Consider the following 63,052-nt stretch of genomic DNA (forward strand, 5'->3'; position numbering starts at 1 on the left):
GTTGGTTCCAGATTCTCGCTATGACAAATTGCTCTGCGATGAACATTGTTGTGCTGGTGGCTTTAGTGTGAATATGTTTGTGGTCTTTTGGATAGATACCCAAAAGTGGGGCTGCTGGGTCATAGGGGAGTTCTATGTTTAGCCTTCTGAGGAATCTCCATACTGCTTGCCAGAGTGGCTGAACCAGTTTACATTCCCACCAACAATGAAGTAGGGTTCCCTTTTGGCCACATCCCCTCCAACAGTTGTTATTGTTAGTTTTCTTGATATAGGACATTCTTACTGGGGTGAGATGGAATCTCAATGTTGTTTTGATTTGCATTTCTTTTATGGCCAGTGATGTAGAGCACTTTTTCATATGCCTCTTGGCCATTCTCATTTCTTCATCAGAGAAGTCTCTTTTTAAGTCTCTAGCCCACTTGATGAGCGGGCTATTGGTTCTTTGCAGTTTTGTTTTGGATGAAGGTAATTATTTTAGTTCTGCATATATTTTAGATATGAGGCCTTTGTCTGTTGAATGGGTGGTAAAGATCTTCTCGCAACCTGTGGGCTTTCTGTTTATCTTGCGAGCTATGTCCTTTGCCCTGCAGAAGCTCTGTAGTTTGAGGTAGTCCCATTTGTCCAACCTTTCTTTGATTTGTAGCCTTTCTGGGTCTTTGTTGAGGAAGTTCTGTCCACTGCCAAGGAGCCCAAGTGTTTCTCCTACTCCTTCCTTTAGTGTTTCAGGGTGTCTGTTTTGATTTCGATATCTTTGATCCATTTGGAGTTGATTTTGGTGCAGGGTGATATATAAGGATCTAGTTTTAGTTTGTTGCATGTGTTGAACCAGTTTTGCCAGCACCATTTGTTAAAGAGGCTATCTTTCTTCCAGACTATTTTTTTAGCCCCTTTATCAAAGATTAAGTAGGCATAGTTCTGTGGGTTCATTTCTGGGTCTTCAATTCTGATCCATTGGTCTTCAGGCCTATTTCGGTACCAATACCAAGCTGTTCTTATTACTATAGCTTTATAATACAGCTTGAAGTTGGATATTGTAATTCCTCCAGCACTGTTCTTTCTGCTAAGGATTGTTTTTGCTATTCTAGGTCTTTTATTGTTCCACATGAATTTCTGGATTGCTTCCTCCATTTCATTAAAAAGTGGTGTTGGGATATTGATGGGTATTGCATTGAATTTGTAGATAGCCTTTGGCAATATTGCCATTTTGATTATCCAGGAGCATGGGGGGTTTTTCCATTTCCTTAGTTCTGCTTTAATTTCATTTTTCATGTTTTTAAAGTTCTCATTGTAGAGGTCTTTCACTTCTTTGGTTAAGGTTATTCCTAGGTATTTTATGTTTTTTGACACTATTGCAAAAGGAGTTGCTTTCCTGATTTCAGCCTTGGTCTTCAGGTCGTTAGCAGAGAAAGGCTGTTGATTTTTGAGGGTTTATTTTATATCCTGCCACTTTGCCAAGTTTTGGATCAGCTCTAGTAGCTTGGGGGTAGAGTCTATGGGGTTCTTTAGGTATAGGATCATGTCGTCTGCAAAGAGAGAAAGTTTAACTTCATCTTTTCCTATTTGGATCCCCTTTATATTTTCTTCTTGCCTAATTGCTCTGGCAAAGAATTCTAGTACTATGTTGAAGAGCAGGGGAGAGAGTGGACATCCCTGCCTTGTTCCTGATTTTAAAGGGAATGGCTTTAGTTTTTCCCCATTTAGAGTTATGCTTGCTGTTGGTTTGTCATAAACTGCCTTGATTATATTCAGGAATGTCCCCTGGAATCCTAGTTTTTCCAGGGCTTTTAGCATAAATGGGTGCTGGATTTTATCAAACGCTTTCTCCGCATCGAGTGATATAACCATGTGGTTCTTTACCTTGCTGAGCTCAGATTTCTGTTACAACTGTCTCTTCCTAAACTACCAGAGACACCATCACCTTGAATAAAGACAGCTCTCTCACCAGTACAACATAACATACAGCAGGGACTGAGCACACAGTACTCCAATATTAGCATTTTAAATATTTTATGAAGGAAGAAATTAAGCAAGAGGCACAAGCAGAAATCCATTTTCCCTGGTTCCCACCTTTTTCTTCTAGGGCCAACCATTAAAGAGTTCTCTGACCTCATTTCCCTGAAAATAAATCCTAAGTCCCCCCAGAAGGTCCAATTTATACCTAGAGGCAACAGAAATCAGAATAAACAAGCCTTGCTAAGTCACCCTCCTCCCTCAAGTTGTCATCTATTTTTTATTACCACTTTATCCCAAAGCACTATCTTACCCTCACCATCTCAAGGTCCTGGTGTGAAAACTGTACTTTTGCTCTCCTCCATACTATCATTCCAAAGGTACTACTGATGATTTGTAAGACTTATCACTACACTGGTCTGGAGGTGGGGTGAGGAAGTAGAGGGTGCAGAATCAAGGCTGATTCAGGAAAGTCAGCTGAGTATTGTTTGGAATGAAATAGGTTTGATCTATATGCTCTCCACCTGAAGTGGGGTGCTTCCTGTCTGTGAAATGTGACTGGGCAGGTGTGCTTTTCATTCCCTGCCCACAGCCATCTTCCTGAATGTATAGTTTGTGCAGATTGAAAACCATGTTCTAGATAGCCCAAGGGGCCTCGATGGGAGTCAGGGTTCCGCTCCCCTGTGTGCATTTCAGCTTACTTTTGACTTGAGAAACATCCATACTACCAAGCAATAGGAGCACTCATTTCCAGCACCAGGTTTGTGAAATGTTTTCTGAAACACTCCTTTTTCTCTTCAATTAGCTCCAAAATGCCAACATTTTTGCACACCTTTCAGATTCTATTTAGTGAAGGCTTTGTGCCACATGAAAGCAGGCAACAGTTGTTCTAGCTGAACAGAGAAGGCCAAGCTACAGATGAAAGATGTTTAACTCCTCCCAGGAATTAAAAAAAAATAAACTTGAGGAATGCACTTTGGAAGAAAGACACTAAACCCTTGTTCTTTACAGTTTTCCCTTATTGTGACAAAATGCCCAAGACAATCAGTTTATGAAGAAGAAAGGCTTGACTCACGGTTTCTGAGGCCTCAGCCCATGGTTGCTCTGCCTGTGATTGCACAGTCAGATGTGGGGTGCAAGGGGTTGGGCAGAGAATCTGCTTACCTCACAGCAACTAGGAAGCTCCCAGCAGAAGCAGCTGGTGTTTCAGTGGCAATCAATGGGTCTGTAACTTCCAGCTGGCTCACACCACTTTTAAAAGGCTCTACCACCTCCCTATAGCTCACAGGTTGGGGACCAAGCCTGTAACACCTGGACCTTTTAGAGATGCTTATCCAAACTATAGCACTTGCAAAAAAAAAAAAATGAGAGTAGATAACCAAGAAAAATAACCAGGAGTGCCAGTGGCTCATGCCTGTGATCCTACCTACTCAGGAGGCTGAGATCTGAGGATCGTGGTTGGAAGTCAGCCCAGGAAAGAAAGTCTGTGAAACTCTTATTTCCAATTAACCACCTGGGCTGAGAATATGGCCTAGTGGCAAGAGTGCTTGCCTCCTACACTTGAAGCTCTCGGTTCGATTCCCCAGCACCACATATATAGGAAACGGCCAGAAGGGGCGCTGTGGCTCAAGTGGCAGAGTGCTAGCCTTGAGCGGGAAGAAGCCAGGGATGGTGCTCAGGCCCTGAGTCCAAGGCCCAGGACTGGCCAAAAAAAAAAAAAAAAAAAAAAAGAATGTAGTCTCCAATTAACCACCTAACAACTGAAAGTGGGCTGTGGCTCCAAGGGGTAGAGTGCTAGCCTTGAGAAAAAGAACTCATGGACTGAGCCTAGGCCTGGATGGAGTTCAAGTTCCATAACCACTACCACCACCAACAAAAACACGAACTAGGGGAACAAAGTAGCCTGCCAGTATTTATAGCCCCCTGAGAAAACACCCAACACCACACCCAAGGCCGATGTTGCATACATTTCAGCAGAGCTACGTCCTATTCTTCATATTCCCAGACATGCCAAATTTATTTGAAAAGCATTCTTGAGCATTTGCAATGTTTTCAATAGTTGTTGCAGATTGTTCCTTGTAGGTACATGTATTATCAATTTTTTTTTTTTTTTGGCCAGTTCTGGAGCTTGGACCCAGGGCCTGAGCACTGTCCCTGGCTTCTTTTTGCTCAAGGCTAGCACTCTACCACTTGAGCCACAGCGCCACTTCTGGCCGTTTTCTATATATGTGGTGCTGAGGATTCGAACCCAGGGCTTCAATGTATATGAGGCAAGCACTCTTGACACTAGGCCATATTCCCAGCCTCTATTATCACATTTTTAATGATCACATAGTTCCTACTCAGTAGTGTTTGCTTGATCCAGTTTCACCAAAGTTAAAAACATTGTCAGTGTGTGTGGGGTGAAGAGGGGTTTATTGAAAACACATTGGATCTTCATTAATCAAATTAAAAGGCTGTATTATGGCCTGGAGCCATGCTCAGAGCTATGATGCCAGCCAAGCAAGCAGGAAGTCCTGAGTTCAGGCCCTCAGAGCCAGGAAGGAAGAGAGGGAGAGAGGGAGAGAGAGGGAGGGAGGGAGGGAGGGAGGGAGGGAGGAGGGAGGAAGGAAGGAAGGAAGGAAGGAAGGAAGGAAGGAAGGAAGGAAGGAAGGAAGGAAGGAAGGAAGGAAGGAAGGAAGGAAGGAAGGAAGGAAGGAAGGAAGGAAGGAAGGAAGGAAGGAAGGAAGGAAGGAAGGAAGGAAGGAAGGAATGAAAGGAAAAGAAAAGAAAAAGTTCCACTACCGCACAGTGTGCAGGCGCTGGCCTGCGGGGAGGCTGGGGAGAAGGTGGAAGTGCGAGGTGCGCGTGCGCGCGCGCTTGGGTGGCGGGGCAGGCACGGGGCTTCGTTCGGAAGTCCGCGGGAATTTTCCCAGCCTGGGCGACCCCTCCAGGCGGGCACACCAGGGTGCTGAGCTGCGTATCCCCAGCTGGCCCGGCGGAGCTCGAGGGGCGCTTGAGAGGGGCCCGCACGTGTGCGCACGCGGGCCGCGGGGGTCTCCCAGGCGGGCGGTCGCTGCCTCGCAGGAAGAGGCGGGGCGCGGGCCCCAGCGCGCGCGGAAGGGTCCCCGCCGCCCTCCGCCCTCGGCGCCGCTCGCCGCTCTGCCATTCCGGCCATGCCCGCCGCCGGCTCCGAGCTGCCGCCCGCCGCGCCCGAGCGGGGCGCCGAGCCCCGGACGCACGGGGAGCATCAGTACCTGGGGCAGGTGGAGCACATCCTGCGCTGCGGCTTCAGGAAAGAGGACCGCACGGGCACCGGCACGCTGTCGGTGTTCGGCCTGCAGGCGCGCTACAACCTGAGAGGTGACCCCGGCCGGGCCCCCGGGGGCGCGGGGAGGGGGCGCGCGGGCCACTCTTGGTCCCGACCCCAGCGCTAAGGTGGGAGCTGAGGCTCCGCGTACCCCCATTTCCCAGATGCCAAACAGAGGCTCAGCGCGAGGGAGGCGCACTCGATCACAGCAGGGAGCGTCACCGGGTCCTCGTGGATCCCCAGCCTTGGGTCTTGGTCACCCCTGTGCTGCTTGCCCCATGGCTGGGGAGTGGTCAGGCCTGCCTGGGTCTGACCAGGAGGTGACCGGGAGCACTGGCTTTGCCCCCCTCCCTTATTCCCCCTCCACGTGTTGGCCAGTGTGCTGTGCACATTTTTTTTTTTTTTTAAATTGGAGCGAAAATGCTATGGGCGGGACGGCAGTGGCGGGAACCGTGGGTCTGGGCGGGAACTTGTTCCCGGCTTCCTCCTTTTCTTCCTGCTACAGAGGGCGGGTTGTTGACTTGGGTCAGGATGGAGGAGAGCACAGGGGCTGGGTAGTAGGTGGCCTGTCTTTAACATCAGACGGTGGTCTGGCAATCCGGGATTGAACCCCAGTTGCTAGGGAGAGGGGACCCCTCCTAGGTACTTCTGCTAGAGGCTACGCTGACTCCCACGGGAGATGAAGACCCCCCACCCTTGACCTATGATTTTAAAAGAGAAACAGGTGAGCAAATTCACTCAGGAGACCCCAAGCTCCATCAGCTACTGCAGCTGATCTGCTAGGACATCCTAGAAGTCTCTGAGCAGTGATTCCCTCCAAATGCTCTCTCAGGCCAGGGAGCTCTAGAAACCTGATTTTAACACACACACACACACACACACACACACACACACACACACACACACACTCCTTAGTCAAGTTACTCTGCCTCAAAGTGGTTAAGATGTGGGGAGAATGGCTACACAGTCTTTTTGGCTTGTCTCTTGGTACCTGGAGTGCTGAAAGTTTCCTCAGAAATTGTTCTGAGGGTTAAATAGGATTCTGCATTTACTGTTAGGTAGTTGCTCTTTGTGCTATACTAGATTACAGGTCCGTTTGCTTTTCCTATATCAAAGCCAGTGTGAAACCAACTTCTCATGGGTCCTGAGTAAGTTTGCTCTGGCTAGATCACAGTGGAATCAGGTGTGGGAGCCTTCATCCTTTATCCTGGGAGCATTGTGGAGGTTCTGGTCTCAGCGCTGTGACTGGATCACACTGATGGTAATTGTGGAAGCTCTTTCTGTTTCCACATTACACCCCCCCCCTCAGGTCATGTGCAGGACTCAGGGTGTCCTGAGTTGAGGGCTGCCCCTGTCCTACAAGTCACTGACTTGCCTTGCTGCCCCAAACCCCCACCCTCACCCCAGGGGACCACTGGGCAACAGCTGGCATTTTCTGGCTTTACATCCTGGGCAGTTTCCCTCCACAGAGAAAGAAAGTTAGGTGGTGGCAAGTTCTGTCTCATGTGCAAACGGTGTGGCAAACTTTTTTTCAGATGAATTTCCTCTGCTCACAACCAAACGTGTATTCTGGAAGGGTGTTTTGGAGGAGCTGCTGTGGTTTATCAAGGTAAAAAAGCTGCTACAATTGGAAAACTCCTAACTCCCAGCCAGGAGCTTTTAAAAGTCAGATCACATCGGCACTCAGCCTTCAGATCCAGGCCTATCCCCTTTCCCCAGTGCAAGCCAAGGTTCCTCTCCTGTCTCCTTTTCCAGCGAGCTGCTTTTTTCTGTCCCACCCATCCTGTCCTCTTCAGGAATATTCCTGCCCAGGCCTCTCCCACTCTCCCCTGGAACATTCTTCCATTCAGTTCAGTCCACTGCCTTCCCAGAGCTCCTGGTTTAAGGTGGAGTGAGATATCTCCTCCCACCTTTAAGCTTCTCCAGGAGGCAGCATCCTTAGGTATGTGATTAGGGCCTTAATTCTCCCTGTTGGAGGGAAGAGGAGTATAACAACAATACAATAAATAAGTAAAAGGTCCTGGAAGCTGTTTATCCCCAGGGCTAACAACACAGCTCTACCACCTGGTAAGCACACAGCATAAATTGATCACTGTGTAGCAGGTAGGTACCTTATTGATCACTAAGAAGTAGGAGCAATCAGTAACTCCTCCCTTCTCTACATCCTGGTCCAGCACTAGTGATATTTTGTGCAGTGCTGTGTGGAGTATCTGAGGAGACAGGCAGTGATCTTGGGTCAAACCGGACCTGAGAGTTGTTAATATAGTTTAGAAAGGATCGAGATTTTGGTCTAGTCTGTCTTCTGTGTTCTTGAGGGATTTTGTTTTATCTTGGCCTTTCAACTGACAGCCTCTAGCAGGAGACATATCTTCAGATAGCTCAGAAGAGGACAGTGTGTGTGCGAGTGTATTTGGGTGGGACTTGAACTTCTGTTCTCCTTTAACTTTTTCTGCTATACTACTTGAGCCACAACTCCACTTCTAGCTTTTTTGGTGGTTAATTAGAGATAGGAATCATGAGCATTCCTGCCTGGGTTGGTCTCAAATTCTGATCCTCATAGCTCAGCCTCCTCAGTAGCTAGAATGATAGGTGTGAACCACTGGTACTCAGCTGGAAGAGGACATTGTTAAAACAGAGCTTAGCTAAATTGATGGAAAAGGGAGAATTTTAAAGCAGACTGTGAAAAGTACAAATTACTTGTGATCAAAAACCAAATACAAACTCCACAACAGAAAGTGAAGCAGGGAGAGAGATGAATCCCTAAAATGCATTCATGTGTTTTAACATCAAGCTTGAAATTCGGTATTCTAAGAAGTCCTTACCAGACATGTGAGATGCCCCCCTGATAAGTTGATCCACGGGGACCTCAAATCCAGACATTAGAATGCACAGTGAATTCTAGCATACCGGCACTACAGCTTAGGATCCGTGAACCAGACAGGGCCATGTGAGGGCTAGTCCATGCTAGTCCAAGCATTTTGCTAGTGTAAACTGTTCCTTACAGTAGATATCTGTCAATATTACTACTGTTCTCTTATAGGTGAGGTTAGAGGGGTGACCTAAGGGGCAGGTAGCATAGTTAGGCACAGAGCCCACACCATACCCAGAGGCTCTAGAAAGGAAGAGGGCTCTGCCCTGATCCTGCATGATCAGGATACAGATGAAGATGTCATAGGCAAAACCTAAAGGGGTGAAGTCACATAAACATAAGGATTTGCAAAAGAACTGCCTTTTTTTTTTTTTTTTTGGCCAGTCCTGGGCCTTGGACTCAGGGCCTGAGCACTGTCCCTGGCTTCTTCCCGCTCAAGGCTAGCACTCTGCCACTTGAGCCACAGCGCCGCTTCTGGCCGTTTTCTGTATATGTGGTGCTGGGGAATCGAACCTAGGGCCTCGTGTATCCGAGGCAGGCACTCTTGCCACTAGGCTATATCCCCAGCCCCAAGAACTGCCTTTTAAGTGTAGATTGTATAGAAAGTATAGATTGGGATAAGCACAGATAGAGATGAATGCAACTATGTCCAAATTTGGTCATGTATGACTGATATGAAATGGCTTAAGAGGTGGTCTGATCTTTCTATAAACTCTCAGAAGTCTGATTCAAGATAAAATGGGCTCCACACATGGCTGTGGTTAAGTGGCCATCCTCCAGTGGACTGTGGACGAGAGCCTCTTGGCCTCCACCCAGGTGGCTTGAAATCCACTTAGATGCCTGCTCTATCCTCATCTCTTGCAGGGTTCCACAAATGCTAAAGAGCTATCTTCCAAAGGAGTGAAAATATGGGATGCCAATGGATCCAGAGACTTTTTGGACAGCCTGGGATTTTCTGCCCGAAAAGAAGGGGACCTGGGCCCAGTTTATGGCTTCCAGTGGAGGCATTTTGGAGCAGACTACAAAGATATGGACTCAGGTGAGGAAGCCGTGCAAAGCCTTAGGCTTCTAGCTGAGTCCAATCCATTGTTTCAGGTAAAGTCTGGGGGTGGTAAGCCAGCATCACAGCTCATGCCTAACTTTGCTTTTTTGGATTTGTGTGTGTGTGTGTGTGCGCGCACACACGCATGCACGTGCTAGTCCTAGGGCTTAAATTCAGGTTCTGGGGCTTGAATTCAGGAGCTTGAATACTGTCCTTGAACTTTTGCACTCAATACTTGTGCTTTGCCCTCTGAGCCATACAGCTCTCTACTTCTGGGTTTCTTTTGTTGTTGTCTGTTTTATTTTGGTTTTGGTAATTTGAGATGAGAGTCTCAAGGCTTTCTTGCTTGGATGGGCTTTGAACCACAGTTCTAGTATCTTGGCCTCCTGAGTAGCTAGGATTACAGGCATGAGATACTGGAACCCAGCTTCGTGTGTAACTTTGACACTGTGAGAATCTATGCCTAATTGAGAAGCCACAGCTTTGTCTTGTAAAGAGCGGATCATGTTCTCAGTCACTAACATTTATTGGGTGTTTGGAACTTTACATCCCTGTGCCATTGGCAAATAAGCACAGGATCAGTGTCTGTTAGAAAACAGAATAGAATAGAAAGCTGGCTGTGATTTTCCTTTTTGTGCTATAGGTGGCGCTGTGGTAATAGCACAGTTGTCTGGGTCACCTCTCTAGGAACAGACCAAGCATGCAACATCACACTCCAGGTCTTGGACCTTTCTCTGTCCTGCTGGTGACACCACGGAAGTGTCACAGAGCCCAGGCCTTTGGACAAAGCAAATGCCGCCTGGGAAGGGGTGTGCTTCTTGGCAGGAAGTAACACTTTACTGGCTGGGTAGGACCAGCAACGGACAAAAGGCAAGCCATCTAAAGGGGATGGTCAGAGCTTACTTCAGCTAACTGGAGGGACTTAGCCTAGATTTGCATTTCTGTGTGATCCTGAACTTGATGTTGGCAACTTTCAGAAGTTTTGAATTCAGTGTGGACCAGAGGTGGACAAACTCATAGGGGCAGAAAGTAAAGTGGGCATTGCCTGCATGAGGAGAGAGGAACAGGGAAATAGTGTGTGGTAAGAGTGCTGGGAGCGGGGAGTGTGGCTCTACCACAGTATGGATGCTCTTAGTGCGACTGCGTTGCATACCTAGACATGGAGCTAGTGGCAAATACAATGTTAATATGTAATATGCCGGGTGCTGGGAGCTCACATCTATAACCCTAGCTCCTCAGGAGCCTGGGATCTGAGGATCCAGATTCAAGGGCAGTTCAAATGGAAAAGTTTGAGCAACACTTTATCTCCAGTTAACCAACTTAGAAGCTGACCTGGATGTGTGACTCAAATGATAGAGGTCCAGCCATGATAGAAAAAGAACAAGCATTCAGTACCATGAATGAGGCCTGGTGCCAGCACCAAAAAGAAAGTAAAGTAATGTGGACTAGACTGTTCGTTCTTCATGTGAGTGGTCTGTAGCATGCTGGGCCTCTTCCTCTGGGTGTGAGCCCCCCACCCCCACCCCCCAAGCTAACGCTACCTTTCATCCTGCCTGGGAGTCTGTTATTTCTTGTGGCCTGATAAGTTTAAAGTTATATGTGTGCCAGCTGTTGTATGCCAGTATGGGAATTTGTCTTCTTTGTTTAAAATTTTTCATTTTGATATTAATACTCATACACAGAAAATTGGGAGAGAAATGGTAGAGTTTCCTGTACTCTTTCCTCCATTTTCCCCCATGGTAATACCTTGTACACCATCTGGCATGAATTAGCAGTAGTGCAACCTGCAGGATTCATCAGTTTTATACACACTTACTTGTGGGTGGGTGTGCAACATTAGCACACATGTAGACTTCATGAAACCACCACCACAGTCAAGATACAGAATATTTCATGGCTTTTGTTTTCTTTCCTTTGTGCTGGTACTGAGGCTTGATCTCAGGGTCTGAAGCCTTCACTTGGCTCTTTCACTCACAGCTGGTGCTCTTTGAGGTACATCCTCAGTGTGGCATTTTATTAGTTAATAAAAGATGGAATACCCAGAACTTTTCTGCCCAGGCTGTCTGAACTACTGTTCTTCAAGTCTTAAGTTTTATGAGTAGCTAGAACTACAGGAATGAGACACTGGTACCTGGTTTAAAAATCATTTGAGGGCTGGGGATATGGCCTAGTGGCAAGAGTGCTTGCCTCGTATACATGAGGACCTGGGTTCGATTCCCCAGCTCCACATATACAGAAAAATGGCCAGAAGTGGCGCTGTGGCTCAAGTGGCAGAGTGCTAGCCTTGAGCAAAAAGAAGCCAGGGACAGTGCTCAGGCCCTGAGTCCAAGCCCCAGGACTGGCCAAAAAAAAAAAAAAAATCATTTGAATACAGTTGTTTTGGAAATGCGATTAGAAGGACTTCCCACCCACACCTCCTCTCAAATGTGAGAACCCTTGGCCTAGAACATTGTCTGACATGGTAGGGCATGGGGGAAATTTAGCCAGAAGAGAGTAGGAAGCTCTGTTTTTCATTAACAAACCACTTCTCAGCTTCTAGGCACAGCTGAAAAGGGTGAAGGGAATTTAAAGAGAGCCAAGCTGGGAGAAAAGCACATGGTCATGAAAATCTTTAAAATTTCCTAATATTTACAAGTCCTGGTGTGTTTAGTCACTAAATAGTCACTAAATTGTAACATGAGCGTAGATGGAAGTGTAGATAGAATGGTGCTTAGGACACAGAAAGGTAGCATGGTCTGTGCAATGCTGTCTTCTAGTGAAGATCCATGCTTGTGCAAGACAAGGGTGAGCTAGATTGTGTCAGTGACAGGTGACAAGAATGGTTGCTGGGTACAGAGACTTAAGTTCTACAGAATTTTTAGAAAAATCTCAAGTAGCTAAGATTAGAGGTAGCATGTCCAGTTTTTGTTTGATTTTTTTTTCCAGTGCTGTGAAATTGAATTGAGCCTCTGCATGCCAGGCACACACTGGACCACTGAGCCATATCTCTAGCCCATTTTTGCTTTTTTATGACTATACCAAACTACTTGAAACTAGATAGTTTTAAAGAAAAGATACTCATTTAGATCACAGTTCTAGGGGTTCAAGTGCTCACATCTGGTAACAGCCTTCTTAATGGCAGACCCCTGAGGTGACATGGGAGTCACGTGACAAGGCAGAAGCGCATTTGTGTCTCTTCTGGTCACTATCCCTCCTACAAAACCCTGAATATTTAATCACGGGGCCTCTGTGCTGATGATCTTATCTACTCTTAGTCTCCTCCCAAGGGCTTAGTTGCTAAACCCAATAATTGGATTAAATTTCTACCCTCTGAATACCTCACAATGAAGATTAAATTTCAATGCACTGAACCCTTATGGTTCACACCACTTCCAAACCTCTACTTAGAAATAGGGGAAGGTTAGGGGAGAAATGAAAAATACAAAACATGAAAATATAAAAGACTGGTATGCAGGAAAGCAAATAGACTGTCACAGCTCGAGAAAACTGACTCAGGAAGTCTGCTGGGGCCTTGAACTCAACGCAGTAAGATATGACAGAGGCACAGAATGTGCTGACTGTCATATAACCATGGGTCAGGGAGGAACATGGACTGAGGCCTGTGAGAGATGCCCTCAGGGCCAGCTGTGAGAGGCCAGGAGGAAAGACATGTCTTTCTCGACAATTTACAGATTACACAGGCCAAGGAGTAGACCAGCTGCAAAAAGTGATCGACACCATCAAAACCAACCCCCACGACCGGCGGATCATCATGTGTGCCTGGAACCCTAAAGGTAGAGAACATCCCAGCTGTTTTCTTCTGTGGTAGCTTAGTTAGCTTGGAGGGCAGTGTGTGCGAGGCACCACCACAGCCAAGAACCCCGAGGACTGCCCCAGTCGCAAAGCTGTCCCACAACCTGTGTGGTCATGCTTCACCCCGATGCATTAGTACTTGTTCTTACTCCAAAAAGAGCCTTAAATTGCCTATGAAATACACCTGCCTTTTTAAAAAAAAATTGTGCTAGTTTTTTGGCAGTACTGGGGCTTGGACTCAGGGCTTCAGGCTTGCTAGGCAGGCCCTGTATCACGTGAGCCACACTCTGACTCTTTTTGCTTTGGTTTGTCTTTCATATAGTATCTTGTACTTTTTCCTGGGCTGGCTGCGGACTAAGATCATCATATTTTTGCTTGGATTACAGGCAGGAACAAGCATGCACATCCTGGTTCTTTTTTTTATTTTTGGAGATAGAATCTCACTTTTTACCCAGGCGAGCCGTGAACCTTGATCTTCCTATCTCTACTTCCCAAATAGCTGGGATAACAGGCACAACATACCTAGGATTTTTTAAAGTACAGTTCTTTTCTTTTGTTATTACGTTTTTGGTTTTGCATGTAACAAATCATTGCTGGCCCTAAGATTTTTTTTTTTTTTTGCCAGTCCTGGGCCTTGGACTCAGGGCCTGAGCACTGTCCCTGGCTTCTTCCCGCTCAAGGCTAGCACTCTGCCGCTTGAGCCACAGCACCGCTTCTGGCCATTTTCTGTATATGTGGTGCTGGGGAATCGAACCTAGGGCCTCGTGTATCCAAGGCAGGCACTCTTGCCATTAGGCCATATCCCCAGCCCGGCCCTAAGATTTTTGACATTTTAGTTTGGAGCAGGTGAGGTTTCAGGCCATGTCTGTCTCATCGTCTTAGCAATTATATTGTGATTTTAGACTCTGCCAGGGTTTACTAAGTACCTAGGCTGGGTTGTTTGCATCTACAGAAGAGACTTAAGAAAAGGATGTGCAATGGAAGTGTTTCCTATGACCCCTGCTAATGAAATAACTCCTCCTGTATTTGGTGCTGCTATGGAAGGTGAAATCCTTCATGTCAGCCCCAGTGGAAGAATACTGGCTCCACATAAATATACATCTGCAGAGATTTCACACTGACCAAGTTTCCATCCACCCGGGGTTTTATGGAGGGGTGGGGAGTAGTCTGCTTCCACTTGATGGGAAGTGGTTGGTGGGCATGGCTGTGCCTGGGGATGGCTTTCACGATGTCTACTGTATGAGCTGGCTTCCACTTCTGTTTTCCCTTACTGATAGCACCTTTGCCTGTGTGCTTGCTCTTCAGATCTCCCCCAGATGGCGCTGCCTCCCTGCCATGCCCTCTGCCAGTTCTATGTAATGAACGGGGAGCTGTCCTGCCAGCTGTACCAGAGGTCCGGAGACATGGGCCTGGGCGTGCCCTTCAACATTGCCAGTTATGCTTTGCTCACCTACATGATCGCACACATCACGGGCTTGCAGGTGGGCTGCTCTCAGAAAGAAGGGTAGTAGAAGAGCGCTCTGAGCTCTTCCATTCTTCCACGGGTAGCAACACATTGCAGATGATGTGTTCTGATCAGGATGAAAATTGGAGAGAGGCAGTAAGACGTGACCTGGCTCACTGGGGCTTTCCTGTCTCACGAGGTCTATGTGATCTAACAGGTTCATGTAGTACCACTTTCGTGAAATAACTTCACTAAAGTTACACTGCTAATTTTTTTTTTTAACCTTGGGTAGTTTGTGTACTCTAGATAGTGTGTAATTGATTGGCATTTTAAAAGAATTGAAACTAACTAAAACTGTTCTACTTTCTCCCATTGGATTTATTTAGCCAGGTGACTTTGTACACACTTTGGGAGATGCACATATTTACCTGAATCACATTGAGCCACTGAAAATCCAGGTAAGAATAATATATGTTATGCTCTTTTATTTGTTTATTTGTTTGTCTGTTTGGTGGTACTAGGACTTAAAACTCAGGGACTCCCAACTTTCTAGGCAAGTGCTCTACCAATAAGCCACACCTCAGCAATTTTTTGCCCTGTTTCTTGAACTAGGATTTTGCTTTTTGCCTCAGCACACACCTGAACTTCAGTCCTCCTATTTTACACTTTCCACAATAGCTAGGATGCCTATAACTGGGTATGTACCGCCAGGCCCAGATTCTTCTGTGGAGATATAGAATCTTGTGAACTTTTAAAAAAGCCCATGGTTGGCCTAGAATTATGAGCTTCCTGATCTTCGCCTCCCAAGTAGCTAACATTGACAAATGTGGGATATAAATATACTTGACTACGCTTAGCTATTAATATAGAAAGAGGTTTTACATGTATGCCTGAGCTGGCCGAAAACTGGGATCTTTTGATCTTAGCCTCCTAAATAGCTGGGATTGCAGGCATGAGCCACTGCTCCTGGCATGTGGTATGTTCCTTTGAGTTTGCCATCTTTTCTTGGTTTTTGTGAAGCAACCCTTACATCAAAAGCACTTTGCTTGATACTGGGTCTGAGGTAATATGTCACACCCAACCACAGGGCTTTGGGTTAGGGAAGGGCGGTGGGCAGCAACAAGGCTGACACACACTTCAGCAACCGTAGTCATTGAATGTGACATGCTAAAAGGTACTGAGCAACACAAAGGAAGAGCCACATTTGGGACCTTCCCTGACTTGGTATTTTGACTGATATTTTTATTTGAGGGAGTATTGAGATGCCAACGTTCTTAATTTTATGCCAAATAAAATGTTTAAGTCTTAACTTTGAAGGGCTTGTCTGGCCTAGGCCAGATAAGGCCAGAGAACTCACATGGTATATGATGGGACAGACACATGTGCTCCTCCTGTGCTTCTTATTGGCTGCCCACACAGCACTCTTTCTGTATTGATAATTTTGTTTGGCCCTAGAATCCAATGGGGCTTGGCAGAAGAAAGATTCCACCCCTGTAGCAGCCAACAAACGATGACTTGAAATGACCAATAAAAACATGAGCATCTCTTGCCAGGTGCTGGAGGCTCACTGCTGTAATCTTAGCTATTCAGGAGGCTGAGATGCGATGATTACACTTCAAAGCCAGCCTGGGCAGGAAAGTCTCAGAGACTGTTATCTCCATTATGCACCCAAAAGAGCTGAAAGGAGCTGTGGCGCAAAATGGTAAGGGTGCTAGCCTTGAGTAAAAAGCTCAGGAGCAGCACCTATGCCTTGAATTTAAGCCCCTCCACCCACCAAAAGCATCTGCACTGTGAGCCCAAAGGGGGGAAGAAATTAGTCCCTTCCAGATTACACACTTAAATTCCTCCTATTTGGGTTGGCTCTCTTGAGTAGAGGTGACTGCGGGCTGGACCAGCCTTCTCTACCCATCTGCTATGCCCAATGGACATAGTAATGTGAGGTCTTCCCTTAATGCCCGAGTCCCAACTGCACCCCAGGAATCTTAGCTGGCATCCTTTTCTGTGAATTGTCGACAGACACCTTCTCTTGTTCCTTATGCCAGCTGGGATGGGGATTATGGAACCCATGAAACCATATTGAATGCTCCTGTGAGTTACAGATGGAAAAGTAAAAAAGGCTGGGTCCACCTATTTAATAAATTTACCAGCAGTTACAGTAAGTACTTCTGTCTGGTGAGCCATCTGAGGCTGTGTAACATCACAAAATACCAGGACCAGGTGGTTAGGCTCAGTTGTGGGTTAGTAGGTATCTACAGTGTTACACCCCTGTAACACAGTTCTATGTTGATAAAATACTGTGTGTTTCTCTCATAAAGGACATGGGAGCAGAATTAAAGCACACTGCACCAGTATTGTGAAATAATGGCCTAATTTTGTTTTAGCTTCAGCGAGAACCAAGACCTTTCCCAAAGCTCACAATCCTCCGAAAAGTTGAGACAATTGATGACTTCAAAGCTGAAGACTTTCAGATTGAAGGGTACAATCCTCATCCGACTATTAAAATGGAAATGGCTGTTTAGAGTGCTTTCAAAAGCACTGTTACAAGGGTGTTACCCAGGTGAGCAAGTACAGTAGGTCAGAAATGTCTCAGTAACTTACCAGTTAGGACTCATTAGTGTTATAGGATGTTGTTCTTTCTTTTAGTAATAGAAGGCATTGTTGAGTTGGGTGAGCTCCCTGGGGTGCATGCAATGTAGAGATGAGTTAAATGTAGACATGCAGGAGTGTTTCAGTCCCAGGCATTCCTGAAGGCTGGTGACATTCTTTAACTCCATACGCTATTTTCCTGAACTTGAAATCAGCACCATCATTCTAATGTACAGGATGTTTATGAGTGTTTATAAAGTTATACTATGTTTTATAGACTGCTGTAATAAAGACCTGTTCTCCTTTTTTATTTCCCCTTTTTTCTCCACTATGTTGTTTTCCATCTGCTCAGTTCCTGCTTAAAATTGAACCTTCAAATACATGCTTTTCAGTGGGGTACAATATACTTTGTAAATGCTGACTATTTTGCTCTATTTTTTCCATGATTTATCTCATTCTAGCTGCGTGTGTGTGTGTGTGTGTGTGTGTGTGTGTGTGTGTGTGTGTGTGTGTGTGTGTGTGTGTTTAATTGTAGGTAAGAGTCTCCTGGACTTTCAAACCCAGGGTAGCATCAAAGTGAAATTTTTGGATCTCAGACTCCTGAGTAGCTGTGATCACCAGCGTGAGCCACCAGCCCCCTATATACTATGTGGAAAATGAACTGTGTAACTTGTGGGCATGGATAGGAGGGGAACACTCTGGGAAAGTGAGGGAAGGGATAATCTATGAACCATTTGCTTCAGTTTGCTCTTTTTTTTTTTTTTTTTTGCCAGTCCTGGGGCTTGGACTCAGGGCCTGAGCACTGTCTCTGGCTTCTTTTGCTCAAGGCTAGCATTCTACCATTTGAGCCACAGCACAACTTCTGGCTTTCTCTTAAGTGTGATCAAGAAAAGGGATGCTGGCCAGGTACCAGAGGCTCACATCTGTAATCCAAGCTACTCAGGAGGACGAGACCTGGAAAAATGGAGGTTTGAAGCCAGCTGGGGCAGAAAAATGTAAGCCTCCATCCCTAATTAACTAGCAAAATATAGGGATGGAGGTATGGGTCAAGTGGTAGTGTACCAGTCATGAATAAATCATCTGAGAGAAGGGCTGCTATGAAACCATCTTCCCTTTGATGTGCCCAGATCTAATTTTAGACACGTGTTAGAGTTAAGAATCTATTCCAACAAATTGTGACATACTGCTTATTTTCATAGTATGTTTTAATAACTATACACTAGTATTTGAGAGAAATTTTCTAAGAATCTTTCTGGACTTAGGTAAGTTATTTGTTAGAGGATAAAATAGAAGATGTATTGACTTTTCTTTTTGTCAGTTGTGGGGCTTGAACTCATGGTCCGAGTGCTGTCCCTGAGCTCTGTTTTGCTCAAGGCTCAAAGCATTCTACCATTTTGAGCCACAGCTCCACTTCCAGTTTTTGAGTGGTTGAAGATAATAGTCTCATGGGAACTTTTCTACCTGGGCTGGCTTTGAACCATGAGCCTCAGATCTCAGCCTCTTATGTAGCTACAATTACAGGTATAAGCCACCAGCACCTGGCCTGAATTGATTTTTTGAAAGAAGCAAATAGTAACAATAACTGAGCTGATCCATGATGTTTAGCTGAATTGGGAAGGATGAAGTTTGAAGCCTTCTTCATTTAAGAGTTAAAAAGAAAGGCACTCAGGCTGAACACTTAATTTTCTTGAGCAGGGAGGAGTTTCTTCCAGACTTCACCACATGGGTATTGGTGTTTCTGCACGGATTCCTCCTTCATTTCTGTGGAATAGCCAGCAGCCTAGCAAAGATATCAAGTGAGTGACAGTAATGACTACAGGGGATAAAAATGCCTGCTTGTTCCCTGCTATTAGAAATGTTTTAAAATCAGCCAGAGGCAGCTCTATATATGATAAACTTTCAGATTGAAAGAGAGCAGAGGGGCACACTAAACTGGCTACTCAAGACTAGTTACCAAAAGTAATCAAACTTCTTTTGATAGCTGAATATCTGCTGGTGAACATGAGCTGTAATCTGAAGAAAATAGGGATAAATAGCCCACATTACATAGTTGTTGTCAAACCTTTTGGGGTCACTAACTTGTAAATGGAATAAAGAATGGTGCCAGATGTATTTTGTTTTATTTTGTTGTTTTTTCCCCCATAGGGAGTTATTTATTTGGTTTTGGTTTTGGTTTTGGTTCAGGGCCTAGGCATTGTCCCTGAGCTTTTTTGCTTAAGGCTAGCTAGTACTTTGAAACTTGAGCCACAGCATTGCTTTTTGAAGGGGGGGAGGGGGGCATTAATTGGAGAAAAGTCTCACTTTCCTGCCCAGCCTGGCTTCCAACTGTGATCCTCAGATCTCAGCCTCCAGAGTAGCTAGGATTATGGGTATAAGCCACCAGCCCCTAGCAGGAGGGATCTTATAAGGCCTCAGCTCTGACCCTTAAGCCTTCATTTCTGTTTCTAGATAACTGAAAACACTCCAGTCAAAGCTCCATGTTCCATGTGGTGGCTGGCAGCATGTCTGTCTCCAAGGTGTCCTAAGCCCCAGCTTACCTTAGGAGGCAGGTAGGCAGCCTGCCTGATTATCACTGGATACTTGAAATGTTCATGTAGGTGGTCCACGTATTCACACATCCTAGGGGGAAGGAACCACAGTAGGGCAACATTGCCTAAAGGTTAGGTAGCATCTGAGCTGGTGTTAAAGCTGGAGAGTGAGCTGGGCACCGCTGGCTCACACCCGTATCCTTGTTACTTAGGAGGTGAACATCTGAGGATGGCAGTTCAAATCTGGTCTGGACAGACTCTTACCTCCTATTTACCCCAAAAGCCAGAAGTAGAGCTGTTGCTCAAGTGGTAGAGTGCTAGCCTTGAGCAAAGTAACTCAGGAACAGTGCCAAAGCCCTGAGTTGGAGCCCCAGCACAAACACACACACAAAACCAGTTGAGTGTTCAGAAGGAATGGGGGAGTAGAGTGCCAGAAGTGGTGCAGTGTTGGCCTAGCATGCATAAGGTCCTGATTTCAGGCCCCAGCACTACAAAGAAAGGGGGGAAAAACTGACATCAAGGCTGAGCTTTGGTTGTGCTTACTTCTATGCAAAGTCCTTAACTTTCTCTGTACCTGAGATGCTTTCATCTCTACATAGTAATGAAGGAAGTAACCAGAAAGTCACTTGTCCACATGGTTTTATAATGTGCCAACTCAGTACATAAATACCAGGTTATTTGGGTGCCTTTGGAGTAAGTTAGATGGACAGGTTAAACTGCTAAATGAGGTCTCTTATAGCTACACACACATGATTTGGATGAAATGAGGGTTTAATCAGGTCTGTATGTTCAAGTTCTGTTAGCAGCCTTCTAGTTTTGTTGTCAGTTACCTTATGGGGGGCAGGAAACAACTTGATTTTTTCTTTTTCTTTTTTTTTGGTGCTGGTCCTAGGGCTTGATCTCAGGATCTGGTGACTGTCTCAGTTCTTTTTGCTTGGGGCTAGCACTCTACCACTTGAGCTCCACTTTCAGCTTTTTTGGTGATTAATTGGAGATGAGAATCTCAAGGACTTTCTTGCCTGGGTTGGCTTCGAACTGCAATCCTCAGATTTTAGCCTCCTGAGATTATAGGATTATAGAGGTGAGCCACTAACACCTAGCCATACTTGATTCTTTACGTGTGTGTGTGTGTGTGTGTGTGTGTGTGTGTGTGTGTGTGTGTGTGTTGGTGGGCACTGAACTCAGGATCTTGAAAAGGTTCTACTGCACCCTGTCCTCATTTTTATTGTTTCTGCCATAGGATTTGCTATCTTTTTACCTAAACTGGCCTCAAACTACCATCCTTATTCTGCTTCCAAGTAGCTGAGATTACAGGTGTGTGCCATTATCCCCAGCCTTGTGTCCTTTAGTCCCTCATATTAATAGCTGTGACAGGCAGTGTGCATGTTTGGTGCTAGGGATAAACAAGGCTGCAAAGAGCCTCGTGGTTTGAATGATCACAGGCCACTGACTTCATGTGCTATATGTCTCTGGAAAGAATGGCACAGCCATTGAGATTGCATGGGTGGGCTTGAAAGGAGAGCTGGGAGTTAGTATTCTGTGCAGAGGGAATGGACAAGCTAGGTTGAGGTCTGACAGCACCTGAGGTCGGTGTGATGATTTTACATGTACAGGAGCACTGCCCCACGGCATCACAGAACCCCGATGCCAGGAGCTGCAGGTGACACTCCTCATTCCTGCAGAACTGCAGGACTCCTTAAGGTTGAGGGGACCTCTGCTAGCATTAAAGGCAGAAACTGAAAGGAGGGGCAAAAGCAAAAAAACCTAGAAACGTTCATTTTCTTCCCTCCAAGGTCAGGATTCATTGGAAGTGAAAAAGTTTTCTAGCCCCAACTTTTATCGTCCAGTGATTCAACAGGTTTAGACTCATGTGGAATCAAGTGACTTAATGGTAGCTCCAGGATGGAGGAAGCTAAGTTTCCTTTCCAATCGAATGTTCTTCAATTTACAGTATAAAAATAGGTTAGCCATCATAAAAAGAATCACCTGTCTACTCACTACCAACTGAAGAAATCATTACAATTATAACCAAAGCCCTCTGTGTGCCTTCACATCCCATTTCTCTTCTTGAAGTTGGTGTTTACTTTTCTTCGTGTATGTTTTCATGTTCAGTATGTTGTTTAGTGAGCTTTTTGTGACATTTAATTCCAGGAGACAAATCAAGCCACATGTGCAGTCTCCCCCACAAAACTACCAGTTTAATATCTAGGGTATTTCTCAGTGGCAGACAGCTTGCCTAGCCTGTGAAAGAGCCTTTGGTTTGATATCTAAGGGGGAGAGGGAAAAAGATAAGCTGGCTCATCTGGGCATGTTAAAGTGAGATTAAAGATGTGGAGGCGCATAATGGAAGCCTCCAGTATCACGAAGAGACCTGACAGAAGTGAAGAACAGGCATGATGAAAGCCAAACTGTAGAAAATGGGAGAAAGGAGCTGGTTGAGGGAGGATTTCTGGGTGTAAAACCACAGCCCTAGCATACAGGGCTTGAGTCAGCTACCAAGAACCCAGCCTTCTCTCAGGAAAAATGACTACTGCTCTGGTGGGTCCCATTATTGCCTCATGGAAAAGATGGAGAAAAACCAACTTACCCATGAGTTACAGCCTGTATTTAGTTGAACAACCATTGAGTTTACTTAACTTGGAAGCTAGTGTGTATTTTGTTGTATTGGGGCTTGAACTTAGAGCCTGGTGCTATCTCTTAGCTTTTTTTTTTTTTTTATCAGAACTGGCACTCTACTTCTGGCTTTTTGTTGGTTAATTGGAGATCAGAATCTTCTGGTGCTCTTTTTCTTCCCCAGCTGGGCTTCAAACCATGATCCTCCACTCTCAACCTCATGAGTAACTAGGATTATAGGTGTGAGCCCTTGGTGTCCTACTTTTTTTGGGGGTGGGGGGTGGGACAGGGAATGTTGGTATGGGGCTTGAAACCAATGCCTTATATTCTTGCTTGCTTGGCTTTTTGCTTACATTTGGCTTCTGTCACTTAAGCCACACCTCCACTTCCAGCTTTTTGCTGGTTAGTGGGAGGTAAGAGTCTTGGATTTGACTGTGTAGGCAGGCTTCAAACAGAGATCCTGGGATCTTAGCCTCCTGAGTAGCTGGAATTACTGGCCACTGGTGCCCACGTGGAAGCTGCATTCTTCTGGCCCTTTCAGCAGTGCATTGGGTTGTATCTTTGCTCATGAAAGCAGGATTTTCCAAAGATATGGCCTGGCTTACAGGATGCTAGGGCAGTAAAGTGAGCTAGTGCCATGTGACTGACCTGTTTTCCAGGCTTCCAGAGACTGATATGAAGTCAAATATAATCAAGTGCTGCACCAGTTCACAGAGGCCGACACCACCAGCATGGGGGCAAACAGGAACTAGAAGGAAGACATTTTTAGTTTGATTCCAAAAGCAGTAGCCCTGTAGTTTCTCTTCATGCTCACAGATAATTAGATCATAAATATTTAGGAAAGAATTTCCAGGATGCAACTCATCACAGATTTCTTGATTAGGACTAAAAGAGCGAAGGGGAAAACCAACATGGAAGAAAGAGCATGAAAGGAATCCCAGGCAGTGAGGTAGGGGAGGGAGGCCTGGCCAGCAGCCTCCATTCAACCTTACTTCCAAACTTTTGGGCCATCAGTAACACTGAGAGGTTCTCATTGACACTCCCCAGTCTGCAGCTGTCAATCTGGAGAAACTGCAGGGCATCTGCCTGTAGGAGTTGCTTAAATATCACTCTATTGTGGCACTGGAAATAAAATGGAAAATAATACCAACAGAGTCAGCCTTTGGCCTTCAGGACCCCTGAACCCAGCAGTGGCACAGTTCCTGGCCAGGTGTTTCTCACTGCAGCCTTAGGGAAGCTGGGACTGTTTCCTCTCTGTTCTCACTAAGCATGAGGTGGCCCCTGACAGTGCAGGCAGGCACTTTGCACTCACTTCTTTACTCATCTGCGCATGTGACCGCGTGAGTCATGTGGGAATCACACTGGCTCAGTATTTCTTAGGGAGTAGATGTCGTATCCATGAGTGGGAGAGGAAGTAGAGCCTCTGGATGAAATTGGTGACAGTAATGAGCAGATAGCACAGTGACAAATGAACCTGTGACTGAGCAGTATTGCTCCTTTTCCTGGGAAAGTTGTCTGTTCCTCCACTGCTGTGCTTGTGGGCTGTTTGTACCAGTCACTTAGGCTTAGTTTATAAACATAAAAAGTGAGCCATCATGTCAGTTCCAATGAGACGCTGGCCTTCTTAAAGCCATGTATGTTCAGGCAATGGGAACTTTAAATCACTGCTTTGTTTTTTATTATACACTGAAAACAAAATCACTTGCGTCATGTGTTGTAGAAAAAAGCCTCAAATTTTAACTAGATCTGACTCAACCTTTTTTTTTTCAGTGCTGGGGCTTGAGCTTAGGGCCTTCTGCATTCTAGGCCTAGGCAAGCATTCTACCACTAATCCACATCCCCAGCTTGCCAATTGCTAAGATGATAAAACCATCAAATTATAACAGGCTATGAAGCCTAACACACAGCCTCCATTAAGTGGCGGGTGTGTGGCAAGCAGGACAATCACTCACCTGTTCTCCCGTGGCCACACCAATGCCTAACGGGGCCAGTGCCTGCAAAGGAAGCCAAGCTCGTGTTACTTTTCCAAGTTTTGAACGGCAGCTCCTAATGTTCAAACAATATGTTTCTAGCTGGAGAAGGAAACGTCCCTGCTGTTGAACATGTAAAACCTGGCAGTAGGATGTCCAGGAGGCTGTGGGTGTGGGCAGGCTGCCTGTGGCAACAGAGGGAGTGGCAGGTGCTGCTCACCTGCTACCATTGCTCCCTTCCTGGACACAGCTCCACAGACCCCCTCCTACCACCCTGTCTCCCCTCTCCGGGGCCTGCACCATGGTGTACGACTGGGAGAACACATGGCCACTGCAGAAGTGGTCACCGTGGAGGCACAGAGTCCAGCCCCCACTGACTGTTTCCTGGAGGGTCGGCACTCACTTTCTCCTTTCCTTTTTGTCTCCCTGCAATGGTTCTTCTAGAACTTTGATGCCTCTATTAACTCCAAAATCCTTCCCCTTCCAGCTCTTTCGGTACTGAGGACCTACCTTAAGTAAGACAGACCATTGCTCACCTAGTGCAGTGCTAGAATCTTCACTGCTGGTGTCTGTGACCTCTCTACTGACCCTGAAAAGCTAGCTCACTCACCTGCCACCTGGGGCCAGGCCGCTCCCAGCTTCCATTGGACTGCGATTCCATCGTTCACTCTTCCCAGATTTCTTTAGCTTCTGCCTGGTCTTCCTTCTCGTCAGCAATGCTAAGAGCTGCCGCTCTCTGAATCTCACTCTGAGTCAGGCACAGTAGAATGATTACTGTGCCATTCCTTCTTTGAAAATCCATAGTGGTTACCTCTGCTTGGCTGTGTCCTTGGTAACAGATCCCACCAACTGGCCCCAGGTGCTGCCTCTTCACTGCTTTCCCATTGCGCTCTGCATCTCCTTGGGTCTCCTCTGGGGTCTGGCCTGACCTGCTGTCCCTGCAGCTGCTCTGCCTTGGCTCACCTGCTGCTTGTTTCTTGAGCCACCACCATGTACGTAAAACCTCTGTGGGTAAAAGCCCAAAAGAGCTTCCAGGAAGCTTCCCATGGGCAAAAGTCACATGGTGCCAGGCCCAAAGCATTCAATATGGTGCAACAACTCTTCTAGGACTCCTAGGGAACCGGGGGTGGTGGTGCACACTCATAATCCAAGCACCCAGGAGGCAGGAAGAGTGAGAGCTCCAAGCTAGCCTGAGCCATAGTGAGACCTTAGCTCAAAAAACCCAGGGTGCAACTCTAGATAATATTTACAAATCCAGGGTGACATGTAGTTTGATGGCAAGATGCGTGGAAGTGCAAGACCCAGGATTCAATCCCCAGTACCACTAAAACAAAACAAAAATTCCAAGGAGCAAAGGCAAGGGGAACTAAGTAGGTTCTGGTTCTGTCTAAGCCTGTCATATGGCATTCCTCAGTGTCAGCTCTAGTCTCTCCACCAGGCTACTTCCTGCTGGCCCAGTCCATAGCCATCCTCCCCTTTTTGTGCTTCTGATCAGGGGCACTTAGCACTCAGTACCCTGGCCTTCTCACTTGTTTGTCTTTGCTTCAAATATCTGTGTTTCCTCTCCAGCAAGTCTGTTAGTGGGGAGTAGAGGGCAATGTTTAGACTAGGCTCTGAAAAGATTTGAAAGATTGTACGCTGACAGACTGGGAGCATGGCTCCTAACCTCTGTCCTCACAGAACTTGGAGCTAAGACTTAAGAGTTTGAAGATCAATTCCTAATGGGGGTGAGTGTGGCTATGCAAAGTCAGCTCAGGGAGAAAAATGTTCCTAAGGGGCTGGGAATATGGTCTAGTGGTAAAGTGCTCGCCTTGTATACCTGAAGCCCTGGGTTCGATTCCTCAGCACCACATATTAAAAAAAAAAAAAAGCTAGAAGTGGCGCTGTGGCTCAAGTAAGTGGCAGAGTGCTAGCCTTGAGCAAAAAGAAGCCAGGGACAGTGCTCAGGCCCTGAGTCCACGTCCCAGGACTGGCAACAAAAACAGAAAATGTTCCTAAGGAGGCAGGACTTTGACTGGTAGCCAAAATGTACTAAGCCAAGGACATAACATGTCTTTGGTTATCAGATGGAAACACAAAAAGGGCATCAGAGGCAAAGTTGGCTACATATGTACCCAAGGCAAAGGGATGAGGTTGTGGAACCAGAAGTGGGCCAGTCAGATCTTAGAGATGTCTGTTCTGGACCACTGTGGTCTGATGCCATTACATACTCAAATTCCGTAACCAGGCTCTGCCTTGATTCCTTGTAGCCTTTTGCCTCATCCTGTTACTTCTGGCTCACTATGGATTTCTTCTTGATATCACTGTGGTTTGAGGCTGAAGACCTAGAAGTTCTTACTAATGAGCCCATTCAGTGCTGTAAACCTGAGCAATGGGAACCACCCTGCCTGCACAGAAAAAAAGGGTCTCACATATTCTGATGTGTCAGGTGCTTTCTGAACTCTAAAAGCAGAAACTGGCATGGTCCCCTGGAAACAGGCAACTTTTTCTTTGAGAGGCCTGACTCTGACATCTGCTAAGGAACCTTTTCTTTGGGCTCAAGCAGAGGAAATGTATGCTTTTTTGTTTTTTTGTGGACAAATAAAGTACAGTATGTTCCTTAATTTACATGGGGCTATGTCTTGATAAACCCACTTTAAGTTCAAAAAGTCCTGTGTAGAAAATGCATTTAATATACCCAACCCACAAAACTTTCCAGCTTAATGGCATACTGTAAAGTCCAGCTGGTTTCCATTTGCGGGGCTGGGAGTGTGGTACATGCTTGCTGCCACTGGGCATTGCAACAAATACTGCACTGCACTGCTTACCACTAACCCAGAAATCCCATTCACCTTGGCGCCATCATAAAGTATAAAGATCATGTCAAAGCATCCCAAGTCAGAGACTGTTTTTAATAAAATATGCTGTATTTCTATGTAAAGTAGGTAACCATGTCTACTCATCTCAGAATTGGTCATAGCCTTCCAACTTTTAGCTACTTACTTTCTGTATGACAAATGGGAGTAAGTGGGTAAAAGGATGGGCACCCTACAGTTCTTGTTGGAGGCTCAACTCCCAACTATTTCAGCTACTTGACCAGAAAATGCAAAAGGTGAGGGGACTTGGTGTTTTGTCATGCCCATGCTGGAAAGTCAAATAACTGCATGGTCGAGACAGCAGAAGCTGTAATGTTCCTACCTTGGAAATGGTGGCATGTCCCAGGATGTCATCAGGGGATGTAGGCTCTTCAATCCACAATGGCTTGAACTCTGCCAGCTTTGACATCCATTCCACAGCCTCAGGCACGTCCCAGCGCTGGTTAGCATCCATCATCTGCAAGTTCAGACCCTTCACTTCACTGTAGAGCTGTTGCTCCCATGTAGGAAGTACTGTTACTCTGCCAATGACTGCTAAGGCCTGCCTACAGTCTGAATGAAAGGAGCCAAAGTGCAGCCATTGAGACTGGAACTCTGCCTTCAAGTTGTCTTCTAGAGGAGATGACATGGTTCTGTGAATCACTGAGAAGTCTGGAAGTGCCCTGGTTTGAGCCATATGTGCTTGCTCCTCCTGGAGCTGAGGCCCTGCCTGCACTTAAGATGGCCCCTTCCCATAATGTGTGGTGCAGTGCAAGATTCTCTTGGAGCCATTTTGTTGCATTCTGAATTATATGGTCAGGCAATTCTGAATTGAATGGTCATCTATTGACAACTGTCAACCATATATCTGATATATTAATAAATTCTACTGAGTGAAGCACCTACTCTACCAGGCACTTAAGAGATTTTTGTGGCATTTAATACTTAATCTTAACCCTATGAGGAGGCTCACACGAATCCACTTTACAAATTAACAAAGCCCTGATGTGGAGAAGTAAGAATGAGTCCAGGCAATGGTGAACTCAAGTCCAGGCTGTGCCCTTCAGGCACTGGCTCTGCTTTGTCATCCTACCTGGAAGCCAAGAGCTGGGTGTCCAGAGCTGGAGATCAGGCCCCATCCCAGTGTCATTAGCCTTACCACACTTGGACAAGACAGACAGGAAAACAAGTATCTGTGGCCCACTAAGTGGTAAGAACTTCCTCACAGGACACTGAGAACCAGAGATGGTAGATTCAGAAATCAATTGTTATCATAAATTATTTGGGCAAGGATGACCTCATGAAGCAAAAGTAGCATTAATGTATATATAAATAATGGAACTTCTGAGTAAGCTTCATTTAAAAAAACCTTCATAAAAACATCTAATGTGACTTTTATATGAAAATATTGTGTGAAATAACTTTCACAAATATTCACCCCTAGACTAGGTACCATTGATTCACACTTTATAATCCTAGTTGCTAAAGCGGTTGATTGAGAATCAATATTCGACGAGAGTCCAAGAGCTAATTAACCAGCAAAGAGCTAGAACTGGAGATGTGGTTCAAGTAGAAGAACACCAGCCACAAGTGGGAAAAGCCAACTCAACACACACACACACACACACACACACACACACACACACACACACACACACCTAGTCAAAAATGACAAATCCTTAACATATCAGCAAAAGCTTCAGTACTTCAACAAAGGCTTTCTGAAACCCAGCACCTGATGAACTACTTAGGAAGGTTAGTGATTGATACAGCAGAGCACCAATGGTAGATCTGTTTGTTCAGGTTCATCCATATTAGAACAACAAACTGCCAGTGTACAAAGTTGTTTGAGTTCACCTACTATATGACAATACATTTTTAAAACTTCTAATATTCTTTCATTCTTGCTGAAATGAATTGTATTTTGGCTCTAGATAAAGACCTCAGGCTGGGGAATATAAAGCACTCGTCTAACATGCACAAGGCATGAGTATGTTACCCCATCCATCTCCCCAAAAAAGGCTTCATGCAAGGTTGAAGTGGAAGTAGTGTGAGAGAATATGAGACTATTTACCAAAATCTTCTCTGGTCCAATCATGTCTCTGATGAGGTGGCATCTACGAATGTCATCTTGGAGATCAGCTCCAACCTTTACTTTAAACCTATAAGTACATTTGGCTTGTTAGTTTAGATCTATTTTTTTCTTTCTCCCCACCCCCCTTTCTATGGTGCCAGGCCTGAGGCTTGAACTCAGGCCTAGGCACAATCCTTGAGCTTTATCGTACAAGGCTAGTGCTCTACCATTTGAACCATAGCTCCACTTCCAGCTTTTTGGTGGATTATTGGAAATAAGAGTTTCATGGAGTTTCCTGCCTGGGCTGGCTTGCAGATCTCAGCCTCCTGAGTATCTAGGATTACAGGTGTGTGCCACCACTGTCCAGATTGGATCTGTTCTTTGACTTGGTAAAAACACCTGGCTTTTCTGAAGAAGTTGCCATGTCTGTTAATGATTCCCAGACTGCCCCAGTCACCTCTTGCTCTTTCCTGTTTGATCTTTAGATAAGTCACTTGACAGGAAACCTGCAGACTGCTGGTCTTTAGTTAGTATCAGGGCAATGGTCTTTCTTACCTGCTGGGGGAATGAGGTTAATACAGGAATTTTTAACTGAGTTTAGTACAGTTACCTAAGTTTTTGCTGTGTTTTAAAAAGCAACAACAACACAAGACCTCAGGCAAAAAAGAGCAGGCTTAGGGGACAGCAAGCTGACAAGGTGTATGCAATATCACACACTTATATCCTGAATCCAGTGACAGGCCTTCCCACAGAGAGCTCTGTCTTCAGTGAGGCTCACAGAGGAAAACCACAAGGCGCGCTGCTCCCAGGGTAAAGGGCCTCTCTCCTCAGGGAGAGAAGGACCTTGGCCACAAGAGCAGCAGACTGCTACTGGATGCTCCCTACAGAAAATTCCTGCACACATCATGAAGCTCTCTAGGTTATGTACATATCCTGCTATGCTCCTGAGATATTGGCTTCTGCATGTGTTCCCTGTGACTGCCTTCATGAGAGTGAGCACTGTTACCTGGAGGAGGAACAAGTATCTGCCCCCTCCTTTACCAGCCACTCCCCAGAACAATCCTTGTCAAGGCTGCACTTGGGTTAGCGGTGGCTATTAGCTGCCACTCTAGGACTGCCTGGTGGGGGTGGGGGGGTCCCCCTTCTTCATTCCTAAAAATTCAGCCCCTCTTCCTCAAAAGCATTGGCTGTATGACTGATAACCCCGATTACAAGTCAGGAAGCCTGGTGATACATTACAGGCAAAAGCTGGACTCAGGAGTGGCTGGGAAGAGGATCCCTCAGAGACCTGTACTATACCTGGATTTGGGATCATGACCACCACAGTTCATCTAGAGGCCCTAAACCCATGTGCAGGAAACAAGGGTGGGGGGTACAGCCAATCATTCTAGACAGCAGGTGACCAGTGAGAGGGAAGGGAAGACCTGGCTACTAGAAACTCCACGAAGAACAGTAGCTAAAAGTTATATGGAAGCAAAAGCTTCACAATACTGAACTTAAGAGCCCTTGTGCAATGGAAACACACTCCTCAAAGTCAGGCTTGCTGCCTCTGGGTCCTCACACACACACTGAATAATGCTTGTTACTGATCTTAAGGGGTTTCTAATTCTAGACAATAGAGGCATAACTTACACATAACATACCTGCTCCAGCCATCCTTCAGTGCAGCTGCACAGAGCTGTGGGGAAAGGGAACATGTATCAGTACACATATGGTACTATACATGAAGTTCCCCTGGCCTGAAGGTACTTCAATCATTTCTGATTTGGGTTTCACTAACATTACTGTCAGTATAAATCAGAAGAAACAGCCATGTGTTGTTGAGAAAGAAACAGCTTGGCCAACAGAGCATTTCTCTTCTTGGAGGATGGCTTTCTTTCCTCATCTCTATGGCAACCATTTCTCATTGTCACAACATTAATATCCCTCTTTTTTAAAAGATTTTTTTTTTAGCTAAGATTTTCTGAGGTGCCCATATAACTAATGGATGCAAAAGTAACAGCAGAATTCAGTCTGTCTCAATGGTAGAGTGCTCGCCTGGCCTGGGTAATACCCTCAGTCTAAAAATGCTCAATGTAATGATAAGTAATAAATGAGCCACACACTGTGTGTCATGTGCCAGTTGTGGAATAATAAGAATCCTCAGAACCATCTCATGAGATGTGGGGTATTATTTCCCTACTTCCCAAGGGAGGAAACTGAGGTACAACATGAATAAGTGACTTGAACAATGTTGCATGGCTGCCTCTGCCCTGAGACTCAAGCTGTCTAAGCTGTCACCTTCCAGGGAGCAATGTGGGACTCATTACTAAGTCAGAACCGCAGTAGCCAGGGTGTCAATGGCTTCACTTTCACTCGTGTGTAAGTACTATTGGAAGGAGGCCTTAGACCCCAAACGATATAGAAAAGCTGATGAAAAAATAGTGAATCCCAGCCTGTGTGAGCCATAGGGACAGGTATTTGATACAGCTCCTCCCCCCCCCCCCCGCCCCCAACTCTATCTCCTCACCATATTTCCTAGAGCACAGCTCCTACAGCTCTTAGAATCTCCTGAGTCACAAGTGTCTTTTGTATTCCCAAAGGATGACCCTAGGGGCTGGGAATATGGCCTAGTGGCAAGAATGCTTGCCTCGTATACGTGAAGCCTTAGGTTTGATTCCTCAGCACCACCTATATAGAAACAAAAAATGCCAGAAGTGGCGCTGTGGCTCAAGTTGGCAGAGTGCTAGCTTTGAGCAAAAAGAAGCCAGGGACAGTGCTCAGGCCCTGAGTTCAAGCCCCAGGACAAAAAAAAAAAAAAAAAAAAAGACCCTAAAGAGGGCCCTTTGATAAAGGGGTTGGAACTCTCACCCTCAGACTCTAGAGAGGGAAGAAGGGTTGAAGGTTGGGCTGATGGCCAATAGCCAATGGCAGTGAATCCTCTGTGAACAGCCCAAAGGACAGAGCCCAGAGAGCTCCAAGACTGGTGAACACGTGATTATAGCTGGGCATGCTCACACATTCCTCCATCCACCTCTACCTGGTTGTTCTGAGTTGTACTTAAACTGTAGCTGGGCACCAGTGGCTCATACTTATAATCCTAGCTACTCAGGAGGCTGAGATTTTAGGATTATGGTTCGAAGCCAGGCCAGGCAGAAAAGTGAGAGTCTTATCCCCAATTAACCACTCAAAAACTGGAAGTAGAGGTATGGCTCAAAGTGGTAGAACACTAGTCTTGAGCAAAAAGTACTCAGGAACAATGCCCCAGGCCTTGAGGTCAAGTCCCACAACTAAAAGAAAAATAAACTGTAAAGGTTAAAAAAAAAATGTTTTCCTGGCTTCTGCAAGTTTTTTTCTAGCAAATGAAGGGAATGTGTCATGGGAACTTCCGTTTTCTAGCTGGTTGGTCAGAGCTCAGGTCACAGCTGGAATGTGGGAGACTAGATCTGATGGAGGGCAGAGTGGTGATGCAGAGCCCTTACTCTGTGTGGCCTATTCTAATGCCAGGGAGACAGAGTGTTAGTTGAGCTAACTCTCAGGGCACGTGGTGGGAGAGGTGGTTGTATGGGAAATCCCTACACTTTTGAAGCAATGCACGGTGACAGTGGAGTGAGCCCTGAGTACAGAAGGAAATCTTTTTTGCTTTTCTCCCTTTCGCCTGCCTGCAAAACCAGTGAGAAAGCACACCTGCTTCAGTGTGGCATCTGAGTACCCCAGCCAGGCGCACGACGTGGTATAGGCAGGGTAGCCATGTGTCAGCATTTGCTTTTCTGAAAGACAACATTTGTCAACATTGGGCACTTCCCAGGAAACTGCAGATTTTGAACTGCCTACAACTACGTGTGTCACAGAGAATCCATCTCTTCATTGGATGGCTGACATACATACTCTGTCACATGCCCAACCCTCTGGGGTTGTCAAGGACAGGTGACCAGAATATTCTTTGAATGTTCCACTCCCCAGGGCCCTGCCTTACCACAAACCCTAAAGCCAAACCTCCTGTAAGTAGTGACTGAAGTGCCCCCCAGGATGAGGTCACCCAAGTGGTATCTTTACTCAGACCCACATGTGTCAGGTGTAGCTGCTAAGCACAGGGCATCTGGGAGCATGGTGGGGTACCCCTGGAGACCAGGATCCTCAAAATTGGACAACAGTAGCACCAACAGGGAAGGAGCATTTCACATAACACACCTCTTTCTTTTTTACCAACTTGACCTTGCTGCAGTATTTCTGGAAAGAAGAAGAAAAAGGGTTACTTGATGTTCTAGAGCCTGTTTTGTGTGCACCATGGCTAGTGCCAGGGAGCTTTGGTTTCCACGGCCCTCCCAGGACTCACTGTAGGCTTCCTCCTCCGTCAGCACATCAGTGATGTATCTGAAATCAATGCAGGAGACCAGCATCCGGGGATCCTGGCGGGTGTGACAGGAGAAAGAGCCTGGGTCAATTCACAGGCAGATTAGGCTTCTGAGGAGCTACTTATGTGGATCGTGGATCGGTGGAGCTTTTCCTTTCCCGGAAGGGGCCTATGGGATTTATGCCAAATTGTTTGGTCCTGTCATTGCTTGGAGGGAGTCCTTCAGCGGCTCCTTGCCCCTGACAACATCCTGATTTTCACTCCTTCTCCCTCTAGGCAGCTGCTCCCCATGATCAAGCTGACCCTGCAGTGAACCAGAAGGGGATGAAAAAAAAAAAAAAAAAAAAAAAAGAGGGGTGGATGAGGCTGTCCCAGAGCACTCAATGCAAAGAAGAGAGGAATGTGCTCTTAGCTGGCTCACCAGAAGCAAGCACTGGCTCTTGCAATGTGCTTTCCTGGGAAGTGGGAAAACTTCATTTTACTGTTAGAAAGAGAATAATAGAACAGGAACCCCCATCTTCTTGGCTTGGGGGCTGCTTCCTCTTCCTGCTCTCTCCAACTGCCTGCTCAATGCTCCGGCCACATGGGCTAAGTTTTTCACTGGCTCCAGCAGAACAAATGCAAGGAAATCAGGAATTTCACTCCACCACTAGTACTGTACTAGGGTGCTAGAAATTTTAAAAGCTTGTTCAATCCTGAGGCTCTGAGGGTTTTTCTTGGTTTTGTTGTTGTTGTTTTTTTTTTTGCCAGTCCTGGGCCTTGGACTCAGGGCCTGAGCACTGTCCCTGGCTTCTTCCCGCTCAAGGCTAGCACTCTGCCACTTGAGCCACAGCGCCGCTTCTGGCCGTTTTCTGTATATGTGGTGCTGGGGAATCGAACCTAGGGCCTCGTGCATCCGAGGCAGGCACTCTTGCCACTAGGCTATATCCCCAGCCCTTTCTTGGTTTTGTTTTAGGTGGTTGTAGGGCTTGAAATTAGGGCCTGGGCACTGTCCCTGAGCTCTCTTGCTCAAGGCTAGCACTCTACCACTTTAAGCCACAGCTCCACTCCTGGCTTTTGAGTGGTTAATTGGACATAAGAGACTCACAGGAACTTCTCTGTCTGGGTGGCTTTGCACTGTGATCCTCAGATCTCAGCCTCCTGAGTAGCTAGGATTCCAGGTGTGGACCACCAGCACCTGGATTTTTGGATTTTTGTTTGTTTGTTTGAACTCAGGGCCTTTGCAGGCAAGTGCTCTAATATTTGAGCCCCTAATCTTGTTTGCTTTTTTTACTTTTCACTTTAAGTCTTGAGTCAGCCTCAGGTCAATCACAGACTTCCATCTTGCTACCTGTGCCTCCTGTTGGTTGAGATGGAATATCAAGAACATCACAATTAGCCATATCTCCTGAAAAGCTGGGATTACAAATGTTAGCCCCTTTACTGGTCCTGACTGTTCTCTTTTAAGAGAAGTGGCATTGAAACAGGAAACCTGAGGCATATGATGAAAAATTCCTAGCACCTCTCTGGTGGCCCTTAGGCTTTCCATTCTGGTGGTGAACTATTATACCTCTGTGAAAGGCTGACCTTCCCACATCCTTCTCCTTCCAACACCCCCACTCCACTCTCAGTCAGCCAGAGAAGTGAGAGGCCCTGCCTTAGAAGAAGAGCAAGGTCTCATGGCTCCACAGTCTTCAAGGACATGTCGTCCTTGTCTCTAATTTTGCTGCCAAGTAATGAAAACAGCCTTCATTTGTGGAGCACCAGGTTTCACCCAGAGGCAGCTGCACCTCACAGTGGGTAAGCAATGCACTCAAAGCCTCTTAGCTAGTTAGTAGTGAAGGCTAGACTCAGAGCCAAGTCAGCCGGGGTCTGATGTCTACTCCCCTTTAACTCACTCAGAGATTTTATTTTCCGTCCCCAGCAACCAGGTGCTCATCCCTGCCTTAAATAGGTCAAGGAGAAAGAAAACAGCCAAGTACATATCTTTAGAATTCACTGGTAAGCCCTGCCAGAGGCTGCATGGTGAAGACTGCCATGGCTTTGTCTTGCTTTTGGAGTCCAAGTGCCACAAGATGTCTTAATTGTAACAACTTGCTTTTCAGACTTAATGGAGTGCTTTTCTCATTCGGGTTTTAGAATGATTCTGTGAGGTCCCTAGATGTCTGAAGACTATGCTCTTCTTGTAGTCAAGTTGTGGAGGCTTGGAGAATTTGCTTCACATGTTAGAGACCCCCACAGAGGAGGCGGGACTTGAGCTTCCCATTGTCCACTCTGCCTGCATGAGCACCCTTTGTAGGTTGCTTCAAATAGCAGAAAGGGCATAGTACTCGCCTGGCATGGGCAAGGTCCTGGTTCCATTCCCCCCCCCCAAAAAAAAAACAAACTATTATATTTTATTGTGCTGCTGCTTTTTCTCCTTCTTCTTCTTCTCCTTCTTCTTCTTCTCCTTCTTCTTCTTCTTCTTCTTCTTCTTCTTCTTCTTCTTCTTCTTCTTCTTCTTCTTCTTCTTCTTTTTTAGTTTTTTCTGGTTCTGGGGCTTTAACTCTGCCTGGGTGCTGTCCTTGAGCTTATTTGCTGATGGCTAGCACTCTACCACTTCTCCTGGGGGTTAATCGGAGATAAGAATCTCACAGACTTTCCTGCCCAGGCTGGCTTCAAACTGTGATCCTCAGATTCTAGCTTCTGAAGTACCTAGGATTACAGGCATAATCACAGAGACCTGGAGGTTTTGTTGTTTTCTCCCTAAATCATCATCAAAAGGTAAATTGTGAAATGCATTTCATTTAGGAACAAGTATAATAAAATTGAAGACTACTTACCATGTCCACAAGTAACTTCCACAGAGGCTTGAAGGAAAAAAAAGTAATGTTTATAAAACATTGTGTAAAGCAACATTTTTATCCAGCAGGGAATGTACTGGTGGCAAACTCCTGCTGGTATCTAACCATTTAGCCACCCTACCCCAGTGCTGCCTCCTCCCTTCTTGCCTCCTTCCTTTTACTGGTTGTCCCTCTCCTTCTCCTCCAGCCCTTTCTAAACTGTTCCTACTGATTCCTAACAACTACTGGTATCTTTCAGGGAAGAAAAGAGTCAAAACAAATCTCCCTTCCTTTTGGGGACCCACAATGCCTTGGTCTTTGGTCTTTAGAGGGCCATGCAGAGCCAGTCACGTGTCCTGTGTTATGGTGTCACAGGCATGTTTCTCAGTGAGTTACCTTTCCTTCTTGCTTCGCCCACAGGTCCCACACTGCATTCAGAATGGCTGCTGTGGCCAAGTGCACTGCACCTTTCTCTGGGCCAATCTGATTGGGAAGCAAAATACAACATGTTTTAGACATAAAGGAAAAATTTAGCTCTTTAAGCCGGGACATAGTTTATTAATTTAAAGGTGGGAGTAGAGAACTCACCTAAGAAGAAAGAAGAAAGGAAGAAAAGAAAAAAGAAAGGAAGGAAGAGGGGAAGGAAGGGAAGGAAGGGAAGGAAGGAAAGAAGAAAAGGAAGGAAGGCAGCCTCTAGCCTGTATGCCATTGCAAAAGTAGAAAAAAATGCAAAAAACATCAAACAGAGAGTCCAAAGAAATTCTCAATGCCCACTATTAAAATGTTTGCCATGGAGTGGGCATGTGGCTTAGTGGTAGAGTGCTTGCCCTACATGCATGAAGCCCTAGGTTCAATTCCTTAGCACTACATACACAGAAAAAGTCAAAGGGGCACTGTGGCTCAAGTGGGAGAGCAAAAGGAAACCAGGGATAGTGCTCAGGCCCTGAGTTCAAGCCCCAGGACTGGCCAAAAAAGAAAGGTTTGCCATTTCTGGCAGCTATCATGAACACAGAAAGTAACATGCATAATTGGATGGCTTTATTTTACAAATGTATAGAAAGTTTACAAAACAGTATCTAAATTATCACCAGCTGCATTTGTACTATGATGATATACTTTTGCAATTCTGTCAATAAAATTACACTAAAATAGTTATACAAAAAAAAGAAAGACAAGAAATGATGCATCTTACCTTTAGATAACTATACTGTTACTTCATCAGAGTTAATTCTACCCAATCAATCTTAGAAATAAGTCCAGGAATATGGAAAAGGAAGTCAAACTTAGAGAAGTACTGGCCTTTTAGACCACCTAGAATTTTTTCCATGTGGCTAATTCCTGGTGTTTTGTCACTCACAGATAATTCTCTTCCCTCAAGCCAAAACAAAAAACCAAAAATTACCCCTCTGCTCCCTTTTCCACCCAGTTACTCTTACACTGTATGAGTTAGACACCTAAACAATATTGGTAGTGTGGGCTCATGCCCCCCTGAATAGGATGAAACAACACAGACCCTGGTTTGGGGTGCAGAGGTTCATTGCAGCACTTGGTATTGAGATTGCTGCAAAGGTAGTCAGACCACAGTGCGTGTCCCTAAAGTGTGAGAGGGAAGGAGGGAAGGGAAGAATGGGCTCCCAGTGTTGGTCCTGCAACTAGTCAGCACACCATTGTCACTACAGTGTCATTGCTGCTAACTGGTTGGGCTGAGCTGATTCTCTTGTGGAATTGTGCTGGTTATTTTTATGCTAATCAGTGGTCACCAGTATTTAGTCAGGTTGTACAGACGATATACTTGGATTCTTGTCATTGTTCATCTACAGACTCAAAATATAATCATTTTAAGTACCTTCAGAGTGTATAGAGTGTAACTATAATAGCTTTATGATGTTTTTTAAAAATAAAGTCGAATCTTCCATGTTACAATCAAAGTTTAAAAAACAGTATTTAAAAGTGGAAAAGTATTAAAATATTATGGACAAAAAACAAACCATCCAACACTCTCCTCTCTACCACTTGAGCAACACCTGCATGTCTTTGAGAACAAAGTTGCAGATAGCTTCCTTTTTATAAATATGTCAGTGTGTAGCTTCTAAAAACAAGAGCATTCTCCTATATAACCATAACAGAAAGGGAATATAATACTAATGAACATTATTGTCTAGATAGTCTTTAGTCAAATATCCACCAATTTCCCCAATAAGTTATTTTATTTTTCCCTGATCTATATCTAATCCAGGACCCAGCTACATTTAGTTGTCATGTGTCTTTAATCATTTTATGTAAGTTTTCTTCTTTAAATGATATTGACATTTTTAAAAGAATATGGAACAGTTGACATGTACAACATCTTTCAATATGGGCTGTTTTATGGTTCCTTTAAGATTAGAGGGGCTGGGAATATGGCCTAGTGGTAGAGTGCTTGCCTTGTATACATGAAGCCCTGGGTTTGATTCCTCAGCACCACATACATAGAAAAAGCAAGAAGTGGCGCTGTGGCTCAAGAGGTAGAGTGCTAGCCTTGAGCAAAAAGAAGCCAGAGACAGTGCTCAGGCCCTGAGTTCAAGCCCCAGGACTGGAAAAAAAAAAGATTAGATTCATTTTGGGTGCCAGTGGCTCACATCTGTAATCCTAGCTTCTCAAGAGGCTGAGATCTGAGGATCTCCGTTCAAAGTCAGCCCTGGAAGGGAAATCCTTGGGACTATTATCTCCAATTAACCACCAAAAAGATGGAGGCAGAGCTGTGACTCAAGTGGTAGAGCCCTAGCCTTTAGTGTAAAAGCTAAGAGACAGCACTCAGTCCATGAGTTTAAGCCCTAGTACCAGTAAACACATTCAAGAAAGATAAGATTCAAGTTCTACATGTTTTTGCATAATCGCTGCTAAGTGGTGGTACCATTTTGTTTTATTATAGGGTTATGATACACCTTGGTTGCCTTAGTGTCTGTTAGGTTTCCCCACTGTGAGGTTGCCATTTTTCTTTAAGTAATGAGATTACTATTGCCCCCAAGTTTAGCATCCATGATAACTCAATTAACAACAGCTACAATGGCTGCAATGCAGTGATTCCTATACCACCATTTGTCTTATATTCATGTGTTTAATTTGTATTCCACTGTAATGATGGGCTTTCCCTGATTCATTATCTGATTACAAGCCGTTATTATCATATTTGTCCTGTTTTTTTTAACTTTTTTTTTTTTTTTTTTTTTTTTGCCAGTCCTGGGCCTTGTACTCAGGGCCTGAGCACTGCCCCTAGCTTCTTTTTGCTCAAGGATAAGCACTCTGCCACTTGAGCCACAGCACAACTTCTGGCCATTTTCTCTATATGTGGTGCTGGGGAATTGAACCCAGGGCTTCATGTATTCAAGGCAAGCACTCTTACCACTAGGCCATATCCCCAGACCCATCATATTTGTTCTAATGCTTAAATTGTTACAGTTTCAGCCAGTGAGAATTTTTTTCACAGTGACATCTTTCAAGGCAAGGCAAGTTGACTTCGTCTTCAAGAAAGTCAATAAAGGCAATATGGAAAGTACATTCTCTTGTGCCTGTCTGTACGTGGAAGTGAAGCTGGGCAGAGGTAGGAAAAGGATGTGTTATCAGGGGATAAGGAGAAAGTTCAACTGCTGGACTTAACTGTGTTTGAATCTCTCTATACAACTGCACTTCTTCATGCTTAGACCTTACGTTTTAGATTTCTGACTGTTAAGTTTAGATCTAGCATCCCCCCGCCCCTGAGAGTCTCATGTGTTAAAACTTGACCACCAGCCTGTGGAGCTATTGGTGGATGGTGGAGACACTGGGAACTAAGGCCAAGTAGAAGGAAGTTATATCACTGGGGAGGTGTCTTTGAAGGGGATATTGGAACTGAGGTCCTCCTCCTATCTCTTTGCTTCCTAGCTGCCCTGAGATGAGCAGCCTTTTATGCCACATGCTCCAACTGCCCTGATGTCCTGCCTCACCACCAGCCCGAAGTATAGGTCCATCCAACCATGTTATGAATCCTCTAAAGCTATGAACCAAAATAAATCTTGCCTTCTTTGAAGTAGATTTTCTCAGGTATTTTGTCACAGCAATGGAAAATCAGCTAATAGACTGACCTAGACACAAAAAGGTACATGATCTTCTGCCTAACTTTGCTTTTCTGTGTCTTTCCTTAATAACGCCTTCCATAAGGCTAATATGACTCAGATTCTCTCTCCCCAGAAAAGGGTGTCGCTTTAGCCCTTTGTCCTGTAGGTCATGTTTTCCAAGCCTGGGAGAGAGACAAGTGTGCAAGGGCAGGGAGCTCTCAGGATCCAAATGCCTCCAGGCTCAAGTCTTACAGAAAAGAACAGATGACTTCAAAACACCGATGAGTTAAATACCTCAAGCCATAATTTATGTGAATGAAATGTTTTAAAATTGGAAACCAATCTCTTGTTTCACACTTGTGGCAATCAAAGGACATCTTAGAGCTTAAGGAACATTATTTATAAAGTCTTTTTTACAAAATAGGTTCCTTACCCATCTGAGTTGCCCATCACTGGTCAGCTGCCGGTAGAAGCCTCTGAAGTCCCCAACAATGTCCTTGAGGTCTTTGTGAAGCACATGGTGGGTGAGGGCATTCACAGCACAGACAACTATTAAAGAAGGATTTCATCTGTGTTCATGTTTTAATATACAGACAAGACATGAAAATACTACAAGCAGTGTAGCTATTTCATGGAAAAAGCTTAGCAACAAAATATACATGCTTTATAAAATTACCCTAAACACCTCTTCTGTCATTTAAAAATAAGAAAAAGCTGGTGCTTGTGGCTTATGCCTGTAATCCTAGATACTCAGGAGCCTGAGATCTGAGGACTGCAGTTCAAAGCCAGCCCGGGCAGGAAAGTCTGTGATATTCTTATCTTCAATTAACCACCAGAAAACCAGAAGTAGTGCTGTGGCTCAAAGTGGTAGAGCACTAGCCTTGAGCAAAAAGAGCTCAGGGATAGTGCCTAAGCCCTGAGTTCAAGCCCCACAACAAACTAAAAATTAAACAAATAAATAAGAAAAGAGAAATAACTTTTCACTATGGACAAGTATAGAAAATACCGAAGTACATAATATAGCACACTATTAAAGATTAAATGAAGCTGAATGTGGTGGTGCGTGCCTGTAATTCACACCAGCACTAGCAAGGCTAGGACAGCAAAAGCTGCATAGGCAAGAGACCTTGCCTGCCCACCCTTCAAAAAAAAAAGATGAGATAAAATTAATTTTCAACTAGCATAATATTTATATATGAAATGTTAACATATATAAATCACTATTTTCATAAACATTTAGTAAGTAGTTTGAAGGATAAACTTAATTTTCCCTAGTATTATCATTAATTACTTAATCTTGGTGCTTTAAAAGGATTCATTGTTTAATTCTTAAAAGGATTCATTGTTAATACTTTAAAAAGATTCATTATTTAAGATGAAGAGGGATTGGGGATGTAACTAAGTAATTGAAACCTATCTAGCATGTGTGAGACCCTCGGTTTGATACTTACCAAGGAATGATGGAAAATATTAAGTAATAGATTATATGCAAAAGACCTTCTATTCTTTGCACATTCTAGGAAACAGTGTATGGGGCCAATGACCAAAATAGTAAAATCATCACCAAGGCAATCAATTTATTGTAAAATATCTAATCACTTACTGTTTGATATTATGCCACTTTAATAGTAAACTCTTTAGGTCACTTACTAAGATAGTTACTGGGCACATTCAGATCCTATGGGGTCAACATTCTGAAAGCAGCTTCACACTCCAAGGATGCACCTAGCCTCTGAGATAGCTCCTAATCAGTGTAGGATTTAAGGCTGAATTGGCCATTCTAGGTACTCTGGGGTTTTGTTGATGGAATATACCGTCATTCCCAATCAGAGAGCCACTCCTCCTGTAATTTACTCCTCAGATTGTGAGAACACAGAATTATCCTTGTTTCTTGATAGCTGATTTCTTGGGCTTAAAAATGATCAGATAAAGGAAAGTGGTGCTGTGGCTAAAGTGGTAGAGCACTAGCCTTGAGCTGAATTGCTCAGGGGCAGCACCCAGGCCCAGAATTCAAGCCCCATAACCACCCCCCCCCCCCCACACACACAAAGATCCAAAAATGATCTGATAAGTACATCAGTAACTCAGGGTGAGGCATTGGAGTATTGGTCTATCATTATCTATGTTCAACTTGGCCTCATGGCCTTGATTATTGCTGTAAATCACTGTGGCTTGAATCACAATAGAAAATGCCTCTATTAAAAGCTAAGAATGAGAATGAGGGGCTGGGGATATGGCCTAGTAGCAAGAGTGTTTGCCTCGTATACATGAAGCCCTGGGTTCGATTCCCCAGCACCATGTATACAGAAAACGGCCAGAAGTGGCACTGTGGCTCAAGTGGCAAAAAGAAGCCAGGGACAGTGCTCAGGCCCTGAGTCCAAGGCCCAGCACTGGCAAAAAGAAAAAAAAGAAAGCTAAGAATGACCTCACTTTTTATGGCTCTAAGAGATAAATTATCTGAAGCATGTGGTTTTTCCTTGCTCAACATGAGGGCATTGCAAGAAGTTAAGTAAAACTTGCTATGTTCACGAGAAATGGTATATGACCCCTAGAACAATATAGGTTTTCATATTTTATGGGGATGGGTGGAGATTCATCTGCAGAAAACTGGCCCTTGAAAGGCAGCTGGCTTGCTGACTTAACTTATGGTTTTCTCCTGTGACCCCGGCATGGTTGAACATTCAGTAAGGCTTGTGGATGACCATAGGTAATAGAGCCCAGGTAGTGACATGAACCTTTATGGCTATATATTTTGTGTGTATTTAAAAGTTCTTCTAATTAATGTTACCCTCTTTTTCTTTTCCTGCTTTTTGTAAACCAGTTTTGCTTATATTATACATGACACTTCACATTTGTCTAAACTCACACACTACAGAATACCAAGAGTGAATCTTAATTTCCACTATAGACTTTGGGCGATCAGGATGCCTCACGGGGGTCTGCTGACTGTCACAACTGTACATTTATAACTTTATTTTGCTGTGAACTTAAAATTTCTCTACAAAGATGAAAACATTTAAAATACTTTAAAAGCAGGAGAAAAAATGAATAATTAAATGAATTAAAATGCTTGGGAAAAAACAATGAAAAATGATATTGGTATATTCTCTGCACTAGAAAACTGCCTCCCCTTCCTATCTTTCTCTCACACTCAGCACTCACTTCATGGTAGTGAAGTAAGTGCTATCTCTTTCTCTCTCTCTTTTCTTTTCCTTCTCCCTCTCACTATCTCTCTTATCTCTGTCTCTTCCTGATTAGATTAAATGGGCTGATAAAGGGTGCATGAGACCCAAATGAGATAACAGAATTTCCCGCCTTTGGCATGAGTACCATGTAATGGTTAGTGAGATGGTGGTGACTCTGTTAAATATGTAGCAAGGTCAAAGTTAAAATGGATCTGTCACACTGTGGTCTGGAAAAGGTGGTAGCCAATGTTTTGAGCACAAAAGAAGCACATATTAAAGTCATAAAGCGATGGGAGTTGGTTTACCCCTGCCCAAGACATTTATCATGACTGAGAGTGGGAAAAAGAAGGGGTCCTACAAATGGGACTGCATCAAACTGCAGAGCTTCTGCACGGCAAAGGACATAGCTCGCAAGATAAACAGAAAGCCCACAGACTGGGAGAAGATCTTTACCACCCATTCAACAGACAAAGGCCTCATATCTAAAATATATGCAGAACTAAAATAATTACCTTCTTCCAAAACAAAACCACAAAGAACCAATAGCCCCCTCATCAAGTGTGCTAAAGACTTAGAAAGAGACTTCTCTGATGAGGAAATGAGAATGGCCAAGAGACATATGAAAAAATGCTCTACATCACTGGCCATAAAAGAAATGCAAATCAAAACAACATTGAGATTCCATCTCACCCCAGTAAGAATGTCCTATATCAAGAAAACTAACAATAACAACTGTTGGAGGGGATGTGGCCAAAAGGGAACCCTACTTCATTGTTGGTGGGAATGTAAACTGGTTCAGCCACTCTGGCAAGCAGTATGGAGATTCCTCAGAAGGCTAAATATAGAACTCCCCTATGACCCAGCAGCCCCACTTTTGGGTATCTATCCAAAAGACCACAAACAAAATCACAGTAATGCCACCAGCACAACAATGTTCATAGCAGCACAATTTGTCATAGCAAGTATCTGGAACCAACCCAGATGCCCCTCAGTAGACGAATGGATCAGGAAAATGTGGTACATATACACAATGGAATTTTATGCCTCTATCAGAAAGAATGACATTGTCCCATTTGTAAGGAAATGGAAGGACTTGGAAAAAATTATACTAAGTGAAGTGAGCCAGACCCAAAGAAACATGGACTCTATGGTCTCCCTTATTGGGAATAATTAGTACAGGTTTAGGCAAGTCATAGCAGAGCATCATAAGGCCCAATAGCTATACCCTTATGAACACATAAGATGATGCTAAGTGAAATGAACTCCATGTTATGGAAACAATTGTTATATCACAGTTGTAACTACTTTCAACGTCCCATGTGTATCTGTAGCTTCTATTATTGATGATGTTCTTGTATCACCTTCCTGTGGTTGTACCTACACTATCTCTGTAATCTTATCTGAGTATATTGGAAACCGTGTATACTGGTATTGGAACTAGGAAATTGAAAGGGAATACCAAAATTGAGAGACACGGTAAAAAAAGACAAAAGCAATACTTGCAAAACTGTTTGGTCGGGGGTGGGGGGGGAAGGGAAAGGGGGAGGAGGGAAGGCGATATGAGGGATGAGGTAACAAACAGTACAAGAAATGTATCCAATGCCTAACGTATGAAACTGTAACCTTTGTACATCAGTTTGATAATAAAAATTTGAAAAAAAAAAAAAAAGAAGAAAGAAGGAAGGGGTCCTAGACACTGAGCTCAGCTCATCCCACAAGAGCCACTCATTGATCTCAGCGCAGGTCCCTCCGCTGCGCACCCAAGTGCACAAAGCTCAAATTTGGCTGTTAATGGTGATTCCAATGGCCTGTCTTATGCCGCGTAAACTCATTGTGTGGTTTATGAAACCTTCGGGGACCATGCTATATGGTTTGTGGTATGGAGAAAAGGACAGCAGCTTCTTAAAGTGCTCAATACCTAGCCTGGGGCAATTAGAGTTGCAGAGATGCTGAAACAGCTCTCAAATATACCTCAGCCAGCCACCACTACCTTGGGGAAGGCTTTTACAGGAAATCATCCGCTTGGCTGTGGGGTGGGGGAGAGGACTAACTCCTGCCTGGTCCTGGAGGGAAGCAGTCCCTCTCTCAGCAACTTGTACACACTAACACACAGGAACTCTCACATTGCTCTGTGACCCTGCCTTTTATGCCTGTCTCCCCAATGGGTTTCTGTGCTCCTTGTCGGTAGAACTCTTATTTTCATCATACCTCTTCCATTTAAAAATGCCTTCTCTAGTGTCCAGCAGAAGGCTGGATACACAGCAGCTCATAAGGCCAAATCTGTAGAAGACTGACTCCCTGGACTGAGATAAGTGTGGCCAGGGAGAAGCTGTGGTATACACACAAACACACACACACATACACACACACACACTTGTTCAACCTTATTTATTTTTATTTTGTTTTGGTGTTTTTTTTTTTTTTGCCAGTCCTGGGGCTTGAACTCAGGGCCTGAGCACTGTCCCTGGCTTCTTTTTGCTCTAGCACTCTACCAGTTGAGCCACAGCACCACTTCCAGCTTTTTCTATATATGTGGTGCTGAGGAATCGAACTAGGGCTTCATGTATACAAGGCGAGCACCACTAGGCCATATTCCCAGCCCATTTTATTTATTTTTGTCTAGTCTTTGGGCTCCAACTTAGGGCCTGGGCACTGTCCCTGGGCATTTTTACTCAAGGCTAGCACTATACCACTTGAGCCACAGCTCCATTTCTGGTTTTTGTTAGTTAATTAGGCATAAGAGTTTCATGTACATTCCTGCCAGGGCTGGCTTTGAACTGCAATCCTCAGATCTCAACCTCCTGAGTAGCTAGGACTACAGACCAGAGCCACCAGCACCCAGCTTCTTGCTCACCTTTTCAAAAAAAAATTTTTTTTTTGGCCAGTCCTGGGCCTTGGACCCAGGGCCTGAGCACTGTCCCTGGCTTCCTTTTTTTTTTTTTTTTTTTTCCCTCAAGGCTAGTACTCTACCACTTGAGCCACAGCATCAGTTTTGGCTGTTTTCTATATATGTGGTGCTGAGGAATCGAACCCAGGGCTTCATGTATACAAGGCAAGCACTCTTGCCACTAGGCCATATTCCCAGCCTTGCTCACCTTTTATCTTATTAACAATATTAAAAATTTCCCTACAACTAGGCCTTTCCCCCAGTTAGCTGGAAGATAGACAGTGCATATACAGGGCAAGGTCCCTAGCAGAGTGGAGTGGAGAAGCTGTTTTCCCCTTCTTTGGCCTTCAATCTTCAACTTGTCACAACTCAGCTTCAGTCCCTAATGATGCACTGAAAGTGATCTGGCAAAGGTCACTTTTTATCCTTCTTGAATTGTGAATGATGTGTATGGATTGCATACACAGTGAAAGCTGCATTTAAGTGATCTGGACACTGAGTGCCCCTGCCATCATGGTGGTGGGCTGGGCCTTATTTCTGGAAAGAGCTCCATGTCACCGTGGAGATCCTGTCCAGCTCTGAGAATCATTCCATTCTGTTCGGGGTCTTCAGGTTAGGAAAATGCCAAGAGGTGTTTGTACACAGCTCAGTGTATACCCCCAGAGAAGCTATTCTTGAAGTGGACATGCTGTAAAACAACTTGTGAACCAACTCAGCATATATCACCATGAGCCTTGCTTCCTGAATTCACCACCGCTCTGTCTCCTCAGCCTTGGTCCCTCACCTGCTTGTAACTCATGGCTACATAGAGCCTTGAATACCTCGAGCAGGTGAGTGATGTGCTGGCAGTTATCACCTGACACAGAAATGGATCCAGCCATCTACACATGACTTCAAGAAGAGTGGCCAAAGGCTGGGGATGTGGCTTAGTGGTAGAGTGCTTGCCTAGCATGCATAAAGTCCTGAGTTTGATTGCTCAGTTCCACATAAACAGAAAGAGAGAAAAATAAAACAAGAGTGGCCAAGTGCCACCACATTTTAACTTCTCCTAGCAAAACTACTAACAATGTAATGTGTTTACTCCCTGTGAGCAGTGCAATTACAGAGAAAAACGTGGAGAAATGAAGCATCATGGCTTCTCAAGAGACCCACTCACCAACTTCAGTGCCCTTCCCTAGAGTGAAGGTAAAGCCACAGCCCATGAGTCCATCTTCTGCGTCAGTTTCTATGACAACGTAGGCCACTGAGTAATCAGGATCGGTGTGCTGCAAGAGTTTGGAAGCCGAGAGTACCATGAGAATGACACATAAGTACAGAAAGTGCAACCAGGCTCTGGTATCTCCCACCTGTAATCCTAGCTATTTAGGAGGCTGAGAGCTGAGGATTGCAGATTGAAGCCAGCCCAAGCAGAAAGGCCCATGTCACTAATTATCTTCAATTAATCAGCAAAAGCTAGAAGTGGAGGTGTAGGTCAAGTGAAAAAGGGAAAAAGCTAAAGGAGAGTGCCAAAGCCCTTAGTTCAAGCCCCAGTACTGGTATAAAAAAGAATGGAAATTGTAATGAGAGATATGCAAGAAGGGTCCCAATCATATGTGACAGGAGCTCTGAATGGACCAAGGGAAAGTGCTCATGAAGGTATACATTGGCTTTACAAGTACAGTGCACACATTTTGGGGTAGGATGGAATTGAACCCATGACCTTGTGCATACTAAGCTCAAACTCTACCACTGAACTTCACCAAGCCTAAATGTATGTTTTGTTTTTAAAGGAGGAAAGATATTTTCATCCGAGAGTTTTGGAGGTTTTAGTTCATGGTCAGCACCTGGTCCACAGCTTTGGGCCTGAAGGTAGCAGGGCTTCACAGCGGCACAGAGGTATGAGGCAGAGCAAAGCTTCTGACCTCAGGCTGCCAGGAAGCACAGAGAACAAGTGTACATATTTTCACATCAGTGTACAATGATTTTTAAAAATGGCATTCAGCTCAATTTTGAACATTGGAGGCTTTTTGCTGTTGTTGGTGGTGGTGCACCTATGCTGGGGCTTAAACCTGGGGCTTCACATGTGCTAGGCAAGTATTTACTCCACCATTTGAAGTATGCTCCCAGCCTTTGTAAAAATTAATTTGAAATTTTTGTTTATACCAGTACTGGGTCTTGAACTCAGGGCCTGTGTACTGTCCCTTAGCTTTTTCTTTTTTTTTTTTTTTTTTTTTTTTGGCCGGTCCTGGGCCTTGAACTCAGGGCCTGAGCACTGTCCCTGGCTTCTTCCCGCTCAAGGCTAGCACTCTGCCGCTTGAGCCACAGCGCCGCTTCTGGCCGTTTTCTGTATATGTGGTGCTGGGGAATCGAACCTAGGGCCTCGTGTATCCGAGGCAGGCACTCTTGCCACTAGGCTATATCCCCAGCCCCCCTTAGCTTTTTCAATGAAGGCTGGAGCTCTGCCTCATGCGTGGGCCATGCCCTTCCTCTTCCAGCTTTTGGCTGGTTAATGGGAGGTACGAGTCTCACAAACTCTCCTGTCTGGGCTGGCTTCAGAGCTCAAGTCACAGCTTCCCGAGTTGTTAGGATTACAGATGTGAGCCACTGACACCTGATTAAGTTCTTCTTTTTCTTTTTCCTTTTTTTTTTTTTTTTTTTTTTTTTTTTTTGGCCAGTCCTGGAGCTTGGGCTCAAGGCTTGAGCACTGTCCCTGGCTTCTTTTTGCTCAAGGCTAGCACTCTGCCACTTGAACCACAGTGTCACTTCTGGCTATTTTCTATATATGTGGTGCTGGGGAATCAAACCTAGGGCTTCATGTATAAGAGGCAAGCATTCTTGCCACTAGGCCATATTTCCAGCCCCCTAATTTTTTCTTTCAGACAAGGTCTTGCCACTACTTTAAGGTTGGAGACCTGTGGGATCAAGAGTAGGTTTGTCTTCAGTCTTCTCGGGGACAGTGTCCAACATCTCTAACTGCTCAGGGCTACAGTAGAAAGACCCAGGAGCCCACAGACAATGAGCAAAGAAGAGGCAAAGTACTGCTGGAGATGAGCATGGGTCAGCTGGGCTGTGAGCTCACAGCCAGGGGCCTCGCTTGAAGTGCTGGGAAGAAAGCAACTAGCAAATATCTGCAGATCGGAGCACCTCTTGTTTTTTTAACAAGGTCAGTAAGAAACCATAACAAGAAGGCCAAATGTGGTCATCCATGCATCTAATCCCAGCTACTTGGGAGGTGGAGCTCTATTTTGGTTTAAGGCTAGCCCAGGAGAAAAGTTAGAACACGTCCCATGTCAACAAACAAGCTAGGCACAGTGGTTTACCCAACTACACAGGAGGCAAAGTAGGTGGTTTGTGGTCCAAGGCTAGTCCTAGCCAAATAAATAAATAAGTAAATAAATAAATAAAGTGCAAGATCTTATCTGAAAACTAACTAATGTGCAAAAACAGCTTGGTAGAATACTTGCTTTGCAAATGCATGGTCCTGAGTTCAAATGCCAGTACACCAAACTAGAAATCGCAAAAAGAAGCTTTAAGACTATAAGGTCAGTTTCAGGGCTCTTTCCCAAAGAAATGTTCTACTTCTCATCAGGAAGGTTCACTTTCCTGCTGACTGCTAAGAAGTAGGGAAATGCTGAGTTCAGCACTGCCTGAGGGGGAATGAAGCCTTTATGTAGAAAACTGCCAAGTGGCATTCTGCACAGAAGGCCCCAAGAGTCAGCACACCACACTCATCTCTCTCCTGAAGAGTAATGTTCAAGTGTTTATGAGCTTGTAACACAGCATTCAGATAATGTTCCCTCACCCAGAGTTTATACACTATCACGTGGGCGCAGAAACAAATTCCACCTCTTAAACTTGCCTATACTAAACCTATCTTAACACCTGACAAATTCAGTCAAGTTCTGGTCAGTCTGTCCTGCTTGAATGTCCTTAAATGTAAGGAATAACAGTGGCCAGGACTTGCCCTCTTGTCTTGAGAGCATTTTCTGTGTTGGGCTCTACTGGGGCACCTCATTCATGTGAATGAAGTAGATACTATTGTCTCAGTATACAGATGAGAAAACCAAGCTCACTAAAACTCACAGGCACTGAAAAGGCAGTTGTTCTCAGTTAGAGCTTTGGGTTTTACAAATTGGTAACATTTCAAACAGTTATTTGGAAATCAACAAAGAATTGTAAAGGGTTATTTTAAATAGCCATTTGCCACAATATAAGAAGGGACACAGTCTTTTTACATTGCAAGATAAAGCTGGACACTAGTATCTCTAGTCTGTAATCTAGCTATTTGGAAGAATGAAAATGGGAAGGTCACTGTTCAAGGCCTGTCCAGAAAACTTCACAAAATCCCTTCTCAATCCATAGCTGGGTACAACATGTGAGCCTGTTGTCCTAGTTTTGCGGGGCTATGATTGGGAGAATTACAGTTCTAAGTCAGTCTGGAGAGAAAAGTTGTAGAAATTCCATCTCAACAGAAGATACTGGGTGAGGTGGCTCACACCTGTCATCCCAGCTAAGATGGGAAGCAAAAATGGAAAGTCATCTAGGCAAGAAGGGAGAGTATCTCAAAAGAATAAAATAACCAGTGTACCAGGCACTGGAGGCTCATCCCTGTAATCCAAGCTTCTCAGAAGGCTGAGATCTGAGGATCACAATTCAAAGCCAGCCAGGGAAGAAAAGTCTGAGAGACTACTCCTGATTAGTAAGCAAAGGACTTTGAGTTCAAACTCCAACACTGCTAAAAGGATGAAAAAAAAAGGAGGGAGGAAACAGGAAAAGGGATGGGCTCAAGTAGTAGAATGCCAGGTCCCAGGTTCAATTCTCCAGTAAAACATGTGCATGCCTGTGTGCATGCACACACACACAAACACACACACACACACACACACAAAGCTAACCTTAGACTAGAGAATATTATTTTGCATTTGATAACTTCAGCATATTCTGAGAAGTCTATCTCTTAGAAAAAAATCCAGATTCATCAGGAAGGACAGAGAATGTAATGAACACCAAGTTTGCTCACACTGTGACTTAGAGTCTCTGGTATACTTCCATACAGCCACTGCATTGAAGGCAACTCTACTTTCCTAGTGTAGCTGTCTCCCTGGTGGAGGAGGGGAAGGATCCAGCACCAAGCCCCAGAGGAATACCCTGCTGCATAGACCAGGAAGCACTGTATTACACTTGGGCAGACAACTGGGGAAGGGGGTCCCTCTAGGTTTTGAACTTGGGGCCTTGCATTTGCTAGGCAGGCGCTCTACCACTTGAGCCGCACCCCCCAGCCCAAAAGGCCTAACTCTTTACCGTGGCAAATCCTTTCTAACATGCTGGTGGGCACAGGAGTCTCATGTGTGCGCCCTCCCTACGACTCAGTTGTTAGGCACTTGTTCTCCCATCTCACAGTTGGACCTTCGAGGTCCGGAGAGCTCTGGGTCGTCCTCAAGTCACACAGCAAGTTGGGGCGGAGGCAGGGTCAACACCCACATCTCCCAGCCGGACTTTCGAGGTGCCGTCACCACAGACGCCCTCAGGTCTCCCGCTAGGGAGCAGCCAGGACGGTGTTAGGGGTTCCAGGGAGTGGACCTGAGCAAAACCCACTTGTTGCACAGTATGACTTTCCCCCTTTCTAGAAATCCGTGAGAGGTACAGGCAAAGCAGAGGCATTGTCAGTGTGGGCGAAGGGATTAATTAAAGAGGGGGGCTTCCCGCACTTCACTGTGAGCCGTCCCCCCACCCCCCCGCGGCCCGGGCGTCGGCAGGGGGGACCCCAGGAGGCTGGTCAGTGCTTACCATGGCGTCCGAGCCGTGGCCCCCCAGTGACGTGGGGAAGCGCACGTCGCAGACCGAGAGCCGGGAGATCCTGCCCCGCACCATGTTGCCAGCCGCGCTCCCCGGACCAGGTCCCAGATCTCGGCTACCCCAGGGTGGAGGGGCGGAGCTTCCTGGGGGTGGGGCGCGCTCCGCGGGCACTGATTGGGTGTGCCACCTGGGGCGTAGCCGAGAGCTGAACTTGGACTTGCTGAGCTCTGCCCTTACCAGCATGGTTCGCTAGCGTGCTCACGCTCTCCGTGGCTTCAACCAGGGTCACACAGGACGCTTGACGAGGAGGGGGCTACACGTGTAGTCTGCATCTCACCTATAGTCATATTTGCTTTCTCAGGGTCTGAAAGCCAGCCAGCCAGCCTGCCTGCCTCCCTTTCTCCCCTATCCTTCTCCTCTCCCTGCCCCTCCTCCTGCTATACTTTCTCCCTTCCTTCCACTCAGGGCTAGGCAGGCTCTCTGCTGCTATGCCACTATTCCACTTCTGCAGATTACTTTTGACATAGGTCACAATTTCTCTCGTGCACTTGGTAACATTTTCCTTCCCACCTTTTCTGGGATGACAGACATAAAGCACATCCCGTTTCTGTTGCGAAGGAGTCTTGTGGACTTTTCTGCTTCATCTGGCTTGGACGCTCAGTCTTCATCTCCCAAACAGGTTTACAGGTGAAAACCACTAAGTGCCAGTGCTAGGCTCTGGAAATTGATTTTTTTAATACAAATGTTATGCCTTTAAGCAATAATTGTTATAAAGCCCTTTGTCAAAACTTAATCTTCATATATTACCTGTATAATTTTAATGATTTATTGCCCTAGGAGGACTGGCCTATAGTTGTGGCTTTTTCTGGAGTTATTATTATTACTATTTTTCTACAAAGAGGTTCCAATTCTTTAAGTCAGGTTATGAGTATAATGCTTCTTGATCAATGTCATTTCTTCCATTGTTCTACCCAATTCCTCCTCCCATCCTACCCTCAAGTAAATAGTTCATGTTTTACAAAATGTACATTGACTGTAATGATGGCTTTTGTAGAAGTTTATTTCAAACATGAAGTTTTAGTTGCACTGATGGGAAGGGCCTAAAGATCCTCTTGGAACAAATAGTATCAGTAGCATGATATAGAGTATAGCTGTCCCATTTACCAAACTTTCCAGCAACTCATGTGAGGTAAGCAAAGGTTTCTAATCCATTTTATAGTTAACAAAAGAAAGATCTGAAAGTGTGAAATGCATTAATCGTAAGTGTGGGTTGCGAACTCTAGGGCAACAACTTAGAGTGAAAAAGGAAAGTATAGTTGATACAAAAAAGAAGAGAAAATACAATAATAAAACCCTCAGATTAAAACTACAAAAGCAGTAAGAGTTGAAGACAAAAATAGGCACAAAGGGACATTCTCTCTGATATGTAGAAATTAGATCAAAAATGCACTGGGGGTGGGGGGGCTGGGAACATGGCCTAGTGGCAAGAGTGCTTGACTCGTATGCATGAAGCCCTGGGTTCAATTTCCCAGCACTACAGCCAGGAGTGGTGTGTGTGCTGTGGCTCAAGTGGCAGAGTGCTAGCCTTGAGCAAAGAGAAGCCAGGGACAGTGCTCAGGCCCTGAGTCCAAGGTTCAGGACTGGCAAAAAAATAAATAAAGTGCACTGGGATATGGCAAATTATACAGGATTCTAGATACTCACATACAGCAGGACCAAAATAGGATACTCTTAGAAGAGAATCACAAAGGCACAATGACTAAGCACCTCTTCATATTTATATAAAATAATATAAATACTGAAATGAACTCCAAAATATGGTAACAAAAAACTTTTTTTTCTTTTTCAGTTTTTGTCTTCTTTACCTTATACATATATATACCATATATATAGAGAGAGAGATAGATATCTTTGGGAGGGGGAAGGCACAGAACTTGAGGGAAAGAGAATGAAAAAGTGCATCAGTGGAGCTCAATGGACACTGATGAAAGTGAACTGTACATCTTGTGGGTGGACACGGGCGGGAGGGACTGGAGAGAATGAGGGAACAGATGACACTGTATGAAAGGAAATGTCCTCATTACCTGACTCATAAATGTAACCCCTCTGTACATCACCTCTATAGCAATAAAGTAAAAATAGGCACAAAGAACAAGGAAAACAAATAAACTAACAAAAATGTAATCCCCAGCACTGCCAATAATCACTGTAAATGTTAGTGGTCTAAATGCACCAATTTAAAGAGAGGCCCAGAAAAGACCTGGTGCCTTAAATATAGATTAAAAGTGTGGATGGTTGTGTGAATGTATCCCCCCAAATTCCTATGTTGCAACTAATCACCAATGTGATAGTGTTAAGAGCTGAAATTAGGAAGTGGTTAAGCTCTGAGTGTCTGCCGTCACAGTTGGAGCAAAACTAGTATCCTTATGAAAGGACTGGAGGGAGCAGCATGTATCCTTTCCTCTATGTGACCGCACAGCCTTCAAGAAGTCATCTTGAAAACAGAGACCAGGGTCCTTAATGCACTGGACCTGGCCAGGGCCTGATGAACTTCCTTGCTTCCAGAACTGTGAGGAAGTACATTATTGTTCTTTTTAAGTTACCCATAGTTTTCTGTTAGAGCAACGTGGACAGATCAAGACAATTACATAAAGTTGTCCCATGTCATTACTGAACGGAGTCTACCTGGATTGGGAACCACAAGGTTCTTAGTCTTATCAAGAATTGAAGGACAGAAACAAGGGGCTTAACCAGGATATTCATTATTACTGCAAAGTACAAATAAAGCAACAGTTCTCTGAGAGAACTGGACAGGTTCAAAAGGCCGCGGTTCCTGAGGGTCTCAAGACATCAAGATCTTATTGGAGTCTGAAGACATAGAGGTAATTGCTGGAGACTGGGATATTCATTACTAACTCCTCCCATATTTTGGACAGGGTAGTTTTTGGCCTTGGTAGTCAGACTAGGGATGTTGGAGTTGTGAGTGAGCAAGACTGTGCTATATGTTATGCATTGAGTTCCATTACTGTTGATTTTCAGGTAGGATCTTGCATTTTTTTTCTCTATGAGACAAATGTATTTCCTGTTTACAACCTCCCTTGTAGATTGGATGGGAGCTGCATGTCACCATGTCTAGTGCATAGACTGAGATGGGATTTCACTATCTTTTTGCCTGGCTGGCCTGCAGTCTGTTTTCTCTTCATTTCTGCTTCCCAAATAGCAGGAATTACAGGCATCCATATGTAAATATTAACACTGACAGAAAGCATTAGCTATAGTAATTAATTAATTATTAATTGAGTACATTTGAAAACAAGGAATGTTTTCAAGAATGAGAAGCATTACATAATGATAAATGGGTCAGTTGTGTAAGAAATTTAACAATCCTAACATGTATGTTAGAATTACCACTGATAGTGTAATTCTGCTGGACCTGGTCGCACATGCCTGTAATCTTAGCTAGGATAGGAAAACTAAGATAAATAGATTGCAGTCCAGGAGTGTGCCTAAGCAAGAAAGAAGACCCTATCTTTAAAATAATCAGTGCAAAACCCAGCGAGAGGTATGGCTTAGTAATATAGCATCTGGCTCAGCAAGTGTGAGACACTGAGTTCAAAACCCCAGTACTGAAAATAAGGAAAGGAAACCATAAAAATATAAAACCTACACTGAAAACAATAAAAAAAATTCTGAGGAAAATTAAAGATCTAAATAAATGTAGGAAAATTTCATCTTCTCAGGATTAGAAGATTGAATATTATTAAAATATTAGTTCTTCCCAAATTAAGCCACAGATACAGTGAATCGTATCTGAATCCCCAGCAGGAATTTATACAGTTAGTGAGTTGATTCCAAAATGTTTATGGAAATTTGAAAGCAATTAAAAAAAATACCAAAAACTGAAGAACAGATGCACTAATGTGGCATTAGCCAAAACAGACATGTAGATCAAGGAAACAGAGGAGTCTGAAATAAACCCACACATATGTAGTCAGTTGATTTTTAAAAACAGAAGCCTAGCATGGAAGACCCAGAAATAAACCCACAGTTACAGCCATCTGACTTTTGACAAAGGAGCTAAAATCACATTAGAAAAAAGGCAGCCTCTTAAAGTGTTAAGAAAACTGGCTATCCCTATGTAGAAGACAGAAGCTAGAATCCCTATCTCTCACCCTACTCAAAATTCAATTCAAAATGGATCAGAGATCTTAATGTAAGACCCCAAACTCTGAAAACTATGTTTATAGGAGAAACACTTGAAGACGCAGGCATGGGAAGATACTTAAGCTCAGGAAATAAGAGCAATCGACTAATGGCATTACATCAAGTTAAAAAGCTCTGCACAGTCAAAGGAACAATTATGAGAATCAAGAGACGACACAAAAAAAGATGAGAAGGATCTTTGCAAGCTATTCATTGGAAAAATGACAACTACCCAAAACAAATAGAGGTAAAAAATATGGACACCAAAATAATAATCAAGTTGACAAATGGGCAAATAAAATAGACAGTTCTTAAAAGCAGTACAACCAACCAATCAATCCATGAATAGACATTCAGAATCCTTAGCTGTAAAGGTAATGCAATTCAAAACTACACTGAGAGTCAAGAAACAACAAACACTGGTGAGAATAAAGGAAGAAAGAAGCATTATATGTTGATGGCAATGAAAATTACTGCAGCTACTACAGAAATCAGTATGTAGATTCCTTAAAGCAAATACAGGAAAAAACTATACTGTTATACCACTCTTGGGCATATATTAACTATACAACAATAAAGATACCTACATACCCATGTTTGTTACACTATTCTTAAGCTAAGCTATGGAGTCCGCTTACATGTCCATAAAGCAATGAATGGATAGAGTAGTACATCTGCACAATGGAGTACTACTCAGAAGAATGTAATTATGCCACTTGCAGTAAAATGGTACAGTTGATCATCAAAATGAACAAGGTAAGCCACAGTGATCATCAAAATGAACAAAGTAAGCCAAGCTCAGAAAGACAAAAATTGCATATTTTTAATCATATGCAGATTCTAGATCTAAAAAAATATAGCATGATTGTAAGAGAATGTTTAAGGGAGAACTAAGAGAAGAGAAAGGAAAGAAGTGGTGATGGGGTGAATGTGACTGAAATGACATAGGTATAAATGTGGAGATAGATGAAAACATTATGAATATGCATATTCAGATGAAAAGAGCATTATGAAATCTAATAAAACTTTTTTATTTTATTTTTTTGTCTGTTGTGAGGCTTGAACTCAGGGCCTGGGCACTGTCCCTGAGACTCTTTGTGCTCAAGGCTAGCACTCTACCACTTCAGCCACAGTACTACTTCCCGTTTTTGAGTGGTTAATTAGAGATAAGTCTCATGGGGACTTTTCTGTCTGGGCTGGCTTCAAACTATGATCCTCAGATCTCAGTTTTGTGAGTAGCTAGGATTACAGGTGTGAAACACCGGTGCAGGGCATGCTACTAAAACTTTTCTTTAAAGGTGTGACTCAGTGGTAGAACACCTGCCTCACAAGACCCTGAGTTCAAGCCCAGTATCACAGCCAAAAACAAAACAAAACACAAAAAAATACAAACACACAAAAAAAACTTCTTTACGAGAAAGGAAGGAGTGGGTTAAAAAAGGGTTAATATAATCAAAGTACATGATATGCATGTATAGAAATATGAAACTCCTCTGAATAAATGTGTGCTAACTAAAAAAACAGGTGCCAAGGAAATCCAATGGATGAAAGATAGGTCTTTTCAACAAATGGTGCTGGAACAATTGGCTATCTATATGAACACCAGGCCCTTGGCTTACAGCACCCACAAAAATTACCTAAAAATGCAAATACAGTCACAGTTAACACAGTTATAATTATAAAACTTCTAGGGAAAATATAAGAGAAAAATCTTTGTGAACCTGGGTAAGACAAAGTTTCCTAAGATCCGAAAAAATGAATCACAAAAGGAAAAATAGGATAGACTGGACTTCATCGAAATGAATGCTTTCCCTTAGAAATCATTAAGGAGAGGAAAAGGGAAGGTGCAGAAGGGGAGAAAAACATCTGCAGAACATATATCTCATAAAGGACTTGTATCCCCAATACTGAAAGAACTCAACTCATTACAATGACTCAGTGTAAGCCATGGGCAAAGAATTCAATAGACACTTCACCAAAGAAGATATGTAAGTTTACTACAAGCATAATAAAGACTTAACATTATTATTTTGGTATTTGAGATACAAGCATTGCTATGTGGCACAAGCTGGCACTGAGCTTGTGATCTTCCTGTCTCATTCATTCTCCTGACTGCTGGGACTAATAGGTGTGTACCATCATGTCTGGCTTCACATTACTATTGAAATAAACAATGACAGACCACTAATACCTACCAGAGTGGCATTAAGTGAAATGGCCAACAATATCAAATATTGGCAAGGACAATTTTTAGATTGATGACATTCTTTTCTAAGTTTTTCTTTATGTGTTGCTGGGGATTGACAAGGCCCTAGTGCTAGATAAACACTTCTATTAATAAGCTACACCTGCAGCTCTCCTTTTCTAATGGTTCTTCGTGATGGCAACGATTAGAAAAGAAAGTAACCAAACCAACAACTCAGACCTTTGGTCATGTCCAAGTATTTAGAATTGTGACATCCAGAATATGATGACTCCCCACAAAAGGCCCCATTGGGGGTGGGAAATTCCAGAAGTAGAGACTTAAAGTAAATTAGAGAATTAAATACCAAGTTACTAGAATTTGTTAAATATTGAGTGAAACTCGGAAGAGTGCAAAAACTTGGAATGTGGTCTGGTCAATATTTATCTTGTTTACAGGAACTGTAATCATCTGTAATCATTAACTGCCAATTCTGTTTCTCTATGTCTGCTTGCTTGCTTTGCCTAACTTGCTCGACCACCTGCGTGTGGTTTTCACCTTTAAAACCCAGACCTACTGAGGCTCAGGGCTGCACTTTGCTCCTGGAAGACACCATGTGAATAATAAAATCCTAGTCCGACTGAGTGTCTTGGAATCTTCTTGGAATTCGAGATAAAAAACTTATCATAGTGAGTTAAGAGTCCCACCTTGGTGACCAGGATACAACAGAATAAAAGTATGTACTTAGCTTGACATTTAGATCCATAGCATATTCTCCCACAGAATTTTTAGGAGATGAAAACCTGTAAATAATGTGCGTACCTGTAAATAATGTAAATAAGTGTGCAGGCCCCAGTCCTTGGGAACTAAGAACCTGGGTGCTGTCTCAGCTATTGTGCTCAAGTCTATCACTCCACCACTTGAGCCACAGCTCCATTTCCAGCTTTTTGGAGAGGAGTCTCACAGATGCTGCTGTGTAGGCTGGCTTTGAACCACAATCTGCGGATCTCAGCTTCCTGAGTAGCTAGGATTACATGTGTGAGCCACCAGGGCCTGACTGAGACTTTTCTTGAAAATAGTAGATCTGGGCTGGGGATATAGCCTAGTGGCAAGAGTGCCTGCCTCGGATACACGAGGCCCTAGGTTCGATTCCCCAGCACCACATATACAGAAAACGGCCAGAAGCGGCGCTGTGGCTCAAGTGGCAGAGTGCTAGCCTTGAGCGGGAAGAAGCCAGGGACAGTGCTCAGGCCCTGAGTCCAAGGCCCACGACTGGCCAAAAAAAAAAAAAAAAAAACGAAAATAGTAGATCTGCAATTAGGATTCTCACAATGTTGGAGAAAAACATCAATTTGAATAATCTAGTTTCTTTTTTTTTTGGCCAGTCCTGGGCCTTGGACTCAGGGCCCGAGCACTGTCCCTGGCTTCTTCCCGCTCAAGGCTAGCACTCTGCCACCTGAGCCACAGCGCCGCTTCTGGCCGTTTTTTCTGTATATGTGGTGCTGGGAATTGAACCTAGGGCCTCGTGTATCCGAGGCAGGCACTCTTGCCACTAGGCTATATCCCCAGCCCTGAATAATCTAGTTTCTAAAAAAGATCAGTAAGTGGAGGTGTGTAGCTCATGGGGTAGAGTGCCAGCTTTGAACAAAAAAATGCTAAGGGAGAATGCAAAGCCCTGAATTCAAGCCCCAATTATCACCTCCTCCTCCCCATACCTGTAGGGGATGGCTGTACCTTTAAGATCTGGGACTGCTGGCTGTTATTGCCTCCTACCTTCTCCCTGGGTCTGGAACCTCCCCCACCCTCCAGTCTGCGAGCACATGTCTCGTAATGGCGCTGGGAATCCGGTCCTTGGGGGACTGTAATCTCCCCCTCTTCGGGAAGTTCCGTGACATCACCATGATGGACATGCTCATTAGCCTATCGTTAGCACCTGGTCAGTCCCTCCCCTTCCCTCCTCATTACTGCTATAAGTTTGATTGCCCCTCTCTTGAATAAACGGAAAGCTCCTGAAGCTTACTCCGAGAGCCCATGTGTACCTGTCTTCCTTATTCTTGGTGAGTATAGGGAGGGGGAGGGCATTCTCGCAGCCACACACGACCGAGGCTATCCGTGGCCCCCATTCCACCTTGCCTGCAGGTCAGGCGGTCAAGGGAGAGAGTGGAAGGGGAACACATAAGGGGATAAAAGGCTTGGCATCTCCACAAAAGAGAAGTAAAATTTAGCCCAGCACATACCTCCCCAAAAAAGAGAGCCAGAGAGAACAAAAAGCAATGGGATTTCTCCCTCTGAAGACTTACTCAAACACTAGTGGCTTATGCCACTAGTAGTAATCCTTGCTATTCAGGAGGCTGAGATCTGAGGATTGTGATTTGAAGTCAGTCTGGGCAGAAAATTCTGTGAAACTCTATCTCCAATTAACCAGCACCCCCCCCCCCGCCAAAAAAAGCCAGAAGTAGAGGAGGAATGGCTCAAGTGGTAGATCACTAGCCTTGAATGAAAAAGCCAAGTGAGAGATCCAAGGGCCTGGGTTTAAGGCGCAGTATTCACATAGAGTGAGCAGGAATCACTGTTAATTCTTCAGTCAACTCCAAGATGTAGTATTGTATTGCTAATAGAACCACTTGGCATTTTATTTCTATAATCACTTAAGCTATAGCATGTTTCTACTTCAGATTCTTAGAACCCTTCAACTTGTTCAAGTTAACTTGACCTTTCAGATCGTGTGGTGATCCAGTGTCCCTTCCAGTACCTCTGAAGTGCCTAATGGACTTACATTGCCCTTACCCAGTCAGCTTCTATATTTGCCACATTATTTATTTCCTTAACACATTTAAAATTAGAGTGGGAAATCTACCTATTTTTGGTAGCTCCGTTTCTTGTGGCCAGTTTGTAGAAGTCCCTTTATTTCCATAAATGCCACCAACACATGGCTGTGTGTTTTGAAGGTTTAGGGTAACCAAGGAAGGCCCAGCATGCACCTTAAAATTCTGAGTATCAGAGGTCACCTGTAATCTTAGCTACTCAGGAGGTACAGATTGGGAGGCTTGTGATTCCAGGCCGACCCTAGCAAAAGTGAGGATCCCTCCCCCCTTCTGCCTTGTTGCATAATGGTTTACAGCTAAAATTTCAGTTACATGGGAGGCCATAAGTAGGAAGATCACAGTATGAGGATCAATCCTGGGCAAAACTCAAGACGACTCTATCCAATATATAACAAAAGCAAAAAGGGGCTGGAGGAGTGGCTCAATTTGTAGAAGCTTTACCTAACAAGAGGCGCCCAGAATTCAAACTACAGTATTGTCAAATAGTTTAAAAACTGATATACATTTTTATAAAAAGAAATAACCTATACAGGGTATTTTACACTATTTAAATTAGCTTCTAATGTCTTAAGTTTCTAGGTTTTAAAAAATTCCATTCCCTTTCTTAGTATCTCTTACCTCACATTCTTATTTCTTTTTTACGCACAAAGTGAGTACTTCTATTGAGATACAAAAGCTCATCAAATGTGCTTTTTTTTAAATTCAGTAATTTTATCACATGTGGCTTACCAATTAAATTTGTGTAAATTAAAAAACTTCAGCAAGGCACTGATGGCAAACACCTGTAGTTCTACTCAAGATTCTGAGATCTGAGAATCATGTTTAAAGGCAGCCTAGGCAGAAAAGTCCCTAAAACTCTTATCGCCAATGAACCACCAAAATGCCAGAAGTAGGGCTGTGGCTCAAATGGTAGCATACCAGCCTTGAGTGAAAATAATACCTCTGTACTGATTTCTTCTATAAGAGTTTCCAGCACACTAGAAAGTATCCTTAGAACAGTGTAGTAATACAAGATGACAGACATCTTCTATCTCACACAGAAAGTTTACAGAGGGCTTTACTGTGAAGTCTACGTAAAGAATTACATGTATGGGGGCTGGGGATATAGCCTAGTGGCAAGAGTGCCTGCCTCGGATACACGAGGCCCTAGGTTCGATTCCCCAGCACCACATATACAGAAAACGGCCAGAAGCGGCACTGTGGCTCAAGTGGCAGAGTGCTAGCCTTGAGCGGGAAGAAGCCAGGGACAGTGCTCAGGCCCTGAGTCCAAGGCCCAGGACTGGCCAAAAAATAAAAAAATAAAAAAATAAAAAAAAGAATTACATGTATGGGACAGGGAGAGTGATTTGGAATATGTCCATTCTTACCAAATCAGCTTATAACAGTCCTAACTAAACTTCCATCTGAAATTTAAAAAGATAAAGGCTATGCTTCATTAAAAACTTGTCAGGGTAACAAGATTAAAAAAAAAAAGAAAAGCAAAAGGAAACTTATGTCATTATTAAAGGGATTATCAAGCTAAAGTAATAAAAAAAAGGTATGCTGTATTGATGGCAGAGTGACTAATTCACTGAGTATAACAAAAATGTATATAATGAAGGAGCTCATTATGGGTTAGCCAATAAATGTGCTGGAAAAACCAATAATATGGAAGAAAATTCAAGCTAGATCCTGAAGTCACATTTTATATTCAAATAACTTCGGTAAATCAAAAGATATAGAGTATAAACTGTAATATAGATGACATGAATATTTAGTGGATAAGTATAAAAAATGATAAATATGGATAAGTATAAA

At 44.2% G+C, this 63,052-nt stretch overlaps 2 protein-coding genes across 4 annotated transcripts; one reads left to right on the forward strand and one right to left on the reverse strand.

Moving 5' to 3' along the window:
• The first annotated feature begins 5,093 nt into the window (after positions 1–5,093).
• On the forward strand, positions 5,094–17,292 carry Tyms (thymidylate synthetase). Its single transcript, XM_048363608.1, has 7 exons — positions 5,094–5,292; positions 6,775–6,848; positions 8,973–9,147; positions 12,822–12,923; positions 14,248–14,423; positions 14,773–14,844; positions 16,768–17,292. The coding sequence occupies exons 1-7, from the start codon at positions 5,106–5,108 to the stop codon at positions 16,903–16,905; spliced, it is 924 nt and encodes a 307-aa protein (XP_048219565.1). The 5' UTR covers positions 5,094–5,105; the 3' UTR covers positions 16,906–17,292.
• A 1,300-nt stretch (positions 17,293–18,592) lies between these two features.
• Enosf1 (enolase superfamily member 1) lies at positions 18,593–52,164 on the reverse strand. 3 transcript variants are annotated; one of them, XM_048363604.1, is made up of 16 exons: positions 52,037–52,164; positions 47,427–47,535; positions 40,632–40,747; positions 36,522–36,608; positions 36,126–36,152; positions 33,307–33,379; positions 33,162–33,200; positions 32,658–32,740; positions 30,635–30,669; positions 28,992–29,079; positions 27,261–27,395; positions 24,066–24,107; positions 23,106–23,235; positions 22,762–22,861; positions 19,510–19,591; positions 18,593–18,752 (listed from the first exon to the last, which is right to left on the reverse strand). In XM_048363604.1, the coding sequence occupies exons 1-16, from the start codon at positions 52,118–52,120 to the stop codon at positions 18,651–18,653; spliced, it is 1,332 nt and encodes a 443-aa protein (XP_048219561.1). In that variant the 5' UTR covers positions 52,121–52,164; the 3' UTR covers positions 18,593–18,650. The 3 variants fall into 3 exon arrangements, with proteins under 3 accessions (XP_048219561.1, XP_048219562.1, XP_048219563.1); XM_048363605.1 differs by having other exon boundaries at positions 33,177–33,200; positions 52,037–52,135; XM_048363606.1 differs by lacking the exon at positions 24,066–24,107 and having other exon boundaries at positions 52,037–52,135.
• Between the last annotated feature and the right edge of the window lie 10,888 nt (positions 52,165–63,052).

This window comes from Perognathus longimembris, chromosome 15, assembly GCF_023159225.1.
Source record: "Perognathus longimembris pacificus isolate PPM17 chromosome 15, ASM2315922v1, whole genome shotgun sequence".
Classification (NCBI taxonomy): Eukaryota; Metazoa; Chordata; class Mammalia; order Rodentia; family Heteromyidae; genus Perognathus; species Perognathus longimembris.

Excerpts from the sequence above, each read along its gene's own strand:
- Enosf1 (XM_048363604.1), bottom strand. The coding sequence starts at position 52,120 with ATGGTGCGGGGCAGGATCTCCCGGCTCTCGGTCTGCGACGTGCGCTTC. Across the intron at positions 36,153-36,521 it reads GGGCGAAGCAAGAAGGAAAG|CCTCTGTGGAAGTTACTTGT; the intron begins GTAACTCACTGA and ends TTTTCCTTCAAG. Across the intron at positions 27,396-28,991 it reads TTGGACCAGAGAAGATTTTG|ATGATGGATGCTAACCAGCG; the intron begins GTAAATAGTCTC and ends CTGAACTTGCAG.
- Tyms (XM_048363608.1), top strand. The coding sequence starts at position 5,106 with ATGCCCGCCGCCGGCTCCGAGCTGCCGCCCGCCGCGCCCGAGCGGGGC. Across the intron at positions 6,849-8,972 it reads AGCTGCTGTGGTTTATCAAG|GGTTCCACAAATGCTAAAGA; the intron begins GTAAAAAAGCTG and ends CATCTCTTGCAG. Across the intron at positions 14,424-14,772 it reads CACACATCACGGGCTTGCAG|CCAGGTGACTTTGTACACAC; the intron begins GTGGGCTGCTCT and ends GGATTTATTTAG.